This window comes from Mustelus asterias, chromosome 21 (assembly GCF_964213995.1).
Source record: "Mustelus asterias chromosome 21, sMusAst1.hap1.1, whole genome shotgun sequence".
In the NCBI taxonomy this organism is placed as follows: domain Eukaryota; kingdom Metazoa; phylum Chordata; class Chondrichthyes; order Carcharhiniformes; family Triakidae; genus Mustelus; species Mustelus asterias.
This window is the reverse complement of record NC_135821.1, coordinates 29,635,541-29,701,003: the sequence shown is the minus strand read 5'-3', so window position 1 is coordinate 29,701,003 and position 65,463 is coordinate 29,635,541. Positions and strand designations below refer to the sequence as shown.

General features: G+C 46.8%; 1 protein-coding gene across 10 annotated transcripts; it reads left to right on the top strand.

Moving 5' to 3' along the window:
* The first annotated feature begins 5,883 nt into the window (after nt 1-5,883).
* timm8b (translocase of inner mitochondrial membrane 8 homolog B (yeast)) lies at nt 5,884-37,102 on the top strand. 10 transcript variants are annotated; one of them, XR_013500420.1, is made up of 3 exons: nt 5,884-6,257; nt 27,331-27,427; nt 36,819-37,102. XR_013500420.1 is itself a non-coding variant. In XM_078237674.1 (2 exons), exon 1 carries the CDS (start codon nt 5,958-5,960, stop codon nt 6,237-6,239), a length of 282 nt encoding a protein of 93 aa, XP_078093800.1. In that variant the 5' UTR covers nt 5,884-5,957; the 3' UTR covers nt 6,240-6,257; nt 36,797-37,102. The 10 variants fall into 10 exon arrangements, 2 of the variants coding, with proteins under 2 accessions (XP_078093800.1, XP_078093799.1); XR_013500421.1 differs by having other exon boundaries at nt 36,797-37,102; XR_013500418.1 differs by having other exon boundaries at nt 5,888-6,430.
* Nucleotides 37,103-65,463: the final 28,361 nt, after the last annotated feature.

Genomic DNA, 65,463 nt, shown 5'->3' with positions numbered 1-65,463 from the left:
CTACCAAATAAACCTGTTGGACTTTAACCTGGTGTTGTTAAAACTCTTACTGTGTTTACCCCAGTCCAACGCCGGCATCTCCACATCATGGCAAAGCATTAGCCAGGGCTTCTGGATAACTAGTCCAGTAACATCAGCATTATGTCACCATCACCCCAAAGGAGGGAAGAAATCAGAATATGAGAGAAAACCTGCTGGAAATATAAAAAGAATGAAAATCTGTGCCCAGATTCCTGATAAGGAGATTTAATAAGAGCTTGTAATAGGAGATAGAGACTAAATAATGGGGGATTTAATCATAGAATCATAGAATCCATAGGGTGCAGAAGGAGGCCATTTGGCCCATTGAGTCTGCACCGACTCTCTGACAGAGCGTTCCACTCAGGCCCTATCCCTGTAACCAGATGCATTTACCCAACTAATCCCCCTAAACTGCACATCTGGAGACAACCCAAGGCTAGAATCTAACCCAGGTCCTTGGCGCTGTGAGGCAGCAGTGCTAACCACTGTGCCACCGTGCCGCCCCATATTGTAGCCATAGCATTTATTTGGTGAGTCCAGTTCAGCTTCTGGTCAATGGTAACTCCCAGGATATTATAGTGGGGGATTCAGTTACGGTGATGCCATTAAATGTCAAAGGGTGATTGTTAGATCCCCTCTTGTTGGAGATGGCAGTTGTGTGGATATTGACCAGGTCTTGCTGCATTAGGACATGGACTGCAATGTCTGAGGAGTCATGAATGATGCGGAACATTGTGCAGTCCTCAGCAAACATCCCTCTTCTGACCTTATGATGGAAAGAAGGTCATTGATGAAGCAGCTGAAGATGGTTGGGTCTCGGGCACTAACCCTGAGGAACTCCTGCAGTGAAATCCTGGAGCTGTGATGATTGGACTCCAACCACCACAGCCGTCTTCCTTTGTGCCAGGTATGACTCCAGCCAGCGGAGAGTTTTCCACCTGATTCCCATTGACTCCAAACTGATATTATGCAAGATGTAAATCAAATCAGTTTTGTCCAGTACTGTTTGTTATTCATTACATTTACAATTCTAGTTAATATTTACCATAATCGTTTCATGTTGAATGTACACTCCAAGGAATTTTTCATCGTTCCCAGCCCCTCAGTGGGAAAGAATGAACAGTGAATTTTCCCCATTGCCATTTTAACTGATAACATCCCTGATAGGGGGTATGTTAACAACAAAGGGAAGTAACTGTTGCCTCACAGCGCCAGGGTTCAATTCTGGCCTCGGGTGACTGTCTGTGTGGAGTCTGCACATTCTCCCCGTGTCTGCGTGGGTTTCCTCCGGGTGCTCCAGTTTCCTCCCACAGTCCAAAGATGTGCGGGTTAGGTGGATTGGCCGTGCTAAATTGCCCCTTTTTGTCGGGGGGGGGATTAGGCGGGTAAATATGTGGGGCTCTCGGGATAGGACTGGGTGGGATTGTTGTCGGTGTAAGCTCAATGGGCCAAATGGCTTCCTTCTGCACTATAGCTTTTATGATCAACAACATTTTGAGCAAACCCATGCTCAAACTACCCATGCTAATTGTCTAAAACTGCTTGACTTTGTCTGAAATCAGCAGGTATTTTGAAATGGGTAAGTTCCAATTTTCTCCCCGCACCTAATGGTGCACTAAGGCAGACTTTTGTCTGTTTTCGGAGGTAGTTATTCCCGGAACAGGTCATTAGTCTGTTGCCACAGGCTTAAAGAGCTTCAGGGGCGCCACTCCACATTAGGCATTGGCTGACCAGAAATCTCTCCCGCTCTTATAGCTGAATTGGGATGTGTTTGGAAGATGTGTAGGTTGATACCCAACCTGTTTGCTACATTTTGAACACACCTTCCTTGATTATCAAGTCCTGGAGTGGGACCTGAACCCGGAGTTTCTGACTCAGAGGCAGGGACACTAACCCACTGCGCCACAAGGTCTCTTAAAATGGGTAAATAGAGGGTAAGTGACACACGAACGTAGTGGGTTGGATCTCAAACAATGACGAGACAGAGTACAGGAATGAAATAGAGAATCTGGTGAACTGGTGCAGCAACAATAATCTCTCCCTCAATGTCAACAAAATGAAGGAGATTGTCATCGACTTCAGGAAGCATAGAGGAGAACATGTCCCTGTCTACATCAATGGGGATGAAGTAGAAAGGGTCAAGAGCTTCAAGTTTTTAGGTCATCAGATCATCAACAACCTGTCCTGGTCCCCCCATTGCCAACACTGTAGTTAAGAAAGCTCACCAACGCCTCTACTTTCTCAGAAGACTAAGGAAATTTGACATGTCAGCTACGACTCTCACCAATCTTTACAGATGCACCATAGAAAGCATTCTTTCTGGATATATCACAGCTTGGTAAGGGCTCCTGCTCTGCCCAAGACTGCAAGGAACTACAAAAGGTCGTGAATGTAGCCCAATCCATCACGCAAACCAGCCTCCCATCGATTGACACTGTCTACACTTCCCTCTGCCTTAGCAAAGCCGCCAGCATAATTAAGGACTCCATCACCCCGGACATTCTCTCTTCTACCTTCTTCCTTCGGGAAAAAGATACAAAAGTCTGAGTCACGTACCAACTGACTCAAGAACAGCTTCTTCCCTGCTGCCGTCAGACTTTTGAATGGACTTACCTTGCATTAAGTTGATCTTTCTCTACACCCTAGCTATGACTGTAACACTACACTTTGCACTCTCTCGTTTCCTTCTCTATGAACTATCTTTTGTTTGTATAGTGCGCAAGAAACAATACTTTTCACTGTATACTAATACATGTGACAATAATAAATCAAATCAAAATATTGAACAGAATGAAATATTCAGTATGTTTAATAAGCCTTTGTAATTAACTCCTAATTAAATCATTGGCATTACTTGATTAATTTAAATAGTTGTGTGTGCCTTGTGTGAATGGTGTAAGGAGCGAGAATTATACTAATTTTTCATTTTTCGATTGTTTAAGAATTCAAATTGTCAAATTGTCAAACTGCCATGGTGAGATTTGAACCTGAATTACTTGCCACCAGTAGCAAAACCACAATACCTACATGTATGTAAACCCTAAATCTATCTTTTATCTTTATAAAATTGTAAATACATTTGAAAGTTTGACTTTCTCCAGAGAAATAATTAATTTTCAGGTTGCTGCTAAAAATTTACCATTGCATTGTGGAAGACACTGCTCTTAAGAACATAGAAACCCTACAGTGCAGAAGGAGGCCATTTGGCCCATCGAGTCTGCACCGACTACAATCCCACCCAGGCCCTACCCCCACATATTTTACCCGCTAATCCCTCGAACCTACGCATCCCAGGACTCTAAGGGACAATTTTTAACCTGGCCAATCAACCTAACCCGCACATCTTTGGACTGTGGGAGGAAACTGGAGCACCCAGAGGAAACCCACGCAGACACGAGGAGAATGTGCAAACTCCACACAGACAGTGACCCAAGCCGGGAATCGAACCCGGGACCCTGGAGCTGTGAAGCAGCAGTGCTAACCACTGTGCTACCGTGCCGCCCAAAAGCTCTGAATGAATTGAAAAATTAAAATTAAAATGGGGATGACTGATCTGATTTGATTTATTATTGTCACATGTATTAGAATACAGTGAAAACTATTGTTTCTTGCGTGCTATACAGACAAAGCATACCGTTCATAGAGAAAGAAAGGAGAGGGTGCAGAATGTAGTGTTACAGTCATAGCTAGGGTGTAGAGAAAGATCAACTTAATGCAAGGTCGGTCCATTCAAAGGTCTGACAGCAGCAGGGAAGAAGCTGTTTTTGAGTCAGTTGGTACGTGACCTCAGACTTTTGTATTGTTTTCCCGATGGAAGAAGGTGGAAGAGAGAATGTCCGGGGTGCGTGGAGTCCTTAATCATGCTGGCTGCTTTGCAGAGGCAGTGGGAAGTGTAGACAGTGTCAATGGGTGAGATGCTGGTTTGAGTGGTGGACTGAGCAATGTTCACGACCCTTTGTAGTTTCTTACGGTTTTGGGCAGAGCAGGTGCCAGACCAAACTGTGATACAACCAGAAAGAATGCTTTCTATGGCGCATCTGTAAATGTTGGAGAGAGTCGTAGCAGACATGCCAAATTTCCTTAGTCTTCTGAGAAAGTTGAGGCATTGGTGGGCTTTCTTAACTATAGTGTCAGCATGGAGGGACCAGGACAGGTTGTTGGTGATCTGGATACCTAAAAACCTGAAGCCCTCGACCATTTCTACTTTGTCCATTGATGTAGACAGGGGCATGTTCTCCACTACGCTTCCTGAAGTCGATGACAATCTCCTTCATTTTGTTGACATTGAGGGAGAGATTAATATTGCTGCACCAGTTCACCAGATTCTCTATCTCATTCCTGTACTCTGTCTCATCATTGTTTGACACCCGATCCACTACGGTGGTGTCACCAGCAAACTTGAAAATCGAGTTGGAGGGGAATTTGGCCACACAGTCATAGGTGTATAAGGAGTATAGTAGGGGGCTGAGAACTCAGCCTTGTGGGACACCGGTGTTGAGGATGATCGGGGAGGAGGTGTTGCCTGTCCTTACTGATTGTGGTCTGTGAGTTAGGAAGTTCCAGTCACAGAGAGAGAAGCTGAGGCCCAGGCCATGGAGTTTGGAGATGAGTTTTGCGGGAATAATGGTGTTGAAGGCTGAGCTGTAGTCAATAAATAGGAGTCTGACATAGGCGTCTTTGTTAACTAGGTGTTCCAGGGTTGAGTGCAAGGCCAGGGATATGGCGTCTGTTGTGGACCTGTTGCGGTGAACCGTAGTGGATCCAGGCAATCTGGGTGGCTAGAATTAATTTGTGCCATGACTAATCTTTCGAAGCATTCCATTATGATGGGTGTCAAAGACACCGAACGTTGGTCATTAAGGCTGCTGCTTGGCTTTTCTTTGGTACTGGGATGATGGTCATCTTCTTGAAGCAGATAGGGACCTCAGATTGTTGTAAAGAGAGGTTGAAGATGTCTGCGAATACCCCCGCCAGCTGATCCACGCAGGATCTGAGTGCTCGTCTGGGTACCCCATCCGGGCACCCCATCCGGGCCAGTCGCTTTCCGTGGGTTCATCTTCAAGAAGGCTGCTTAAGCTTAACTATTCTAACCCCATTTTCCAGCACTTGGACTGTATACCTTGGCATCACAAGAACACACCTAAGTACTTCTTCAATGTTGTGATGGTCTCTACCTCCACCACCCTTTCAGACAGTGAGTCCCAGACTCCTACTGCCCTTCGGACGATAATGCTTTTCCTCACATCTCCTCCAAAACTGAAACGAACTGCACATTGAAGTTTAAACTTTATTTATTAGTGTCACAGGGAGGCTTACATTAACACTGCAATGAAGTTACTGTGAAAATCCCCTAGTTGCCACACTCCGGCGCCTGTTCGGGTAACACTGAGGGAGAATTTAGCACGGCCAGTGCGCCCAACCAGCACGTCTTTTAGTGGGAGGAAACCGGAGCACCCGGAGGAAACCCACGCAGACACGGGGAGAATGTGCAGACTCCACACAGCCGGGAATCGAACCCGGGTCCCCGGCGCTGTGAGGCAGCAGCGCTAACAATCATACCGGAACATTTTGAGGATTTACCCCAAAGTGGGATCAGTTTATCTGGAAATCAATTGTTATTTCGTTAACCAATCAATATCCTCCAAAGAGGAACGAGCCCTTTGAGAAAGGTGAAGAATACAAAGCTCCAGTTGATTGGCTAATCGATAGAGATATGCAAATCAGCCCACATATAGGCAGACTCAGAAAGAGCTGCTTCCTGCATTTAATTTGCAGCCGAGTACTAAATCCTGACACACTTAGTGTAATCATTAGGAATTTAAAATATATAAATCAATTAATATTTGAACAGTCTTAGCCTGACGTAAAAGTGGGAAGGTCAGTCAGACCTGTCTGTGAGCCCCTCCCCTGAGTGACAGCTGCGGGGTTCGGGCCTGATGGATGGTTTCAGCCCCACGGTGGATTTGGCCTCGGCTGCCGGAGGCGCGGAGCAGACGGAGCTGTCGCGGATGATCGCCCTGGAGCAGCAGAAGGCTCAGTTCCAGCTGAAGGTGCACACTTTCACTGAGGTTTGCTGGGATAAGTGTGTGGAGAAGCCGGCCTCACGCCTGGATTCGCGGACTGAGACTTGCCTGGTCAGCTGTGTGGAGCGCTTCGTGGACACCACGCTGGCCGTCACCAACCGCTTTGCCCAGATGGTGCAGAAGGGCGGGCACTGAGGCAGCCTCTTGGCCAAGGTGATTCCCCAGGCCTGAGGGGTGTGTGTGCTGTAAGAAGCTGCAGTGCAAGGGGGCAAAGCAAATTACTGCGGATGCTGCAACCTTTAACCAAAAGAGAAAATGCTGGAAAATCTCAGCAGGCCTGGCAGCATCTGTAAGGAGAGAGAAAAGAGCGGACGTTTCAAACCCAGGTGACCCTTTGTCAAAGCTGTGAGTTTTGCGCATGTTTTCAGCATTGCTGTCCTGTCCGAGGTCATTCAGCAACTTCCTCTTTCACTCCCTGATGTAACTCACACATGACAAACTCATTAAAAGCCTTTCTTCAACATGACTAATCTTGGTGTAGTCTCCTGAAATGGTTAATAATCTGAAGAGAAAGAACTGTGGGTGTTGGGAATGAGTGCTCTGGCAGAGGGCTAGCACAGCAATGATGGGCTGATTTCCTTACAGTGCAGAAAGAGGCTGTTGGGCTGATTGAGTCTACACCGACTCCCTGAAAAAGCATCTCCGCCTCCCCTTAATCCTGTGCAACTACCATGACCAGACCTGGGTTTGATTCCTGACTTGGGTCACCTGTCTGTGTGCAGTTTGCACATTCTCTCCGTGTCTGAGTTTCCTGCCACAGTCTGAAAGATGTACTGGTTAGGGTGCATTAGCCGTGCTAAATTCCCCCTCAGTGTACCCGAACAGGTGCAGGAGTGTGGCGACTCGGGGACTTTCACAACTTCATTGCAGTGTTAATGTAAACCTTCTTGCAGAATCCGACAGTGCAGAAAAGGCCCATTGAGTCCACACCATTGCATGAAAGACCCTGACTTGTCCACCTAATCCCACTTGGCCCATAGCCTTGAATGTGATAATGTGCCAGGTACTTTTTAAAGGTTGAGGCTTCCAGCCTCCACCACCCTCCCAGACAGTGCATTCCAGACTGCCACTACCCTTTAACTAAGGGAAACAGCTGCTCCGTATACACCTGTCCATGCCCCTCATAATTTTGAACAGTGGGCAGTACAGTGGTTAGCATTGCTGTCTCATAGTGCCAGGGACCTGGGTTCAATTCCTGGCTTGGGTCAGTGTCTGTGTGGAGTTTGCACGTTCTCCCTGTGTCTGTGTGGGTTTCCTCCGGGTGCTCCAGTTTCTTCCCACACTCCATAGATGTGTGGGTTAGGAGGAATGGCCATGCTAAATTGCTCCTGAGTGTCGGGGGACTGGCTAGGTAAATGCATGGGGTTGTGGGATGGGGGCTTGGGTGGGATTGTGGTCGATGCAGACTCGATGGGCTGAATGGCCTCCTTCTGCACTGTAGGATTCTATGATCTACGTCAATCCGGTCACCCCCTCAGTCTTCTCTGCTCCAATGAAAACAATCCAAGCCTATCCAACCTCTTCTTCACTTATATGTTCCATCCCAGGCAGCATCCTGGTGAATCTCCTCTGCACCCCCTCCAGTGCAATCACGTCCTTCCTATAATGTGGCGACCAGAACTGCACACAGTGCTCCAGCTGTGGCCTCACCAAAGTTCTATACAACTCCATCATGACCTCTCTGCTTTGTGATCTATACCCCGATTGATAAAGGCGAGTGTGCCATATGCCTTTTTCACCACCCTATTAACCTGCCTTTCCGCCTTCAGAGATCTATGGACAAACACGCCAAGGTCCCTTTGTTCTTCGGAACTTCCCAGTGTCAGACCTTTCACAGTATACTTCCTCGTCAAATTACTCCTTCCAAAGTGCATCACCTCACACTTTTCAGGGTTAAATTCCATCTGCCACTCATTTGACCATCTCGTCTATATCTTACTATAACCCAAGACATTTAACCACCTGGCAATCTTAATTCAAAGAACAAAGAAAATTACAGCACAGGAACAGGCCCTCCAAGCCTGCACCGACCATGCTGCCCGACTGAACTAAAACCTCCTACCCTTCTGGGGACCATAAGCCTCTATTCCTATCCTATTCATATATTTGTCAAGACGCCCCTTAAAAGTCACTACTGTATCTGCTTCCATGACCTTCCCCAGCAGCGAGTTCCATGCACCCACCACCCTCTTTTTTTTTTTTAAAAAAAGAACTTGCCTCGTATATCTCCTTTAAACCTTGCCCCTCGCACCTTAAACCTATGCCCCCTAGTAATTGACTCTTCCTCCTGGGAAAAAGCTTCTGACTATCCACTCTGTCCATGCCCTTCAATCTTGCAGATTTCTATCAGGTCGCCCCTCAACCTCCTGAGAGCAAACCAAGTTTCTCTAACCTCTCCTCACAGCTAATGCCCTCCATACCAGGCAACATCCTGGTAAATCTTTTATGTACCCTCTCCAAAGCCACCTCATCCTTCTGGTAGTGTGGCGACCAGAATTGAACACTATATTCCAAGTGTGGCCTAACTAAGGTTCTATAAAGCTGCAACATGACTTGCGAATTTTTAAACTCAATGCCCCGGCCGATGAAGGCAAGCATACCGTATGCCTTCTTGACTACCTTCTCCACCTGCATTGCCACTTTCAGTGACCTGTGTACTTGTACACCCAGATCCCTCTGCCTATCAATATGCTTAAGGGTTCTGCCATTTACTGCAGATTTCGTATCTGTATTAGACCTTCCAAAATGCATTACCTCACATTTGTCCGGATTAAACTCCATCTGCCATCTCTCCGCCCAAGTCTCCAACCGACCTATCTGTCCTGCTGTATCCTCTGATGGTCCTCATCGCTATCCGCAAATCCAGCAACATTTGTGTTATCGACAAACTTATTAATCAAACCAGTTACATTTTCCTCAATCATTTTTATATATATATTACAAACAGCAAAGGTCCCAGTGCCACTTGTCACAGCCCTCCATTCAGAAATGCACTCTTCCACTGCTACCCTCTGTCTTCTATGACCGATGTGGAGATGCCAGCGTTGGACTGGGGTAAACACAATAAGAAGTCTAACAACACCAGGTTACCTGGTGTTGTAAGACTTCTTTCTATGACCGAGCCAGTTCTGTACCTATCTTGCCAGTTCACCTCTGATCCCATGCGATTTCACCTTCTGCACCAGTCTGCCATGAGGGACCTTGTCAAAGTCTTTACCGAAGTCCATGTAGACAACACCCACTGCCCTACCCTCATCAATCACCTTCGTCACTTCCTTGAAAAACTCGATAAAGTTAGTAAGATACAACCTCCCCTTAACAAACCATGTTGCCTCTCGCTAACGCGTCCACTTATTTCCAACTGGGAGTAAATCCTACATAGAACATAGAACAGTACAGCACAGAACAGGCCCTTCGGCCCACGATGTTGTGCCGACCTTCATCTGAAACCAAGATCAAGCTATCCCACTCCCTACCATCCTGGTGTGCTCCATGTGCCTATCCAATAACCGCTTAAATGTTCCTAAAGTGTCTGACTCCACTATCACTGCAGGCAGTCCATTCCACACCCCAACCACTCTCTGCGTGAAGAACCTACCTCTGATATCCTTCCTATATCTCCCACCATGAACCCTATAGTTATGCCCCCTCGTAATAGCTCCATCCACCCGAGGAAATAGTCTTTGAACGTTCACTCGATCTATCCCCTTCATCATTTTATAAACCTCTATTAAGTCTCCCCTCAATCTCCTCCGCTCCAGAGAGAACAGCCCCAGCTCCCTCAACCTTTCCTCATAAGACTGACACTCCAAACCAGGCAGCATCCTGGTAAATCTCCTCTGCACTCTTTCCAGCGCTTCCACATCCTTCTTATAGTGAGGTGACCAGAACTGCACGCAATATTCCAAATGCGGTCTCACCAAGGTCCTGTACAGTTGCAGCATAACCCCACGGCTCTTAAACTCCAACCCCCTGTTAATAAAAGCTAACACACTATATGCCTTCTTCACAGCTCTATCCACTTGAGTGGCAACCTTTAGAGATCTGTGGATATGGACCCCAAGATCTCTCTGTTCCTCCACAGTCTTCAGAACCCTACCTTTGACCCTGTAATCCACATTTAAATTAGTCCTACCAAAATGAATCACCTCACATTTATCAGGGTTAAACTCCATTTGCCATTTTTCAGCCCAGCTTTGCATCCTATCTATGTCTCTTTGCAGCCTACAACACCCCTCCACCTCATCCACTACTCCACCAATCTTGGTGTCATCAGCAAATTTACTGATCCACCCTTCAGCCCCCTCCTCTAAGTCATTAATAAAAATCACAAAGAGCAGAGGACCAAGCACCGATCCCTGCGGCACTCCGCTAGCAACCTGCCTCCAGTCCGAAAATTTTCCATCCACCACCACCCTCTGTCTTCGATCAGACAGCCAGTTACCTATCCAATCGGCCAACTTTCCCTCTATCCCACACCTCCTTACTTTCATCATAAGCCGACCATGGGGGACCTTATCAAACGCCTTACTAAAATCCATGTATATGACATCAACCGCCCTACCTTCATCAACACACCTAGTTACCTCCTCAAAAAATTCTATCAAATTTGTGAGGCACGATTTGCCCTTCACAAATCCGTGCTGACTATCCCGGATTAATCCGCATCTTTCTAAATGGTCGTAAATCCCATCCCTAAGGACCTTTTCCATCAATTTACCAACCACCGAAGTCAGACTAACCGGTCTATAATTACCAGGGTCATTTCTATTCCCTTTCTTAAACGGAGGAACAACATTTGCCACTCTCCAGTCCTCTGGCACCATCCCCGTGGACAGCGAGGACCCAAAGATCAAAGCCAAAGGCTCTGCAATCTCATCCCTCGCCTCCCAAAGAATCCTAGGATACATTTCATCAGGCCCAGGGGACTTATCGACCTTCAGTTTATTCAAAACTGCCAATACATCCTCCCTCCGAACATCTATTTCCTCCAGCCTATTAGCCTGTAACACCTTCTCTTCCTGAAAAACATGGCCCCTCTCCTTGGTGAACACTGAAGAAAAGTATTCATTCATCACCTCGCCTATCTCTACTGATTCCATACACAAGTTCCCACCACTGTCCTTGACCGGCCCTAACCTCACCCTGGTCATTCTTTTATTCCTCACATAAGAGTAAAAAGCCTTGGGGTTTTCCTTGATCCGACCCGCCAAGGACTTCTCATGTCCCCTCCTAGCTCTCCTCAGCCCCTTTTTCAGCTCGTTCCTTGCTAACTTGTAACCCTCAGTCGAGCCATCTGAACCTTGTTTCCTCATCCCTACATAAGCTTCCCTCTTCCTTTTCACAAGACATTCCACCTCTTTTGTGAACCACGGTTCCCTCACTCGGCCATTTCCTCCCTGCCTGACAGGGACATACCTATCAAGGACACCCAGTATTTGTTCCTTGAAAAAGTTCCACTTTTCATCAGTGCCTTTCCCTGACAGTTTCTGTTCCCATCTTATGCCCCCTAATTCTTGCCTAATCGCATCATAATTACCTCTCCCCCAATTGTAAGCCTTGCCCTGCCGTCCGGCCCTATCCCTCTCCATTGCAATAACAAAAGACACCGAATTGTGGTCACTATCTCCAAAGTTCTCTCCCACAACCAAATCTAACACTTGGCCGGTTCATTTCCCAGTACCAAATCCAATGTGGCCTCACCCCTTGTCGGCCTATCCACATATTGTGTCAGGAAACCCTCCTGCACACACTGCACAAAAAGTGCCCCATCCAAACTATTTGACCTACAAAGGTTCCAATCAATATTTGGAAAGTTAAAGTCCCCCATGACAACTACCCTGTGACCCCCACACGTATCCATAATCTGCTTAGCAATTTCTTCCTCCACATCTCTATTACTATTTGGGGGCCTATAGTAAACTCCTAGCAACGTGACCGCTCCTTTCCTGTTTCTAACTGCAGCCCATATTACCTCAGTGTGCATATCCCCCTCAAAGTGCTTTTCCGCAGCCGTTAAACTATCCTTGATTAACAATGCTACTCCTCCACCTCTTTTACCAGCTTCCCTACACTTACTGAAACATCTATACCCCGGAACTTCCAACAACCATTCCTGTCCTTGTTCTACCCACGTCTCCGTAATGGCCACAACATCGTAGTCCCAAGTAGCAATCCACGCCCCAAGTTCATCCACCTTGTTCCGGATGCTCCTTGCATTGAAGTAGACACACTTCAACCCATCTTCCTGTCTACCGGTACCCACCCTTGACCTTGATACCTTCCCCAATACCTCACCACCCTCAACACTGACTTCTGGACTACAACTCCTTTTCCCACTCCCCTGACAAATTAGTTTAAATCCCCCTGAAGAGCCGTAGCAAATTTCCCTCCCAGGATATTGGTGCCCCTCTGGTTCAGGTGCACCCCGTCCTGTTTGTAGAGGTCCCACCTTCCCCAGAACGTGTTCCAATTATCCACGTATCTGAAACCCTCCCTCCTGCACCATCCCTGCAACCACATGTTTAAGTGCACTCTCTCCCTGTTCCTCAACTCGCTATCACGTGGCACCGGTAGCGTACCAGAGATGACCACATGTTTTGTCTTTGCTCTCAGCTTCCAGCCGAGCTCCCGAAATTCCTGTTTTAAATCCCCGTCCCTTCTCTTACCTATGTCGTTGGTACCAATGTGTACCACGACTTGTGACTGTTTCCCCTCCCCCTTAAGAATCCGGAAAACACGGTCCGAGACGTCACGGACCCTGGCATCCGGTAGGCAACAAACCATCCTCGAGTCTCTTTTGCTGCCACAGAACCTCCTATCTATCCCTCTAACTAACGAGTCCCCAATAACTATTGCCCTCCCGCTCTCCTCCTTACCCTCCTGAGCCACAGGGACGGACTCAGTGCCGGAGATCCTCTCACTGCGGCTCACCACTGGTATGTCGTCCCCCTCAACCGTATCCAAAGCGAAATACTTATTGCTAAGGGGAACGACCACAGGGGATCCCTGCACCGACTGCTTCTTCCCAGCCCCTCTCACCGTCACCCATCTATTTTCATTCCGCGGAGTAACTGTATCCCTGAAGCTTCTGTCTATGGCCATCTCTGCATCCCTAATGATCCTAAGTTCCTCCAACTCCAGCTCCAGTTCCCTTACACGGTTTTGGAGGAGCTGCAGATGGATGCACTTCTCACAGGTATAATCAGCAGGGACACTGACGTCGTCCCTCACCTCGAACATAGTGCAAGAGGAACATTGCACTGCCTTCACACCCATCCCCTCTAGATACCTTGCCAGTACCAGGTAGAAACAGCAAAAAATGAATTAACTCACCCCTGCTCGCCCAAGCCCTGTGAGCCAAAGCCCTACAGCTTTCACTCTGCCTCCTGCTCACTCTGCTGCCCGCCCAAAAGTGCGGCCTACTTTTAAACCCTCCAAAAACCTTCCCAGACTCCTGCTGGGCCCACTTCCTGTTTTAAAAAAAACCTCCGATTTTTTACACAAATTTAACTTAAAATAAATAAATAAATGTAGTGAACAAACCAACTGCCTTCTCCTCAGCCTGGTCCTGTGGAACAATGAGGCTGAAAACTGCAAGTTAAGCACTTTTAAACCCTCCAAAAACCTTCCCAGACTCCTGCTGGGTCCACTTCCTGTTTTAAAAAAAACCTCCAATTTTTTACACAAATTTAACTTAAAATAAATAAATAAATGTAGTGAACAAACCAACTGCCTTCTCCTCAGCCTGGTCCTGTGGAACAATCCTCTCCAATAAATCCTGCCTCAAAGAATCCTCTCCAATAATTTCCCTACCATTGACGTAAGGCTCACCGGCCTGTAATTACCTGGATTATTCTTGCTACCCTTAAACAAAGGAACAACATTGGCTATTCTCTAATCCTCTGGGACCTCCCCTGTAGTGGAGATGCAGGCATTGGACTGGGGTAAGCACAGTAAGAAGTCTTTCAACAACAGGTTAAAGTCCAACAGGTTTATTTGGTAGCACAAGCTTTCAGAGCGCTGCTCCTTCCCATCAGATGAGTGAGGAGTTGTGTTCACAAACGGGCATATACAGACACAAACGCAATTTACAAGATAATGGTTGGAATGTGAGTCTTTACAGGTAATCCAGTCTTAAAGGTACAAAGACTTGATTACCTGTAAAGACTCGCATTCCAACCATTATCTTGTAAATTGAGTTTGTGTCTATATGTGCCCTGTTTGTGAACCAAGTCTCCATAAGTCTACTCTCGATCGTTAGCAAAGTGATGGGAGGGGTCAGCAACAATACTATCAAGCAGCTCTTAGCAATAACCTGCTCACTGACACTCGTTGCTGGGCTCTGCCAGGATCACTCGGCTCCTAACCTCATTACAGCCTTGGTTTCAACATGGACGAAAGAGCTGGAGTCCAGAAGTGAGGTGAGAATGACAGCTCTTGACATCAAGACAGCATTTGACCAAGTGTGGCATCAAGGATCCCGAGCAAAACTGAAGTCAATGGGAGTTGGGTGGAAAACTCTCCACTGATACCTGGCACAAAGGGAAGTGGTTGGAAGTCAGTCAGCTCAGTTCCAGGACATCACTGCAGAAGTTCCTCAGGGCAGTGTCCTCGGCCCAACCATCTTCATGCTGCTTCATCAATGACATTCCTCCTATCATAAAGTCAGAAGAGGGATGTTTGCTGAGGACTGCACAATGTTACAGTCCATGTCCAAATGCAGAAAGACCTGGACAATATCCAGGCTGGGGCTGATAAGTGGAAAGTAACATTCGCATCACAGAAGTGCCAGGCGATGACCATCACCGACAAGGGGGGATTTAACAATCGCTCTTTGACATTTAATGGCATCACCATAACTGGATCCCCCACTATCAATATCCTGGGAGTTATCATTGACCAGAAAACTGAACTGGACTCACCAAATAAATACTATGGCGACAGTATGGGCACAGTGGTTAGCACTGCTGTCTCTCAGTGCCAAGGACCTGGGTTAGATTCTGGCCTTGGGTTGTCTCCAGATGTACAATTTGGGGGGATTAGTGGGGTAAACGCGTCTGGTTATAGGGTCTGACTGGAATGCTCTGTTGGACAGTTGGTGCGGACTCGATGGGCCATATGGCCTCCTGCACTGAATGGATTCTATGATTAAACCTCCCATTATTAAGTCTCTATAATCTCTTATTAAATCTCCTCCGGGTGGTCTGGTTTCCTCCCACATTCGGAGAGACGTGGGTTGGGTGCATTGGCCGTGCTAAATTCTCCCTCAGTGTTACCCGAACAGGCGCCGGAGTGTGGCAACTAGGGGATTTTCACAGTAACTTCAGTGCAGTGTTAATGTAAGCCTTGCCTGTGACACGAATAAACTTTTTAAACATCTTTGGACTGTGGGAGGAAACGGACACAGGGAGAACGTACAAACTCACACAGACTGTCACACAAGTCTGGAATCAAACCTGGGTCCCTGGTGCTGAGGCTGCAGTGCTAATCACTGTGCCATCATGCCGTCCCAGATTGTTCAGCTCCTGTTTGAAGACAGTCTGTGATTTTTTTTTTTCAGGATTGAATATTCAATTATCTTTTGACCAAATACTCTCGGGCAGTGTATTACGGATCCTAAACATGCTTTCTTTTCTACTCTGCCTTTGCCTTTATAGCACTAAGATCCTGCAGTTTAATCTCTCGGTCTGTCTTTCCACTTTCAATGACTTGTGTGGATCTAAGCCCAGCACGCTTTGGTCCTGAATGTTCTTTCAATGTCGCTCCTTCTCATTATTTCCACCAAAATGTGCCACATCATCCCGATGCATTAAGTTTCACCTTTCCCCTCCATTCCACCAAGCTCCTGGAGCCTCTTGCAAGTCTAACCCTATCTTCGCAGTTAACAATATTTCCAAGTTTCGTGCCATTTGCAAATTTCAAACTTTAGATAAAGAAAGCCAATGGCTGGAAAACCTCCCTCTGCGGGACCCCACTGTCATCCTGATCCAGTCTGAAAAGCATCCATCCACCATTACTCTGACAAAGGGTCGTCCTGATTCGAAATGTTGGTTTTATTCTCTCACCTGCTGAGATTTTCCAGTATTTTCTGTTTTTGCATCCACTATGGGGGTTAGCAGGATAAATATGTGGGGTTACGGGAATATGGCCCGGATTGGATATTGTGGTCGATGCAGACTTGATGGGCCAAATGGCCTCCTTCTGCATTGTGGGGATTCTGATTCTATTCCTGTTTTCTGCTAATATGGTATCCATGCTACCGCTTGTGTCATAGGTTTCCCAGCAAAGGTAAAGCCCATCATGTGACACTTTATCAAATATTCTTGTCGATACAATGGGCTGAAGTGCCTTTTTCTGTGCTGTGTACATACCTCTATTACCTCATCAAAAACTCCATCAAATTAGTTAAACACAATTTGTCTTGAACAAACCTATGTTGGCCTTCCCTGATTAATCCACACTTGGCCATTTAAGTATATTTGAAGTATGGTTACTGTCGGTGCAGCATCTTGGGGCTTCGCTTAACATCTCCTCAGAGTGGCACCTCTGCCAGTGCAGCACTCCTTTGGCACTTCACTGAGGGGGAAAAAAGAGAGATTTGCATTGATGTAGCTGCTTGAACAACAACATGCTGTTCCAATGTGTTACAGCCAGTCAAGTTGTACTACAAAATGTCGCACAAGGATCCATACTGGGATTCTTATTGTTTAGAATCATAGAATTCCTTTAGTGCAGAAGGAGACCATTCGGCCCATCACGTCTGCACCGACCACAATCCCACCAGGTCCTATCCCCATAACCCAATGCATTAGCTAGTCCCCCTGACACTAAGGGGCAATTTACCATGGCCAATCCAGCTAACCCGCATATCTTTGGACTGTGGGAGGCAGTCGGAGCACCCGGAGGAAACCCATGCAGACATGGGGAGAATGTGCAAACTCCACACAGACAGTGACCCAAGCCGGGAATCGAACCCGGGTCCCTGGCGCTGTGAGGCAGCAGTGCTAACCATTGTTATATACATAAATGATGTCAATGAAAATGTTGGGGTAGGTCGGGGGGGGACGTTAAGCAACTTTGCAGACGACACTAAGATTGGTAGGGTGGTTAATAGTGAAGAAGAAAGTCATACGTTACAGGGAGATGTAGGTGAGTTGGTCAGGTGGGCAGAGCAGTGGCAGATGGGATTTAACCCTGATAAGTGTGAGGTGATGCACTTTGGAAGAAGAAACAAGACGAGGGAGTCTTTAATGAATGGCAGGACACTGGGAAGCTCAGAAGGATCTTGGGATACTTATTCATAGATCCTTGAAGCCAGCAGAGCAGGTGAATAGGATAGTTACAATGGGATATGGGACGGCACTTGCTTTCATCAGACCCATCGGAGTATAAGAACGAGGAGGTGATGTTGGAGCTGTACAGAGTGTTGGTTTAGGCCACAGCTGGAGCACTGTGTGCAGTTCTGGTCACCTCACTATAGGAAAGATGTGATAGCACTAGAGGGGGTACAGAGAAGATTCACCAGGATGTTGCCTGGGATGGAGCGTTTGAGCGATAAGGAGAGACTGGATAGGCTTGGATTGATTTCTTTAGAGCTGAGAAGGCTGAGGAGGGACATGATTGAGAGGTACGGATAGGGTTCCCTTGGTTGAGGGGCATAATTTTGGGGTAAAGGGCAGGAGATTCAGAGGGAATTTGAGAGAACTTTTTCACTCAGAGGATGGTGATGAGCTGAAGGGCCTTTGGATTCTCCCTAATCCTGTTCACAAGTCCTTTCTCATGCTCCATTTTTAGAGTCAGAGGTTTACAGCATGGAAACAGGCCCTTCGGCTCAGTTTGTCCATGCCGTCCAGTTTTTAACCACAAAGCTAGTCCCGGTTGCCCGCATTTGGCCCACATCTCTTATGCCCATCTTACCCATGTAACTGTCTAAATGTTTTTTAAAAGACAAAATTGTACCCGCCTCTACTACTACCTCTGGCAGCTCATTCCAGACACTCACCATCTGTGTGAAACAGTTGCCCCTCTGGACGCTTTTGTATCTCTCCCCTCTCACCTTAAACCTATGCCCTCTAGTTTTAGACTCCTCTACCTTTGGGGCAAAGATGTTGACTATCTAGCTGACCTATGCCCCACATTATTTTATCGACCTCTATAAGATCACCCCTCAGCCTTCCATGCTCCAGAGAAAAACGTCCCAGTCTATCCAGCCACTCGTTATTACTCAAACCATCAAGTCCCGGTAGCATCCTAGTAAATTTTTTCTGCACTCTTTCTAGTTTAATAATATCCTTTCTATAACAGGGTGACCAGAACTGTACACAGTATTCCAAGTGGGGCCTCACCAATGTCTTGTATAACTTCAACAAGATGTCCCAACTCCTGTATTCAGTGTTCTGGCCAGTGAAACCAAGCATGCCGAATGCCTTCTTCACCACTCTGTCCACCTGTGACTCCACTTTCAAGGAGCTATGAACATGTACTCCGAGATCTCTTTGTTCTGTAACTCTCCCCAACACCCTACCATTAACTGAGTAAGTTCTGCCCTGGTTCAATCTATCAAAATGCATCACCTCGCATTTATCTAAATTAAACTCCATCTCCCATTCATCAGCCCATTGGTCCAATTGATCAAGATCCCATCGCAATCCGAGATAACCTTCTTCTCTGCCCACTGAGGTGGTGGAGGCTACCTCGCTGAATATGTTTAAAGCGCGGATGGATGGATTCCTGATCGGTAAGGGAATTAAGGGTTATGGGGATCAGGCGGGTAAGTGGTACTGATCCACGTCAGATCAGCCATGATCTTATTGAATGGCGGGGCAGGCTCGAGGGGCTAGATGGCCTACTCCTGCTCCTATTTCTTATGTTCTTATGTTCTTATGTCCACTATGCCACCAATCTTGGTGTCGTCTGCAAACTTACTAACCATGATTCCTAAATTCTCATCCAAATCATTAATATAAATGACAAATAACAGTGGACCCAGCACCAATCCCTGAGGCACACCGCTGGTCACAGGCCTCCTGTTTGTAAATCAGCCCTCTACAGCTACCCTCTGTCTTCTGTCATCAAGCTAATTTTATCCAGTTGCCTACCTCACCCTGGATCCCATGAGATTTAACCTTATGCAACAACCTACCATGCGGTACCTTGTCAAAGGCCTTGCTAAAGTCCATGTAGACAACATCGACAGTACTGCCCTCATCTACCTTCTTGGTTACCCCTTCAAAAAACTCAATCAAATTTGTGAGACATGATTTTCCACTCACAAAGCCATGCTGACTGTCCCTAATCAGTCCTTGCGTCTCTAAATGCCTGTAGGTCCTATCTATCAGAATACCTTCTACCAATTTACCCACTACAGACGTTAGGCTCACTGCTCTGTAGTTCCCAGGCTTTTCCCTGCAACCTTTCTTAAACAAAGGCACAACATTTGTCACCCTCCAATCTTCAGGCACCTCACCCGTGACTATCGATGATTGAGATATCTCCACGAGGGGACCCACAATTTCCTCCCTAGCCTCCCACAATGTCCTGGAATACACTTCATCAGGTCCCGGAGATTTATCTACCTTGATGCACTTTACGACTTCCAGCATCTCCTTCTCTGTAATATGTACACTCCTCAAGACACCACTATTTATTTCTCCAAGTTTTTTTTCGAAGGGCATTTCGAAGGGGATCTGCCTAGAGGTAATATGGGCTGAGGTTAGAAATAGGAAAGGAGCGGTCACGTTGTTAGGAGTTTACTATAGGCCCCCAAATAGTAATAGAGATGTGGAGCAAGAAATTGCTAAGCAGATTATGGATAGGTGTGGAGGTCACAGGGTAGTTGTCATGGGTGACTTTAACTTTCCAAATATTGATTGGAGCCTTTATAGGTCGAATAGTTCGGATGGGGCAGTTTTTTGTGCAGTGTGTGTAGGAGGGGTTCCTGACACAATATGTGGATAAGCCGACAAGAGGTGGGGCCACATTGGATTTGGTACTGGGAAATGAACCGGGCCAAGTGTTAGATTTGGTTGTGGGAGAGCACTTTGGAGATAGTGACCACAATTCGGTGTCTTTTGTTATTGCAATGGAGAGGGCTATATGGCAGGGTATAGTTTACAATTGGGGGAGAGGCAATTATGATGCAATCAGGCGGGAATTAGGAAGCATAGGATGGGAACAAAAATTGTCAGGGAAAGGCACTAATGAAAAGTGGAACTTTTTCAAGGAACAAATACCGCGTGTCCTTGATAGTATGTCCCTGTCAGGCAGAGAGGAAATGGCCGAGTGAGGGAACCATGGTTCACAAAAGAGGTGGAATGTCTTGTCAAGAGGAAGAAGGAAGCATATGTAAGGTTGAGAAAACAAGGTTCAGTTGGCTCGATGGAGGGTTACAAGTTAGCAAGAAATGAGCTGAAAAAGGGGCTTGGGAGAGCCAGGAGGGGGCATGAGAAGTCCTAGGCGGGTCGGATCAAGGAAAACCCCAAGGCTTTTTACTCTTATGTGAGGAATAAAAGGATGACCAGGGTGAGGTTGGGGCCGGTCAAGGACGGCAGTGGGAATTTGTGCATGGAGTTAGAAGAGATAGGAGAGGTGATGAATGAATACTTTTCTTCAGTGTTCACCAAGGAGAGGGGCCATGTTTTTGAGGAAGAGAGGGTGTCACAGGCTGATAGGCTGGAGGAAGTAGATGTTCGGAGGGAAGATGTACTAGCAATTTTGAAGAAACTGAAAGTTGATAAGTCCCCTGGGCCTGATGAAATATATCCTAGGAGTCTTTTTTTGGAGGCAAGGGATGAGATTGCAGAGCCTTTGGCATTGATCTTTGCGTCCTCACTGTCCACGGGGGTGGTGCCAGAGGACTGGAGAGTGGCGAATGTTGTTCCTCTGTTTAAGAAAGGGAATAGAAATGACCCTGGTAATTATAGGCCGGTTAGTCTTACTTCGGTGGTCGGTAAGTTGGAAAAGGTCCTCAGGGATAGGATTTACGACCATTAAGAAAGATGCAGCTTAATCCGGGATAGTCAGCACGGATTTGTGAAGGGCAAGTCTTGCCTCACAAATTTGATTGAATTTTTTGAAGAGGTAACTAAGTGTGTAGATGAAGGTAGTGCAGTTGATGTCATATACATGGATTTTAGTAAGGCGTTTGATAAAGCCCCCATGGTCGACTTATGATGAAAGTAAGGATGTGTGGGATAGAGGGAAGTTTGGCCGATTGGATAGGTAACTGGCTATCTAACAGAAGACAGAGGGTGGTGGTGGATGGAAAATTTTCGGACTGGAAACCGGTTACCAGCGGAGTGCCACAGGGATCAGTGCTTGGTCCTCTGCTATTTGTCATTTTTATAAATGACTTGGAGGAGGGGGCTGAAGGGTGGATCAGTAAATTTGCTGATGACACCAAGATTGGTGGAGTAGTAGATGAGGTGGAGGACTGTTGTAGGCTGCAAAGAGATATAGATAGGATGCAGAGCTGGGCTGAAAAATGGCAAATGGAGTTTAACCCTGACAAATGCGAGGTGATTCATTTTGGTAGGACAAATTTAAATGTGGATTACAGGGTCAAAGGTAGGGTTCTGAAGAATGTGGAGGAACAGAGAGATCTTGGGGTTCATGTCCATAAATCTCTCAAGGTTGCCACTCAAGTGGATAGAGCCGTGAAGAAGGCCTATAGTGTGTTAGCGTTCATTAACAGGGGGTTTGAGTTTAAGAGCCATGGGGTTATGCTGCAACTGTACAGGACCTTGGTGAGACCACATTTGGAATATTGTGTGCAGTTCTGGTCACCTCACTACAAGAAGGATGTGGAGACACTGGAAAGAGTGCAGAGGAGATTTACCAGGATGCTGCCTGGTTTGGAGGGTAGGTCTTATGAGGAAAGGTTGAGGGAACTTGGGCTTTTCTCTTTGGAGCGTAGGAGGTTGAGAGGAGACTTGATAGAGGTTTATAAGATGATGAGGGGGATAGATAGAGTGAACGTTCAAAGACTATTTCCTTGGGTGAATGGAGTGGTAACTAGGGGGCATAACTATAGGGTTCATGGTGGGAGATATAGGAAGGATGTCCGAGGTAGGTTTTTTACTCCGAGAGTGGTTGGGGTGTGGAAAAGACTGCCTGCAGGGATAGTGGAGTCAGAAACTTTAGGAACATTTAAGAAGCTATTGGATAGGCACATGGAGTACTTCGGGATGATAGGGAGGAAATAGCTTGATCTGGGTTTCAGCCAAAGCAGGGCACAACATCGTGGGCCGAAGGGCCTGTTCTATGCTGGACTGTTCTATGTTCTAAGTTCCCTAACATCCATGCCTTTCTCAACAGTAAATACTTATGAGAAATATTCATTTAGGATCTCTCCCATCTCTTGTGGATCTGAACATAGATGACCTTGTTGATCCTTAAGAGGCCCTACCCTCTCCCTAGTTACTCGTTTGCTCTGTGTATTTGTAGAAGCTCTTTGGATTCTCCTTTGCCTTATCTGCCAAAACAATCTCATGTCCCCTGTTTGCCCTCCTGATTTCTCTCTTAACTCTACTTCAACAACCTCTATACTGTTCAAGGGATCCACTTGATCCCGGCTGCCTATGCATGTCATGTGCCTCCTTCTTGACCAGGGCCTCAATATCCCGAGTCATCCAGGGTTCTCTCCTTCTACCAGCCTTGCCCTTCACTCTAAAAGGAAAGTGCTTACCCTGAACCTGGTTAACACACTTTTGAAAGTCTCCCACTTACCAGACATCCCTTTGCCTGCCAACTGACTCCCCCAATTAAATTTTGAAAGTTCCTGCCTGATACCATCCAAATTTAGGATTTCAACTTTTGGGCCAGACCTATCATTCTCCATAGCAATCTTAAAGCTGATGGAATTATGGTCACTGGTCCCAAAGTGATCCCTCACTTCTGTCACCTGTCCTTCCTTATTTCTCAAGAGGAGGTCAAGTTTTTCCCTCCTCTCTAATCGGGCCATCCACATACTGAATGAGAAATTCCTCCTGAATACACTCAACAAATTTCTCTCCATCCAAGCCCCTAATGCTATGGCTATCCCAGTCAATGTTGGGAAAGTTACAATTCCCTACTATTGTCACCTTCTTCTTATTGCTTTTTAAAATTCCCTCTTGCACTTCCTATATCCCTCTGAAGTCCCTGTTGGACTTGTACCAGTTCCTTTTTGAATGCCCCCCACTGCTCTGCCTTACCCACAAGGAGCTATTCCCAGTCAACTTTGGCCAGCTCCTGCCTTATCTTAATAAACCTGCCTTCCCCCAATCCAAAGCCGTCTTTTGCAGGCCATCTTTCTCCACGTCCGTAACTAATTTGAACCATACCGTTTTGTGGTCGTTATTGCCAAAATGTGTTCCCCTCCACTACCGTGTTAAACACTTGTCCGGCTTTGTTCCCCAGAGACAGATCCAGCACTGCGCCATCCCTTATTGCGCCATCCCTTGTTGGGCTTTCTACAAATTGATACAAAAACCCCGCTGAATATATTTCCAGAAATCTGCCCCCTCTGAACCCTTAACACTATAACTATTGCAATTAATGTTGGAGAAATTGAAATCCCTCAATATTATTACTCCTGATTATTACTCTTGCACAGCTCAGTGAACTGTCTACATATTTGCTCCTCTATTTCCCATTGACTCTTTGGGGCCTATCGTACACTCCCAGTAACGTGGCTGCCCCACAGTAATGTGGCTGCCCCCTTTATATTTCTAAATTCTACCCACAAAGCCTCGTTTAAAGACCCTTCCAAGATATCATCTCTCCTTATTGCAATAATTGACTCCATAATCAATAGTGCTACCCCACCTCCCTTTTTATATCCACCTCTATCTCACCTAAAGATCCGATACCCCGGAATGTTGAGTTGCCAGTCCTGCCCATCCCTCAACCATGTTTTTGTGATGGCAGCGATATCACACTTCAAAGAACAGTACAGCACAGGAAACAGGCCCTTCGGCCCTCCAAGCCTGTGCCGCTCATTGGTCCAACTAGACCATTCGTTTGCATCCCTCCATTCCCAGAATGGTCATGTGACTATCCAGGTAAGTCTTAAACGATGTCAGCGTGTCTGCCTCCACAACCCTACTTGGCAGCGCATTCCAGGCCCCCACCACGCTCTGTGTAAAAAACGTCCCTCTGATATCTGAGTTATACTTCGCCCCTCTCACCTTGAGCCCGTGAACCCTCGTGATCGTCACCTCCGACCTGGGAAAAAGCTTCCCACTGTTCACCTTATCTATACCCTTCATAATTTTGTACACCTCTATTAGGTCTCCCCTCATTCTCCGTCTTTCCAGGGAGAACAAGCCCAGTTTACCCAATCTCTCCTCATAGCTAAGACCCTCCATACCAGGCAACATCCTGGTAAACCTTCTCTGCACTCTCTCTAAAGCCTCCACGTCCTTCTGGTAGTGCGGCAACCAGAACTGGACGCAGTACTCCAAATGTGGCCTAACCAGCGTTCTGTACAGCTGCAACATCAGACTCCAGCTTTTATACTCTATACCCCGTCCTATAAAGGCAAGCATACCATATGCCTTCTTCACCACCTTCTCCACCTGTGTTGCCACCTTCAAGGATTTGTGGACTTGCACAGCTAGGTCCCTCTGTGTTTCTATACTCTTGATGGCTCTGTCATTTATTGTATAACTCCCCCCTACATTAGTTCTTCCAAAATGCATCACTTCGCATTTATCTGGATTAAATTCCACCTGCCATTTCCCCGCCCAATTTTCCAGCCTATCTATATCCTGCTGTATTGTCCCACAATGTTCATCTGTCAATCCAGACCTTTAACTCATCAATCTTATCTGTTACACTGCTAGCATTAAAGTAAAGTCCATCCAACCTTGCCTTACTCTCTTGTCATCAACATAGCTGAACGCACTCGGACTTGGAGTCATAGAACACTTACAGTGCAGAAGGAGGCCATTCGGCCCATCGAGCCTGCACCAACAACTATCCCACCCAGGCCCTATCCTTGTAATCCCACATATTTACCCTGCTAATCCTCCTGACTTGCTTCCTTTACTGTAGCACTATGTGTCTCTATTTTACTAATATTCTGTGTCCTCTCCCCCTGCTAAACTCCTCCCAACAGCACCAGCAAACCTATCCGCAAGGATGTCGGCCCTAATGTGGTTCAAGTGCAGACCATCCTGTTTGTACAGGTCCCACCTTCTCCAGAAATGGTCCCAGCGATTCAGGAATCTAAAACCCTCCTCCCTGCACCAACTCTTGAGTCACTCATTCATCTGCCCTATTTTCCTATTTCTGTGCTCACTAGCACGTGGTACTGGGTGTAATCCAGAGAATACAACCACTGAGGTCCTGCTTTTTAATCTATTGCCTAGCTCCCTGAATTACTGATACAAGTGCTCATTCCTCGCTTTGCCCATATGGCTGGTGCCGACATGTATCGCAGCTTGTAACTCATCCCCCTCTCCTTTCAGGATGCACTGCAGCCATTCAGTGACACCCCTGACCTGGCACCATGGCGGCAACACATCATCCTGGAGTCACGTCTTTGGCCGTAGAAATGTCAGTCTGCTCCCCTGACTAGAAACATAGAAGATAGGAGCAGGAGGAGGCCATTTGGCCCTTCAAGCCTGCTCCACCATTCACTATGATCACGGCTGATTGTCCAACTCAATAGCCTAATCCTGGCTTTTCCCCAAACCTTTGACCCCATTCACCCCAAGTGCTATATCCAGCCGCCTCTTGAATACATTCAATGTTTTGGCATCAACTACTTCCTGTGGTAATGAATTCCACAGGCTCACCACTCTTTGGGTGAAGAAATGTCTCCTCATCTCTGTCCTAAATGGTCTACCCTGAATCCTCAGACTGTGACCCCTGGTTCTGGACTCCCCCCCCCCCCCCCCCCCCCGAGGGATCTTTAACATCCACCTGAGGGGGAAAACAAGGCCTCGTTTTAATGCCTGCTCCAACTTTGCTGTCAACACAGAAATGGATAGAAAAGGAAGTTGTGACTCGGCCAAGGTCTGCAAAGGATATCAATGGGTTAAGTGAGTGGGCAAAAAATTAGGATATGTGTAACATGGGAATATGAGGTTGTCCACTTTGGTGGGAAGATTAGAAAAGCAGACTATTCATGGAGAGACCGCAGAATGCGGCAGCATAGAGGAATCGTGAGCGTCCTCGTACATGAACTACAAAATATTAGCATATGGTACAGCACGTGATTAGGAAAGCAAATAGTGTATTGTACTTTATGGTCACAACTGAGGGTATTGATGCGATACAGCTAGAATTCTTTGTACAGTTTTGGTCTCCTTATTTATGCAGTGACGTACTGGCATTGGAAACAGTTCAGGGAATGTTCACTAGGCCAATTCCTGGGATTGTTTTGTTCATGGAGATGAGGAGGAATTTCTTTTGAAGGTCAGTAATCTTTGGAATTCTCTCAGAGCAGTGGAGGCTGGGTCATTGAATATATTCAAGGCTGAGTTAAACAAATTTTTGATTGACAAGTTGTGGGCGACAGGCAGGAAAGTTGAGTCGAGGCCACGGTTAGATTGTCTGTGGTCTTGTTGAATACAGTAAGAAGTCTCACAACACCAGGTTAAAGTCCAACAGGTTTATTTGGTAGCAAATACCATAAGCTTTCGGAGCGCTGCTACTTCGTCAGATGGAGTGGAAATGTGCTCTCAAACAATGCACAGAGACACAAAGTCAAGTTACAGAATACTGATTAGAATGCGAATCCCTACAGCCAGCCAGGTCTTAAAGGTACAGACAATGTGGGTGCAGGGAGCATTAAACACAGGTTAAGGAGATGTGTATTGTCTCCGGACAGGTCTCTTTAACCTGTGTTTAATGCTCCCTCCACCCACATTGTCTGTACCTTTGAGACCTGGCTGGTTGTAGGGATTCGCATTCTAATCGGTATTCTGTAACTTGATTTTGTGTCTCTGTGCACTGTTTGAGAGCACATTTCCACTCCATCTGACAAAGGAGCAGCGCTCCGAAAGCTTATGGTATTTGCTACCAAATAAACCTGTTGGACTTTAACCTGGTGTTGTGAGACTTCTTACTGTGTTCACCCCAGTCCAACGCCAGCATCTCCACGTCTTGTTGAATGGCAGAGCAGGCTCGAGACACCAGATGCTCTTCTCCTTTTCCCATTTCATATTGTCTGTGTGTTTATATATTCTCCAGCATCTCCTCTTCAATCCTGTTCTTCATTTCTTTTTCCCTCCAGCACACTGCTACTCACCATGTGCAGATCCCACTTTAACCACCCTCTCAGTGGTATGCAGTGGCCTCCTCTGAGCTGGGGACTGACTACGCTCTCCGGGGTTCGTGTCTCTTTATATTCACTGTCTTCTTGCTCTTCCTCCATTGCCTGGGCCAGTTCCAGTTCTTTGGTATCAAAATGACCAGGGGTTGGGTTACAGTGGAGGGAGGTATGAAACTACAAAGCGCACATTCACATCATCGGTAGCCTCCGAGTCAGAAGCGATTGTGGGATGAAGATGAAGTGAGATGTGGAGGAGGATTGGGGATGAGAACAGTCATCGTTTCAGCCCTGCCAGCTTTGGCCATACCATCCCAATTCATCTGAATTGGCGGCACAGTGGTTAGCACTGCTGCCTCACAGCGCCAGGGACCCATGTTCGATTCCAGGCTCAGGTCACTGTCTGTGTGGAGCCTGCACATTCTCCCCTGATTACCAAACGGTAAAATGGGAGTGCATGTTTCTTCCGGGTGCTCTGGTTTCCTCCCACAGTCCAAAGATGCGCAGGGTAGCTGGATTGGCCACGCTAAATTGACCCTATTTTCAGGGTATTAGCAGGGTAAATATGTGGGGTTATGGGAATAAGGCCTGGGTGGGATTGTGGTTGATGTAGACTCGATGGGCCGAGTGGCCTCCTTCTGCACTGTGGATCTGATTCCACTGTAGGATCTCCTACAGAGCAGCGCGTGAAGCCACGTGGGTAGAAAGGGCGTTTGCAGAGAAGCTACGCTTAAAAATAGCGGGGCCGGACGCTCGGGCCTCCCATGCAGCAGAGCGAAAAGCCGCATACCTAGAGAAACATCAAGGGGCTAGACCGTGCCTACAGATAGCGGCTGGCTCGGAAACTCACAGGGAGGGGTTCCAGAGGAGTAGGGGACGAAGACTGCGTGAGATAATCGGCAGGGAGAGGTCCCAGGGGTACCTGTGGGAGTCTCATGAGAAAGAGAGAAAAACCAGAGTGAAATTGGTTGGTCTGGAGCGCCAAAAACCAGAGAGAGGAGTTAAGGGTGAAAAGAAACAAGCAAGGGACGAAGGCCGTGTGAGAGAACCAGCAGGGAGAGGTCCTAGGGTAGGAGTCTCCTGTGGAGACTCGTGAGAAAGAGAGAGTGAGACCAAAGTGAGTTAAGAGTTAAAGAGACAAGCATGAAGCCGGCTTTCTGTGAGACGGAGAGAGAGTGTAATTGTATGATTTAGAGCACCATCGTGTGGTGGATTAGAGTATGGCAAAAGAAAATAAAGAGTTTGATTTGCATTTGTATGAGTTTAATAAACTACTTCTAGTTGAGATTTTCTGATGGTGAGATTGAGGGGTTTTAAAGTCAAATAAATTCTTAAAGCTTCCTTAATTTTGAGAATGGTCGATGGCCAAGGTCACTCTCAAAAAGAGGGTAGAACTTTCGACAGAGATCTGGGCTTTGCCAATTTAGAAAGAAAACTAAAATGCATCAGTCCCAAAATGGTGTTTCACTAAGTCTGAAAAGTTGTAAAGGCAAGTTAACCGTTTCAACACACAGTTGATTTGATTTTGTATCTGCCTGTGTCAATTACGGTAAGTAGTCTCAGAACACCAGGTTAAAGACCATTAGGTTTATTTGGTAACACGAGCTTTCGGAGCGTTGCTCTGACATCAGGTGAGTGAAGGGGCTCCGAAAGCTCGTGCTACTAAATAAACCTGTTGGTCTTTAACCTGGTGTTGAGAGACTACTTACTGTGCCCACCCCCAGTCCAACACCGGCAACTCCACATTGTGTCAATTACAGAAACAGAGTTGTAGAAATAATTAAACATGCAAATTTTAAACTTAAACTGGAGAGATTGTAAGTAAGCGTAAAAGTCTTAATTTAGTAGGGATATTTAAAAGTGATAAAAATAAATCTTGTTTTGAATTTATCTGGATTAGGGCTTTTTGGTTAAGTTTGAAAATATATTCCTGATAAAAATTGACAATGAAAAGATAAATGGAAAGAATTATTCTGGAGTGTTTGAAGTGATCTGAGAATATTTACTCCATCCACCCCACCCCCCCGGCTGAAACAAGCAGAGAATTAACCCATTCTGTCCCAGACAGGATGAGTCTTTGTGCTATAAAACTTGCAGTAGTTTTAAGACATTCGAGAATTTATTTGTAGATTTTCTATATTGTAAAAATTGTTGGCTTAAATCAGAAATCTAACAGAAGGGGAGCGAACATTTAGTGGGGAGTCTGTGTTTAATGATGGGAATTATTATACTGCCATAATGCATTCCAGTTCAAATGTGTGCCATGGATATGCAAAGTTAGTGAATCAACCACAAAACTGGGCAAAGTACTTCTGAACACACCCTGTTGTAAATTCTGAATATGGGAAGGTTGAAAGCTGTATTAGATGCCAGACGGGATAAAAGGGACAGCCCGCCTATAACACCAAATTAACAGATTAATATTATTCAAGATGAGGGAAATAATTCAGTGGAATAAATGAGAAAGGAAAATGAACAGGGTAATAAAAGCTACGTTATAGAGGAGCTGATAGTAAACAGAGGAGGGATTCATTGGATAAAAGAGACATTTGAAGGGATTCTAGGAAGTAAAACGCAGTTTAGGTGATAGCTACAGATGAAGGAACAGGTTTTTAAAAAAAGGGATAAGATCGACACTAATGGACAGTTGAAAGCCCACAACATTTTTCTGAGTTTGGGATAATTCTGACACAAAATGTGCTGTAAGCAAGTTACCTTAATAAAATGATGTTATTTAAGATTGTGGTCGGTGCAGACTCGATGGGCCGAATGGCCTCCTTCTGCACTGTAGGGTTTCTATGTTTCTAAGATAAAGAATGGGCAAAATATGTAATACATATAAATGATTTGGAGGAAAATGTAACTGGTTTGATTAGTAAGTTTGTGGACAACACAAAGGTTGGTAGAATTGCGGATAGCGATGAGGACCATCAGAGCATACAGCAGGATATAGATCGGTTGGAGACTTGGGCGGAGAGATGGCAGATGGAGTTTAATCCAGACAAATGTGAGGTAATGCATTTTGGAAGGTCTAATACAGATGGGACATATACAGTAAATGGCAGAACCTTTAAGAGTATTGATAGGCAGAGGGATCTGGGTGTACAGGCACACAGGTCACTGAAAGTGGTAACACAGATGGAGAAGGTAGTCAAGAAGGCATACGGCATGCTTGCCTTCATCGGCCGGGGCATTGAGTTTAAAAATTAGTCAGTCATGTTGCAGCTTTATAGAACCTTAGTTAGGCCACGCTTGGAATATAGTGTTCAATTCTGGTCGCCACACTACCAGAAGGATCTGGTGGCTTGGGAGAGGGTACAGAAAAGATTTACCAGGATGTTGCCTGGCATGGAGGGCATTAGCTATGAGGAGAGGTTGGAGAAACTTGGTTTGTTCTCACTGGAACGACGGAGGTTGAGGGGTGACCTGATAGAAGTCTATAAGATTATGAGGGGCATGGACAGAGTGGATAGTCAGAAGCTTTTCCCAGGGTGGAAGAGTCAATTACTAGGGGGCATAGGTTTAAGGTGTGAGGGGCAAGGTTTAAAGGAGATGTATGAGACAGGTTTTTTTACACAGAGGGTGGTGGGTGCCTGGACCTCGCTGCCGGGGGAGGTAGTGGAAGCAGATACGATAGTGAGTTTTAAGGGCCGTCTTGACAAGTACATGAATAGGATGGGAATGGAGGGATGTGGTCCCCGGAAGGGTAGGGGGTTTTAGTTCAGTCGGGCAGCATGGCCGGTGCAGGCTTGGAGGGCCGAAGGGTCTGTTCCTGTGCTGTAATGTTCTTTGTTCAATAAAAATAAGTTACAGCCTGGGATCAAATTGAAAGGTTTGATTTTTGTTTCAAAGATGTTGTTATGTTATAGAATTCAGTAAGAAAAAAGAAATTCCAGAGGACCGGAGGAATCCTACAGTGCAGAAGGAGGCCATTCAGCCCATCAAGTCTGCACCAACCACAATCCCAACCAGGCCCTATCCCTTAAACCCCATACATTTACCCTAGATAGTCACCCAGACATTAAGGGACAACTCAGCAGAGCCAATCCACCTAACCTGCACATCTTTGGAGGAAACCGGAACACCCGGAGGAAACTCACGCAGACACGGGGAGAACATGCAAACTCCACACAGACAGTGACCCAAGCCGGGAATCGAACCCGGGTCCCTGGTGCTGTGAGGCAGTAGTGCTAACCACTGTGCCACGGCTTCTCATCAGAAAAGGAGTAATACAAGTATTGAAGGCTTTTTAATTACTGTAGGAGTTTAGTGGGGAGTTGTGTAAAAATTGCCAATCTCTTACCAGGAGATTAGCATGTAGTAATCAGCAGAGATGTAAAGGAAAGTCCCGCATGGGGGATTGACTGTACAGGGAATGGAACATGTATGTGTTGCAGGATTAAATGAAGAAGCAAGTGGAAGATTAGTAGAAGGGCCACTGGCAGGTGAAGGGGTAATTAATCTATATGTAGAAGGTGCAAGAATGTACATGAGTGGGGAACCCCATACAGCATGGGCAGTGGTGAATGAAGAGGGAGAAGTTTTAGCAGGGGAGCAGATCCCGGGAAGTGAGTAAGCACAAGTAGCACAGTTATTAGCTTTAACCAATACTTAATTGGTTACTATTACTAAATCACTATTACTAAAGAGGTAGTGCTGGGTAGGCTAATGGGACTAAAGGTAGACAAGTCCCCTGGTCCGGATGGAATGCATCCCAGGGTATTAAAAGAAACGGCAGAAGTAATAGCAAATGCATTAGTTGTAATTTATCAAAATTCACTGGACTCTGGGGAGGTGCCAGCTGATTGGAAAACAGCTAATGTAACGCCACTGTTTAAAAAAGGAGGTAGACAAAAGGCAGGTAACTACAGGCCGGTTAGCTTAACATCCGTAGTTGGGAAAATGCTAGAATCTATCATTAAGGAAGAAATAGCAGGGCACCTGGAAAAGAATGGTTCAATCAAGCAGACGCAGCATGGATTCATGAAGGGAAAGTCATGTTTGACTAATTTACTGGAATCTTTTGAGGATATAACGAGTGCGATTGACAGAGGGAACCGGTGGATGTGTTGTGTTTAGATTTCCAGAAGGCATTCGATAAGGTGCCTCTCAAAAGGTTGCTGCATAAGATAAAGGTACACGGAGTTGGGGGTAAAGTGTTAGCGTGGATTGAGGATTGGCTATCTAACAGAAAGCAGAGAGTTGAAATAAATGGGTGCTTTTCCGGTTGGCAATCAGTGACTAGTGGCGTGCTGCAGGGATTGGTGCTGGGGCCTCAACTATTTACCATATACATAGACGATCTGGAGGAGGGGACCGAGCGTAGGGTAACAAAGCTTGCGGATGACACAAAGATGAGTGGGAAAGCGAATTGCATGGAGGATGCGGAAACTCTGCAGAGAGATTTGGATAGGCTAAGTGAGTGGGCAAGGATCTGGGAGATGGAGTATAACGTTGGTAAGTGTGAGGTTATCCACTTTGGAAGGAATAATAGTAAAATGAACTATTATTTAAACGGTGAAGAATTACAACATGCTACTGTGCAGAGGGACCTGGGGGTCCTTGTGCATGAATCACAAAAACTCAGTTTGCAGGTGCAGCAGGTAATCAAGAAGGCAAGTGGAATGTTGGCCTTTATCGCGAGAGGGATGGAGTATAAAAGCAGGGAGGTCTTGCTGCAACTGTACAGGGTACTGGTGAGGCCGCAACTGGAGTACTGTGTACAATTTTGGTCCCCTTATTTAAGAAAGGATATATTAGCTTTGGGGGGGGGCGGGGGGCACAGAGAAGGTTCACCAGGTTGATTCCGGAGATGAGGGAGTTAGCTTATGAGGAGAGATTGAGTAGACTGGGCCTGTACTCATTGGAGTTTAGAAGGTGAGGGGAGATCTTATAGAGACAAGGTAATGAAGGGGCTAGACAGGGTAGAAGCAACGAGGTTATTTCCACTTACAATGGAAACAAGAACTAGGGGGCATAGCCTCAAAATACGGGGGAGTCAATTTAGAACAGAGTTGAAGAGGAACTTCTTCTCCCAGAGGGTAGTGAATCTTTGGAATTCTCTGTCCACTGAAGCAGTAGAGGCTACCTCGTTAAATGTGTTTAAGTCACAGATGGATAGATTTTTAACCATTAAGGGAATTAAGGGTTATGGGGAGCGGGTGGGTAAGTGGAACTGAACCCACTATCAGATCAGCCATGATCTTATTGAATGCGGAGCAGGCTTGAGGGGCTCGATGGCCTACTCCTGCTCCTATTTCTTATGTTCTTAAAACCAGGCTCAGGGGAAATGATAAGGTGGATGAGGCTGTGAGAGAGTTATTGGAACAGAGCCCAGAAGGAATCCAAACAGCAAGTGTGGCTGCAGCACAAGCTAGGGAAGTCCCAGACATGGATGTGAAACAGATACAGGAACAGGCGTCAGAGGAAGAGAAACAGGAATGGGAAAAACGTCGAGGGTAGTGAGGTCAAGACGGCGTATGGAGAAGGGAAGATAGAATAATAGCCCCAGAAGTAATGCAGCAGACCTTACTGGAGGCATATTTGGGAAGAGATGGGGCAAGATATTGTCAAAGATGCCTGCAGTGCACCCTAGTGGAACCAGGACGCCCCAGCAAGATTAAAATGGGAAGTTAACCCAAAGGACCATGGGAAAACTTACAAATGGATTTTAAAGAGCCCTTGCCCAGAGTGCAAGGAAAGACTTCTTGCCTGGTAATTATTGATCAGTTTACCCAGTGGGTAGAAGCATTCCCATGTAAAGATGCTACAGCCAAAACAGTAATCATAGAAATCATAGAAACCCTACAGTGCAGAAGGAGGCCATTCGGCCCATCGAGTCTGCACCGACCACAATCTCACCCAGGCCCTACCCCTACATATTTTACCCGCTAATCCCTCTAACCTACGCATCCCAGGACACTAAGGGGCAATTTAACATGGCCAATCAACCTAACCCACACATCTTTGGACTGTGGGAGGAAACCGGAGCACCCGGAGGAAACCCACGCAGACACGAGGAGAATGTGCAAACTCCACACAGACAGTGACCCGAGCCGGGAATCGAACCCGGGACCCTGGAGCTGTGAAGCAGCAGTGCTAACCACTGTGCTACCGTGGCACTGATATTAGCAAATGAGGTAATATCGAGGTGAGGACTGCCTCTTCGGAGGATGTAGTCCCATTATTTAAGAAGGGTAGCAAGGATAACCCGGTAATTATAGGCCAGTGAGCTTGACGTCCGTGGTAGGGAAATTGTTGGAGAAGATTCTTAGAGATAGGATCTATACACATTTAGAACTGAATAATCTCATTAGCGATAGACAACATGGTTTTGTACGAGGGAGGTCATGCCTCACAAATTTGGTTGAGTTTTTTGAGGAGGTGACAGAAATGATTGACGAGGGAAGGGCCATGGATGTTGTCTACATGGATTTTAGTAAAGCATTTGACAAGGTCCCTCATGGCAGGCTGGTGCAAAAGGTTAAATCTCACGGGATCAAAGGTGAACTAGCTGGATGGGTACAGAACTGGCTTGGCCATGGAAGACAGAGGGTAGCAGTGGAGGGGTCTTTTTCTGATTGGAGGTCTGTGACTAGTGGTGTTCCGCAGGGCTCTGTACTGGGACCTCTGCTGTTTGTGATATATATAAATGATTTGGAAGAAGATGTAGCTGGTCTGATTAGTAAGTTTGCGGGCGACACAAAGTTTGCTGGAGTTGCGGATAGTGATGAACATTGTCAGAGAATACAGCAAGATATAGATAGGCTGGAAAATTGGGCGGAGAAATGGCAGATGGCATTTGATCCAGATAAATGCGAAGTGATGCATTTTGGTAGATCTAACGCAGGGGGGAGCTATACAATAAATGGCAGAACCATCAGGAGTATAGACACACAGAGGGATCTGGGTGTGCAAGTCCACAGGTCCTTAAAGATGGCAGCACAGGTGGAAAAAGTGGTGAAGAAGGCATATGGCATGCTTGCCTTTATTGGACGGGGCATAGAGTATAAAAGTTGGCATCTGATGTTGCAGTTATATGGAACATTAGTTAGGCCACATTTGGAATATTGCGTCCAGTTCTGGTCACCACACTACCAGAAGGACGTGGAGGCTTTGGAGAGAGTGCAGAAAAGGTTTACCAGGATGTTGCCTGGTATGGAGGGTATTAGCTATGAGGTGAGATTGAGTAAACTAGGGTTGTTCTCCCTGGAAAGACGGAGGTTGAGGGGCGACCTAATAGAAGTTTATAAAATTATGAAAGGCATAGATAGGGTGAACAGTTGGAAGCTTTTTCCCAGGTCGGAAATGACAAACACACAAGGGGTCACAAGTTCAAGGTAAGGGGGGGGCAAGGTTCAATACAGATATGCGGGGGACGTATTTTACACAGAGGGTGGTGGGGGCCTGGAATGCACTACCAAGCAAGGTGGTTGAGGCAGACACGCTAGGATCATTTAAGACTTATCTAGATAGCCACATGAACAGACTGGGAATAGAGGGATACAAATGGATGGTCTGGTTAGGAACACATGGTTGGTGCAGGCTTGGAAGGCCGAAGGGCCTGATCCTGTGCTGTATTGTTCTTTATTCAGTTAGATGCAGATCAGGCAACCCACTTCACAGGGAAAGTTTTAAGAGGTCTGTAAAACATTGGGAGTAAAGCAAAGATTTCACTTGCCATTACCTCCCCCAGAGTTCAGGAATGGTAGAACGGATGAACAGGACATTGACGAACAGTCTAGCTCAGGCTATTTTAGGAGGAGGAAACAATTGGGTGCAGGCTTTGCCTGCAATGTCGTTACAACAGAGAGCTGCTACTACTCCTAACAGGCGGAGGAGAACTTGAAATCAGCTGAGGAGCAGTGTTCCAGTGCATGAGAGATTTAATTAAACATTTACATTCTCTTAAAAAGCAGGTAATCAAAAAACAGCAGCACTGAGATTGGACTAAGCTGGTAGGTGTGAATACTCCAAAATTGCCTACTCCGGGAGATAAGGTAATGGGGAAACTCATGACCAACAAAAAGGGGCGAGGAACTCGCTGGGAAGGGCCTATTGATGTGGTAGTTACAGGGCAGACATGTGCCCTGATTAATGAGAAGTGCAGCCTCAGATGGAGACACTGGACTCAGTTAAAACCTTATCCCAGTGAGAAACCCCAAGATAGCAAAACTGACCCAGTGACTGACTGATTTCTTGTAATAGCAGAAGTAGCTGCCAAGTAGGGTGGTGGAGGCAGACACGCTGGCATCGTTTAAGACTTAACCTGGATAGTCACATGAGCGGTCTGGGAATGGAGGGATACAAACGAATGGTCTAGTTGGACCAATGAGCGGCACAGGCTTGGAGGGCCGAAGGGCCTGTTTCCTGTGCTGTACTGTTCTTTGTTCTTTGTAAGTGTGTTCTGATTACTAATTTAAGGCTGTAGGGCACTCTGGATTGTGTTACAGATTATGTGCACAGAAGATCTCTGACCTGCCACAGCTATGATCAAGTCACAGCTCCAATGAAGATCAACCGGACATCCCCCAACACAGAAGCAAGTCAAGTTGAGAGCGGATGCAAAGTGTGGCGCGGTGATTGTGCAAGCTTTGTAAATAAGTTTTGTTATTACTCGACATTGACCAACAATTGTGTCCAATTGTAAGACACAAGTTGCAGAGACTGTTATAATGAATGCATGTGTTAATATCGTTTTGGTATTGAATAAACAGATCTTGGCTGAAGTGAAACCAAAACTCAGATGGTTCATCATCCTTCTGGAGAGGTACATGTGAACACTTCTCTATATATGGTACACACTTATACAAAGATGACTAACCAGTCAATGTGTTGGGTTTGTTCACATATTCCCATCCATGTGGGAAGAGGAATACCTTTACACCCAACACCCCTGACATGGTCAGAGTTGATAATGGCAGATCAGGTATCTCAGGAGACTAGCTGTCCTGGACACTACATACCAGGATCTGACAACACAGAGTTGTGGAGAAAGTTCCATAGCAGTAGGGACTGTGTGCAGGGAAGACTGATTATATGAGAGGGTTATATTACCTGTCTATAATCTAAAGAAGTCAGCTCCTGATCTGATTTGGAAACAGCCAAACTCAAAATCAAAGGGGATTTACTGTGAGGAAAACCTGAAAGGCCCTGAGAAGAATTTAGGGATAAGTGAATGCAACCACCAAGTGGGTCAGAACAGTCAGATCTACCTGAGTCCACCCAAAGAGGACCAGTCGTGTAACATATCTCATTAATTTAAAGGAGGCAACACTTATCCAACAGTCAATGGTACTTATTGGATCTGTGGAGACAAAGCATATCCTTGGCTCCCTATTAGATGGAAGGGGTTGTGTTACCTTGGATACATGCTGCCATACCTACAACACACTCTCAAACTCCCTCCCTCGCCAAGACATCGTTGAGCAATTTCAGAAACGGAACGATTCTTAGGCATACTGTTTCCTAGCTATGGAGTGGCTAAGACAATGTGAGAGGTTATAATATTGTGCTCCATTTTGGAACAAGTAGCCAATGACACAGCTACTACCCTAACTGTAATAAATGATGATATGGTGGCCATGCACACTCTGGTGTTTCAGCATCGATTGGCATTGGATTATGTCTTGGCGGAAAGGGGTGGGACGTATGCAGTGATTGGTTCAGAGTGTTGCACCTACATTCCCGATAGTTCAGAAAACAGAACTAACCTGGCTGCTCTCATCAGAAAAGAGGTGAAGAAACTTAAACAACCGCCACTGTTTACCTTGGGTGAATGGCTAACAGGATGGTGGGATGCTGTGGGAACACTAATTCTACAAGGGATTGCAATATTCTTCATGGTGATCTTGACATTGATGGTACTTGTCAATGTGGTTATGTGTGCCTGTGCAAGGCTGTCCAAGTCCACAGAAGGGATGGGACCAATGATGGCAGTTAAGTTGAGCAAGAAAGGATACAAAGGGACCAGCCATCCTTCAGGGCGCAGGGACAAGTATTGGAACACTTCTACTTGGGCCTTATCTTGGGCTACAGCCAAGGGATCTATATTCTCAACTTGCGCTCAGGACGCAGACCAGTTATGAAACTCTGCCAAGCAGATGAGACAATGGAACTACGCCATCTACATGCACACCAAGAACAGGAAACTTGAGAAACTCAGTATCATCACCAGCAGCAACCAAGCCTCCCCCGGTACCACAGTAGTAAACAGTACCACTGCAGGGAAGTCCATTGTCAACTTGTCGGACTACACACTTCAACCAGATGAAATCGAAGTTCTCAGCCGAGGGCTCAATTTCTGCTCCACCACCAAAATAGACCCCATCAGTCTCGCAGCAGACACAGAGGAATTCATCAGGCAAAAGGGCATCTCTATACTCTAGCCAAGAGCCAACAATGGGGACTGATGGTGAGTAGTATAGAGCTCCTAGTATAAAGGCCCTCGGTTTAAATTCACTATAATAAGTAGATTGGTTTGGCAGGGGGAACCAAAGCAAAGATGAATTAACTGAAGGGGAACTAGAGATTAGGGCCAGTAAGATTCAGAGGAAGAGCAGGCAGGGTGTGGTTGCAAATCAAAGACAGTCTGGTGGACTGAAGTGCATTTGTTTCAATGTGAGAAATGTAACAGGTAAGGCAGATGAACTTAAAGCTTGGAACTACGATGTGGCTGCCATTACAGAGACCTGGTTAAGGGAAGGGCAGGGTTGGCAGCTTAACGTTCCAGGATACAGATGTTTCAGGCGGGATAGAAGGGGATGTAAAAGGGGTGGGGGAGTTGCACTACTGGTTAACAAAGAACAAAGAACAATACAGCACAGGAACAGGCCCTTCGGCCCTCCAAGCCCGCGCCGCTCCCCGGTCCAGGATTGAATCCTGAATCCAGGATCCCCGCCCAATTTTCCAGCCTATCTACATACCAATATCCTATCCACCGAGCTGTCCCTCACAGCTACGATGCTTTGTTCATCACAACCTATTAACTCACCCCCACCCACCCATTCCAGACCATGTGATCTCCAGGGAGAGGCGAAAACCCAGAGTGAAAACCCCAGGGCCAATATGGGGAAAAGAAAATCTGGGAAATTCCTCTCCGACCCCCTGAGGCGATCGAAACGAGTCCAGGAGATCACACTGGCCCTGATCGGAAAATGCTTCCCAACCCTAGTCATTTCCACTTCCACGAACACCATATGAATTCCCTGCCCCCGAGACAGGTTCCCAACTATCCGGAGTCTCGCTCTGTACTGGCACCAGCAAGATGATCATAGAATGAAGCCTTGAAACGAGAAACAAGGAACAATTAGCCCGCGCCGCTCCCTGGTCCAAACTAGACCACTCTTTTGTATCCCTCCATTCCCACTCCGTTCATATAGCTGTCTAGATAAGTCTTAAACGTTCCCAGTGTGTCCGCCTCCACGACCTTGCCCGGCAACACATTCCAGGCCCCCACGACCCTCTGTGTAAAATATGTCCTTCTGATATCTGTGTTAAACCTCCCCCCCTTCACCTTGAACCTATGACCCCTCGTGAACGTCACCACCGACCCGGGGAAAAGCTTCCCACCGTTCACCCTATCTATGCCTTTCATAATTTTATACACCTCTATTAAGTCTCCCCTCATCCTCCGTCTTTCCAAGGAGAACAACCCCAGTTTCCCCAATCTCTCCTCATAACCAAGCCCCTCCATACCAGGCAACATCCTGGTAAACCTCCTCTGTACTCTCTCCAAAGCCTCCACGTCCTTCTGGTAGTGTGGCGACCAGAACTGGACGCAGTATTCCAAATGCGGCCGAACCAACGTTCTATACATCTGCAACATCAGACCCCAACTCTTATACTCTATGCCCCGTCCTATAAAGGCAAGCATGCCATATGCCTTCTTCACCACCTTCTCCACCTGTGACGTCACCTTCAAAGATCTGTGGACTTGCACACCCAGGTCCCTCTGCGTCTCTACACCCTTTATGGTTCTTCCATTTATCATGTAGCTCCTCCCTACATTATTCCCACCAAAATGCATCACTTCGCATTTATCAGGATTGAACTCCATCTGCCATTTCCTTGCCCAAATTTCCAGCCTATCTATATCCTTCTGTAGCCTCTGACAATGTTCCTCACTATCTGCAAGTCCTGCCAGTTTTGTGTCGTCCGCAAACTTACTGATCACCCCAGTTACTCCTTCTTCCAGATCATTTATATAAATCACAAACAGCAGAGGTCCCAATACAGAGCCCTGCGGTACACCACTAGTCACAGGCCTCCAGCCGGAAAAAGACCCTTCCACTACCACCCTCTGTCTTCTATGACCAAGCCAGTTCTCCACCCATCTAGCCACCTCCCCCTTTATCCCATGGGATCCAACCTTTTTCACTAGCCTACCATGAGGGACTTTACTAAAGTCCATATAGACAACATCCACGGCCCTTCCTTCGTCAACCATTTTGGTCACTTCTTCAAAAAACACCACCAGGTTAGTGAGGCATGACCTCCCTCTCACAAAACCATGCTGACTATCATTAATGAGTTTATTCCTTTCTAAATGCGCATACATCCTATCTCTAAGAATCTTCTCCAACAACTTCCCCACCACGGACGTCAAGCTCACCGGCCTATAATTACCCGGGTTATCCTTCCTACCCTTCTTAAATAACGGGACCACATTGGCTATCCTCCAATCCTCTGGGACCTCACCTGTGTCCAGTGACGAGACAAAGATTTGCGTCAGAGGCCCAACGATTTCACCTCTCGTCTCCCTGAGCAGCCTTGGATAGATTCCATCAGGCCCTGGGGATTTGTCAGTCTTTATATTCTCTAACAAACCTAACACTTCCTCCTTTGTAATGGAGATTTTCTCCAACGGTTCAACACTCCCCTCAGAGACACTCCCAGTCAACACATCCCTCTCCTTTGTGAATACCGACGCAAAGTATTCATTTAGGATCTCCCCTACTTAAGAACATAAGAACATAAGAAATAGGAGCAGGAGTAGGCCATCCAGCCCCTCGAGCCTGCCCCGCCATTCAATAAGATCATGGCTGATCTGACGTGGATCAGTACCACTTACCCGCCTGATCCCCATAACCCTTAATTCCCTTACCGATCAGGAATCCATCCATCCGCGCTTTAAACATATTCAGCGAGGTAGCCTCCACCACCTCAGTGGGCAGAGAATTCCAGAGATTCACCACCCTCTGGGAGAAGAAGTTCCTCCTCAACTCTGTCTTAAACCGACCCCCCTTTATTTTGAGGCTGTGTCCTCTAGTTTTAACTTCCTTACTAAGTGGAAAGAATCTCTCCGCCTCCACCCTATCCAGCCCCCGCATTATCTTATAAGTCTCCATAAGATCCCCCCTCATCCTTCTAAACTCCAACGAGTACAAACCCAATCTCCTCAGCCTCTCCTCATAATCCAAACCCCTCATCTCCGGTATCAACCTGGTGAACCTTCTCTGCACTCCCTCCAATGCCAATATATCCTTCCTCATATAAGGGGACCAATACTGCACACAGTATTCCAGCTGCGGCCTCACCAATGCCCTGTACAGGTGCATCAAGACATCCCTGCTTTTATATTCTATGCCCTTCGCAATATAGGCCAACATCCCATTTGCCTTCTTGATCACCTGTTGTACCTGCAGACTGGGCTTTTGCGTCTCATGCACAAGGACCCCCAGGTCCCTTTGCACGGTAGCATGTTTTAATTTGTTTCCATTGAGATAGTAATCCCATTTGTTATTATTTCCTCCAAAGTGTATAACCTCGCATTTCTCAACGTTATACTCCATTTGCCATATCCTCGCCCACTCACTCAGCCTGTCCAAATCTCTCTGCAGATCTTCTCCGTCCTCCACACGATTCACTTTTCCACTTATCTTTGTGTCGTCTGCAAACTTTGTTACCCTACACTCCGTCCCCTCCTCCAGATCATCTATATAAATGGTAAATAGTTGCGGCCCGAGTACCGATCCCTGCGGCACGCCACTAGTTACCTTCCTCCAACCGGAAAAACACCCATTTATTCCGACTCTTTGCTTCCTGTCGGATAGCCAGTCCCCAATCCACTTTAACACACTACCCCCAACTCCGTGTGCCCTAATCTTCTTCAGTAGCCTTTTATGGGGCACCTTATCAAACGCCTTTTGGAAATCCAAAAACACCGCATCCACCAGTTCTCCTCCATCAACCGCCCTAGTCACATCTTCATAAAAATCCAACATGTTCGTCAAGCACGACTTTCCCCTCATGAATCCATACTTCTTTGGGCTCCAAGCATAAGTCCCCACTTTTGTCCCTGAGAGGTCCGATTTTTTCCCTAACAACCCTTTTGTTCCTAACGTATGAATAAAATGCCTTGGGATTCTCCTTAATCCTGTCTGCCAAGAACATTTCGTGACCCCTTTTTGCTCTTCTAATTCCCCGTTTGAGTACTTTCCTACTTTCATTGTACTCCTCCAGAGCTCCCTCCGTTTTTAGCTGCTTGGACCTAACATACGCCTCTCTTTTCTTTTTGACCAGTCCCTCAATTTCCCTGGTTATCCACGGTTCTCTAATCCTACCCTTCCTATCCTTCTTTTTTACAGGCACATGCTTGTCCTGTACCCCTAACAACCGTTCCTTAAAAGACTGCCACATACCAGATGTGGATTTACCCTCAAACAGCCTCTCCCAATCAAGAGCTGCCAATTTCTGCCTGATCCCAATAAAGTTAGCCTTCCCCCAATCCAACACCTTACCCTTGGGACACCACTCATCCTTTTCCATCACTATCCTAAAGCTAACAGAATTGTGGTCACTATTTGCCACATGTTCCCCAACCAAAACTTTGAAGACCTGACCGGGCTCATTCCCCAGTACCAGGTCCAGTATAGCCCCCTCTCTAGTCGGGCTGTCCACATATTGTTCCAACGAACCCTCCTGTACACATTTTACAAATTCCTCCCCATCCAGAGTCCCTGCCCTCAGCGATTTCCAGTCTATACCAGGGAAATTGAAGTCTCCCACCACAACAACCCTATATTTCCTGCACCTATCCAGTATCTCCTGACATATCCATTCTTCCACTTCCCTTGGGCTGTTGGGGGGCCTGTAGTACACCCCCAACATAGTGACTGCGCCCTTCCTGTTTCTAAGCTCCACCCAGAGTGACTCGTTACACGACTCCTCTGAATTGTCCTCCCTCTGCACTGCTGTAATATGCTCTCCAACTAATACTCCAACTAAGTTAAGGAGAATCTCTCAGCTGTGCTGTGGGAGGACACCTCGGAGGACTCATACAGCGAGGCAATGTGGGTAGAGCTCAGGAATAGGAAGGGTGTAGTCACAATGTTGGGAGTTTACTATAGTCCTCCCAACAACCAGGAGAGATAGAGGAACAGATGTGTAGGCAAGTGTAAAAGTAACAGGGTTGTTGTGGTGGGAGATTTTAACTTGCCCTATATTGACTGGGACTCACTCAGTGCTAGGGGCGTGGATGGGGTGAGTTTGTAAGGACCATCCAGGAGGGCTTCTTGAAACAGTATGTAGATAGTCCAACTAGGGAAGGGGCCGTACTGGACCTGGTATTGGGGAATGAGCCCGGCCAGGTGGTCAACGTTTCAGTAGGGGAGCAGTTCAGGAACAGTGACCACAATTCAGTAAGCTTTAAGGTACTGATGGATAAAAATAAGTGTAGTCCTCAAGTGAAGGTGCTGAATTGGGGGAAGGCTAATTACAATATTAGGCAGGAACTGAAGAATATAGATTGGGGGTAGATGTTTGAGGGCAAATCAACATAAGACATAGGAGCAGAATTAGGCCATTCGGCCCATCGAGTCTGCTCCACCATTTAAACATGGCTGATATTTTTCTCATCCCCATTCTCCTGCCTTTTCCCCATAACCCCCGATCCCCTTATTGATCAAGAACCTATCTATCTCTGTCTTTAAGATATTCAATGACCTGGCCTCCGCAGCCTTCTGCGGCAAGGAGTTCCACAGATTCACCACTCTGGTTGAAGAAATTCCTCCTCATCTCTGTTTTAAAGGATTGTCCCTTTAGTCTGAGGTTGTGCCCTCTGGTTCTAGTTTTTCCTACTCGTGGAAACATCCTCTCCGTGTCCACTCTATCCAGGCCTCGCAGTATCCTGTGTGAGGCTTTCAAGTGTAAGTTGAAATGAATTCAGGACCGGCACATTCCTGCAAGGATAAAGGATAAGTATGGCAAGTTTCTGGAACCTTGGATAACGAGAGATATTGTGAGCCTAGTCAAAGAGAAAAAGGAAGCATTTGTCAAGGCTAGGAGGCGAGGAACACACGAAGCAAGTGTAGAATATGAGCAAAGTAGAAAGAAACTTAAGCAAGTAGTAAGGAGGGCTAAAAGGGGTCACGGAAAGTCATTGGCCAGCAGGATTAAGGAAAATCCCAAGGCTTTTTATACATAAATAAAGAGCAAGAGGGTAGTCAGGGAGAGGGTTGGCCCACCCAAGGACAGAGGAGGGAATCTGCATGGAGCCAAAGGAAATGGGTGAGGTATTAAATGAGTAGTTTAGAAACATAGAAACCTTACAGTGCAGAAGGAGGCCATTCGGCCCATCGAGTCTGCACCGACCACAATCCCACCCAGGCCCTACCCCCACATATTTTACCCGCTAATCCCTCTAACCTACACATCCCAGGACTCTAAGGGGCAATTTTTAACCTGGCCAATCAACCTATCCCGCACATCTTTGGACTGTGGGAGGAAACCGGAGCACCCGGAGGAAACCCACGCAGACACGAGGAGAATGTGCAAACTCCACACAGACAGTGACCCGAGCCGGGAATCAAACTCAGGACCCTGGAGCTGTGAAGCAGCAGTGCTAACCACTGTGCTACCCTTTGCGTCAGTGTTCACCAAAGAGAAGGACCTGGTGGATGATGAGTCTGGGGAAGGCTGTGTACATAGTTTGGGTCATGTTGAGATCAAAAAGGAGGGGGTATTGGGGTTATTGAGAAACATTAAGAAAAGTTCCCAGGGCTTGATGGGATATACTCAAAATACTGAGAGAGGCAAGAAAGGAAATTGCTGGGGCTTTGAGAGAAAGCTTTGTATCCTCACTGGCTACTGGGGAGGTCCCAGAGGATTGGAGAATAGCCAATGTTCTTCCTTTATTTAAGAAGGGTAGCAAGGATAATCCAGGTAATTACTGGCCGGGGAGTCTTATGTCAGTGGTGGGGAAATTGTTGGAGAGGATTCTTCAAGACAGGATTTACTCCCACTTGGAAATAAGTGGACGTATTAGCGAGAGGCAACATGGTTTTGTGAAGGGGAGGTCGTGTCTCACTAACTTGACCGGGTTTTTCGAGGGAGTGATGAAGATGATTGACGAGGGTAGGGCAATGGATGTTGTCTACATGGACTTTAGCAAGACCTTTGACAAGGTCCCTCATGGCAGACTGGTACAGAAGCTAAAGTTGCACAGGATCAGAGGTGAGCTGGCAAAATGGATACAGAACTGGCTCAGTCATAGAAGTCATGATGTGGAGATGCCGGCGTTGGACTGGGGTAAACACAGTAAGAGTTTAAAGTCCAACAGGTTTCGGAGTGCTGCTCCTTCGTCAGATGGAGTGGAAATCTGCTCTCAAACAGGGCACAGAGACACAAAATCAAGTTACAGAATACTGATTAGAATGCGAATCTCTACAGCCAACCAGGTCTTAAAGATACAGACAATGTGAGTGGAGGGAGCATTAAGCACAGGTTAAAGAGATGTGTATTGTTTCCAGACAGGACAGCCAGTGAGATTCTGCAAGTCCAGGAGGCAAGCTGTGGGGGTTACTGATAGTGTGACATAAACCCAACATCCCGGTTTAGGCCACCCTCATGTGTGCGGAACTTGGCTATCAGTTTCTGCTCAGCGACTTAGCGCTGTTGTGTGTCGTGAAGGCCGCCTTGGAGAACGCTTACCCGAAGATCAGAGGCTGAATGCCCGTGACTGCTGAAGTGCTCCCCCACAGGAAGAGAGCAGTCTTGCCTGGTGATTGTCGAGCGGTGTTCATTCATCTGTTGTCGTAGCGTCTGCATGGTTTCCCCAATGTACCATGCCTCGGGACATCCTTTCCTGCAGCGTATCAGGTAGACAACGTTGGCCAAGTTGCAAGAGTAGGTACCGTGTACCTGGTAGATGGTGTTCTCACGTGAGATGATGGCATCCGTGTCGATGATCCGGCACGTCTTGCAGAGGTTGCTGTGGCAGGGTTGTGTGGTGTCGTGGTCACTGTTCTCCTGAAGGCTGGGTAGTTTGCTACTGGGTAGTTCCGACACGCCACAGCGAAAAACCGCACCGACCTCCTCAGAAGACAAACGTGGGACACGGTGGACAGAGTACCTTTCGTCGTCCAGTACTTCCCCGGAGCGGAGAAGCTACAGCATCTCCTCCGGAGCCTTCAACATGTCATTGATGAAGACGAACATCTCGCCAAGGCTATCCCCACACCCCCACTTCTTGCCTTCAAACAACCGCACAACCTCAAACAGACCATTGTCCGCAGCAAACTACCCAGCCTTCAGGAGAACAGTGACCACGACATTGCTAATGGCATTTGCTACCAAATAAACCTGTTGGACCTTAACCTGGTGTTGTTAAAACTCTTACTCAGTCATAGAAGACAGAGAGTAGCAGTGGAAGGGTGCGTTTCTAAATGGAGGGCTCTGACAAGTGGCGTTCCTCAAGGGTCAGTGCTGGGACCTTTGCTGTTTGTAATATATATAAATGTAATATATATAAATGATTTGGAGGAAAATGTAACTGGTTTGATTAATAAGTTTGCCAATCACACAAAGGCTGGTGGAATTGGGGGTAGTGATGAGGACCGTCAGAGGATACAGCAGGATTTAGGTTGGTTGGAGACTTGGGCGGAGACATGGCAGATGGAGTTTAATCCAGACAAATGTGAGGTAATGCATTTTGGAAAGTCTAATACAGATGAGAAATACAGTGTAAATAGCAGGACACTTAAGAGTATTGATAGGCAGAGGGATCTGGGTGTACAGGTACACAGGTCACTCAAAGTGGCAACATAAGTGGAGAAGGTAGTCAAGAAGGCATACGACCTGCTTGCCTTCATCGGCTGGGGCATTGAGTTTAAAAATTGGCAAATCATGTTGCAGATTTATAGAACCTTAGGTCGCACTTGGAATATAGTGTTCTATTCTGGTTGCCGCACTACCAGAAGAATGTGGAGGCTTTGAAGAAGGTACAGAAAAGATGTTCTCTGGTATGGAGGGCATTAGCTATGAGGAAAGGTTGGAGAAACTTGGTTTGTTCTCACTGGAACGGTGGAGGATGAGTGGCGACCTGATACAGGTCTACAAGATTATGAGGGGCATGGACAGGGTGGATAGTCAGAAGCTTTTTCCCAGGGTGGAAGAGCCAATTATGGGGGGATATAGATTTAAGGTGCGAGGGGCAAGGTTTAAAGAAGATGTACGAGGCAAATTTTTTACACAGAGGGTGGTGGGTGCCTGGAACTCGCTGCCGGGGGAGGTAGTGGAAGCAGATACGATAGTGACTTTTAAAGGGCGTCTTGACAAATACATGAATAGGATGGGAATAGAGGATATGGTCCCTGGATGGGTCAGGGGTTTTAGTTCAGATGGGCAGCATTGTCAGTGCAGGCTTGGAGGGCCAAAGGGCCTGGTTCTGAGCTGTAATTTTCTATGTTCTTTGTTCTAGACTTTGTTTTATTTGCTCAGCATGATGGGGAGTAGACAGCAGCAGACATGCCACATTCTTTGAGACAGTGAAGTATCATGTTGATAAGAGGGGGCTGGATTCAGGCAGGAGAACTGACTTCCTTACCAATTAAACATTGTAGGTGTTAGCAGTAGCCTTGAACATACCAGATTTACGTAGTTAGGTTTCTTAGCAATGAGGGAAGGATTTCCAGGTACAATGGACAAATGAGCTCCTATTCCTGCTGACTGGTGGAAAGTTATTGGCTAAGGTAATACTGTGTAATATTGTAATTGGACCCTCCAGTTTGGATGACAGGCTGGATGGGGAGTTGAAGTGTTCAGAAGAGTATATCAATCTCATGTTTGTATTGTTATGACAGAGAGGATAGTCAGAACTTGCTGACTGTCTTCTCTCCTGATGCATGTATTAGCAATAAACTTTATTTCATTCTTTGAATACATGCTGTCTTTTGTAGTCTTTGTATTGGTTGAATGAGATCAGCTGAGTACAAGACACTCCAGTGGAACATCTTGGAAAATTCCTCTTTCGACATCCCATCCACAAACATCCACTCCCTTCATCACCAATGCATAGTGACCGCTGCGTATACGACCAACAAGATGCATTGCAAAATTTCGGCAAGATTCCTTGAACAATATCTTCCAAACCCTTGACCACTGTCATCTGGAAGGACAAGGGAGCAGAGACCTGAACACCGCCACCTGGAGGTTCCCCTCCAAGTCACTCACCATCCTGATTTGGAAATATGTCACCGTTCCTTCACTGTCACTGGGTCAAAATCCTGGAACTCCCTCTAACAGCACTGTGGGTGTACCTACAGCACATAAACTGCATTGGTTCAAGAAGGCAGCTCACCACCACCTTCACAAAGGGCAATTAGAGATGGGCAATACATGCTGGACTAGCCAGCGACACCCAAATCCCAGGAATGAGTATAAACAGAAATTATTCAGTTTGAAATGTTTTGTGCCTGAAATAGAATGTCTATTCTCTACATGAAGAGAATTGCAATTCTAAAGAGGTATTTCTGAGTGGAATATACTGTGCGGAGAATTTTATTGCACTTTGCGATTTTTCAAGTTGAAACGATCTTCATGAATGAAGTATATAATTGGGAAATCGATCATTTACACCTGGCTCATTCTCTCCCTTGTCCTGTTCCTGTGCTGAATTCATTAGGCAGGATTTGATTTGATTTGGGTATAAGAGGAGTGATGATCCCAGCATTGGAGGTGAGCTGTGCCATGAGTAGGGCCATGGTTTTTGGGAGCTGGATTGACTGATTGCTTGTCCTCTTTACCATCAGGTCAGGCTGCTGGGAGGTGCTGGGGATCTGGTTCAGAGGGACCGGGGCATACATTAGAAATTAGAAGGAGTAGCTATAATGAACCAAAACCTAGGCTTGTGGGAGCAACGCACCATCTCCATTGTGGGTAAGAACCTGTTCATCGGGTGTTAAATGGTCTCAGTGTTGCTCAGGTCTGGCCCATTCCTCACTCCTGCACTGTGGCAATCACCCGAGCCACCTTGTGCAAAAACTCTGCTCAACATCCTGATGGCCACATTTTGTATGTCTGCATCAAGCTGTGCGTAGAGCGTGAGTACTCAAACTACAAGTGTCACCACATACTGGGGTTCTACCAATCCCTGGAATTTCAAAACATGGGTCTGGCCACGCTGCTGTGGAATGCTAACAATAATTGGACCATACCATGCCGCCTGACATGCAGAGAATCACCTTTGACCACAGATCCATCAGGTAGTGTTCTGCACGTAATGTCCCAGAGGTCCCAAGGGAAAATGAGGTGGTGGATCCTATTGGATGATTCCCTGGAATAAAGCCCTCGGAACAGCACATACACAGAGTCCTGTGTTACAGAGCTGCTTGGGATGAACCTCAACGATACCACCTCAACTCTCTCCAGACCTTCCTTGCAAAGGCACATTCCACAAGGTGTGCGACCACCTCTTTCCCACCTGCTAGCGATGCTTCCAGGGCGACGTGCAGATGGCACGGTGGCACAGTGATTAGCACTGCTGCTTCTCAGCACCAGGGACCCGGGTTCAATTCCCGGCTTGGGTCACTGTCTGTGTGGAGTTTGTACGTTCTCCCTGTGTCTGCGTGAGTTTCCTCCGGGTGCTCCGGTTTCCTCCCACAGTCTGAAAGACATGCTGGTTAGATGCATTGACCCAAACAGGCGCCGGACTGTGGCAACTCGGGGAATTTCACAGTAACTTCATTAATGTAATGTTAATGTAAGCTTACTTGTGACTAATAAACTTTAACTTTAGATGGTTGAGACTCTGGGCATGTAGAAAGGATCTGACAGGGAGGGCCTTTCTCACCACCAGCCAGGCTCGATCTTGGCGCTTGTCGATAAGTTCTGGTGATGAGGCGTTCTGTCAAATGACTGACAGTCTGTTCAGGATCTGACAGGATCCACCTCTAGGACATTATACACAGACCAATGTCTGATGGGCTTGTGATCAAAGATGTTTCTCTGCATAAACAAGGGACAGGTGATACGGCACGGTTTAACTACTTGGAGCGTCCCAGAGCAAGGTGGCCAAAGCCATCCTTTGCAACACTGCAGACAGATAGAATCTCAGTATTTAGTGACACTCGGTATTTGAGCACTGAGGATCTATGCACTGCTTGATGCAGCCACAAAGATGGCTATCAAGATTAGGGTAGTATTGGGCATGTTTTTTCCCCCTTTATCTGACAGTGCGTCCCTTTGAACAGTCAATTTTTGAATCCCAGATGAAGTGGAAAATGGCTCGGGTGATTCCCACAGCGCAAGAGTGAGGAATGGGCCAGAACTGGTCTCTGTCCCTCATAATTTTATAGACCTCTATAAGATCACTCCTAAGCCTCCTATGGTCCAAAGAAAAAAGCCTCCGTCTATCCAGCCTCTCCTCATACCTCAAACCATCAAGTCCCGGTAGCATCCTAGTAAATCTTTTCTGTACTCTTTCTAGTTTAATAATATCCCTTCTCTAATAGGGTGACCAGAACTGTACATAGTATTCCAAGTGTGGCTTTACCAATGTCTTGTACAACTTCAACAAGACATCCCAACTCCTGTATTCAATATTCTGAATAATGAAACCAAGCATGCCGAATGCCTTCTTCACCATCTGTGACTCCACTTTCAAGGAGCTATGAACCTGTACCCTTAGATCTATTTGTTCTATAACTCTCCCCAACACCCTAACATTAACTGAGTAAGTCCTGCGCTGGTTCGATCTACCAAAATGCATCATCTCGCATTTATCTAAATTAAATTCCATCTCCCATCCATCAGCCCACTGGCCCAATTGATCAAGATCCCATTGCAATCCGAGATAACCTTCTTCACTGTCCACTATGCCACCAATCTTGGTGCCATCTGCAAACTTACTAACCATGCCTCCTATATTGTCATCCAAATCATTATTATAAATGACAAATAACAGTGGACCCAGCACCGATCCCTGAGGCATACCATTGGTCACAGGCCTTCAGATTGAAAAACAACCACCTGCAACCATCCTCTGTCTCCTGTCATCAAGCCAATTTACCTCACCCTGGATCATGTGAGATTTGACCTTATGCAACAACCTACCATGCGGTACCTTGTCAAAGGCCTTGCTAAAGCCCATGTAGACAACATCAACTGCACTGCCCTCATCTACCTTCTTGGTTACCCCTCGGTGAAGCAATAAGCTTGGTGCTGGGAATCCCAATAATCCCGACCATAAAGTGGGTTCAAAACTTATGACACTGAGAACGTGGTTGTTATACAGAATGGAATGTGGATAGGGTATGCTCGGTATGGCTCCTGCTCTGCCCAAGATCACAAGAAAGTACAAAAGGTCGTGAGTGTAGCCCAATCCATCACGCAAAGCAGCCTCCCATCCATTGATTCTGTCTACACTTCCCACTGCCTTGACAAAGCAGCCAGCATAATTAAGGACCTCAGGCACCCTGGACATTCTCTCTTCCACTTTCTTCCGTTGGGAAAAAGATACAAAAGTCTGAGGTCACGTACCAACCGACTCAAGAACAGCTTCATCCCTGCTGCTGTTAGACTTTTGAATGGACCTACCTCGCATTAAGTTGATCTTTCTCTATACCCTAGCTATGACTGTAACGCTACATTCCGTACTCTTTCCTTTCCTTCTCTATGAATGATATGCTTTGTCTGTATAGTACCTGCGGACGACACGAAGATTGCTGGAGTTGCGGATAGTGATGAACATTGTCAGAGAATACAGCAGGATCTAGATAGGCTGGAACATTGGGCGGAGAAATGACAGATGGAATTTAATCCAGATAAATGCGAAGTGATGCATTTCGGTAGATCTAATGTAAGGGGGAGCTATACAATAAATGGCAGAACCATCAGGAGTATAGAAACACAGAGGGACCTGGGTGTACAAGTCCACAGATCCTTAAAGGTGGCAGCATAGGTGGAGAGGGTGGTGAAGAAGGCATATGGCATGCTTGCCTTTATTGGACAGGGCATAGAATATAAAAGTTGGCATATGATGTTGCAGCTGTATAGAACGATGGTTAGGCCACATTTGGAATACTGCGTCCAGTTCTGGTCGCCACACTACCAGAAGGACGTGGAGGCTTTGGAGAGAGTACAGAGAAGGTTTACCAGGATGTTGCCTGGTATATGAGAGAGATTGGGTAAACTGGGATTGTTCTCCCTGGAAAGATGGAGGATAAGGGGCGACCTAATAGAGGTGTATAAAATTATGAAGGGCATAGATAGGGTGAACAGTGGGAAGCTTTTTCCCAGGTCGGAGGTGACGAACACAAGGGGTCATGGGTTCAAGGTGAGGGGGGGCAAGGTTCAACACAGATGTCAGTGGGACGTATTTTACACAGAGGGTGGTGGGGGCCTGGAATGCACTGCCAAGCAGGGTGATTGAGGTGGACACGCTGGGATCGTTTAGATATCTAGATAGCCACATGAACAGACTGGGAATAGAGGGATAAAAAAGGATGGTCTAGTGGGCACATGAGCGGCGCAGGCTTGGAGGGCCGAAGGGCCTGTTCCTGTGCTGTATTGTTCTTTGTTGTTCTTTGTACTCAAGAAACAATACTTTTCACTGTATACTAATACATGTGACAATAATAAATCAAATCAAATCAAAGGCATGACATTCTGCCATATGAGGTTGAGAAGTAAGAGACACTGGTAGGTACCACCCTTAGCAAATGTGAACCAACAGATCAGACCATTGTTTGTCCGTATCCGGTCTATTCGAATGAACATGCAGTCTGTGGATTCTGGGCGAGCACTGATTTAAACTGTGCTCTCGAGGCTCGGAGCCTGACAACCGACATCACTAGAGTTCTCTACAGGAGGGTGGGTGAATACTGTGTCACAACGTCACTCAAGGAGTACAAATATGGGACAACGAAAGGTAATGTTCCCAACACCACTTTCTAATCGGACCTCACATTTTGCATGAACACAAGAACAGTATAGCACAGGAACAGGCCCTTCGGCCCTCCAAGCCTGCGCCGATCATGATGCCTGCCTAAACTAAAACCGTATGCACTTATGGAGTCCGTATCCTTTTACTCCCATCCGATTCGTGTATGCGTCTAGTTGCCCCTTAAATGCCGCTATTGTACCTGCTCCCACCACCTCCCCGGGCAGCGCGGCTATGGGTCTAATTGAATTGGCAGACATTCACAGAAGGGATTTGACTCTGTTGCTACAAGTGACAAAATACAGAACACACTTGGGAATTACTTTAAAAAAATCAAACTCCTGCTGGAGAAATTGGATCAGGTCTGATTACAATTGACTAGCGTCCAAAAAAGCTTTGCTCAAATTGTACAACGCTCCAAAAAATTGAAGGGTGGGGTGGCTGAAATTAAAGTTACCACCTAGTGGGAGGATTTCTGGGACTGGAGCGCGAATATCTGGGTGCACCCATGGATCCGTCTGTCTCCTTTCACACTTGGCAATCGTCATCATTATACCTCACTATGCCAGCTGCCCGGTGGAAAAGGGAGCTCTCCAGACTCATGAGGATCAGCATTGATGCAAAATAAATAAGCCACATGGATAGATATGGCAAAGGAACACTACGTTATTGTAACTGGTGGCTTGTATTACAGGTATAATGTGAACCATGTATTTTGCTGCAGTCTTTTCTAGTCTTTGGCTGCTGACATGATGGGCTGAATGGTCTCTTTCTGTGCTGGGAAACTCAGACACGATGGGGTGAATTTTCCCGTTCCGTCCGCCACGGGAATCGTAGTGGGCGAGGGGCGGACCATGGAAAGGTCTGTTGACCCCGGGTGGGATTTTCTGGTTTCGGGGCGAATGGGGCTAGAAGATTCCGTCCTATGAATGGCCTCTTCTTGTACCTCATCTTTTCTTGTGGCTCGAGGAGCGAGAGTCTGAGGACAACGTCCCGACTTGAGAAATGATGGAAAAACCTGGGACATTGGGAGGGGGCACAGAAAGCTCCAAACAACTGGGGTACACAAGCCTCCAGAGGCCTCAAACTGGGCACTGGATTTCTCAGCCCTCGGAAACCCCGGGGGAGGGGAATCTGAGTGGGAGCAAATCCCCCTGGATCTGGAGTGACAACCTGAGAGCAGACCCGCCCCCAGAACACAGCCACCAATCCCGGGGCTACAATCTGTGTGAGTGGCAGCGATATTAACCAATAGGAAGGAGGGGAGGGCGGGACTGCCGTGTGATTAACATAACTTGAACCAATCAGCACTTCATGTTAGGCCTTTGCCTCACTGGCGAATGGGTGTGGATATGCAAATGATGCAACAAATAAAGCCGATACCTTACAGAGAAACATTTTCCCATTTTATTTCCCAGTGCTGGCATGCAGCTAGATTTCAGAAACATATACAGGTAAAAGCCTGTTTGGAGCGGCAGTGTCAGTATACACTCAGCTTCATGTTAAAGTGATAGACTCTGGCAGACACAACAGTGACACACAATATTTCACAAGCATCCTTCCTGCGATTAAATGGAAGAATTTTTGGGTTGGGGAGTTGGATGGGGCTCCCTGCCCGGGGATGCCATTCTATGGATTCCTCTTCCTGCTCCCTTGTTATTGGCAAATGTTAGCTTTCCAATTCTTCATCGTGTTTGTGAGAAGTTGGGGAAAGCTTAGTGCTGGATGCGTTTTGATTCCAGCCTCGCTTGTTGGTTATGGAGTTTACACGTTCTCCCATTATCGGTGTCCAGGTTTCCTCCCACAATCCAGGAATGTGCGGGTCAAGTGGATAGGCTATGCTAAATTGCCTCTAAGTTTCCCGATGGTGTGTAGTTAGATGGATTGGACAGGGGAAATGTGTTGGGGTTACAGGGATAGACACAGTAAGAGTTTTGAAACCAGTTAAAGTACTGGTCAGATGGTTGATCCACTCCATCTGACGAAGGAGCAGGGCTCCGAAAGCTAATGGCATTTGCTACCAAATAAACCTGTTGGACTTTAACCTGGTGTTGTTAAAACTCTTACTGTATTTACCCCAGTCCAATGCCGGCATCTCCACATCATGATTACAGGGATAGGGCAGGGGAGAGAGCCTGGGTAAGATATTGTGTCAGAGAATCGGTGCAAACTGGATGGGCCAAATGGCCTCTTTTGTATTATACCCCTGTCTACGTCAATGGGGACAAAGGGTCAAAAGCTGTAAGTTTTTAGGTGTCCAAATCACCAACAACCAGTCCTGGTCCCCCCATGCCAACGCTATAGTTAAGAAAGCCCACCAACGCCTCTACTTTCTCAGAAAACTAAGGCAATTGGGCATGTCAGCTACGACTCGATGGTAGCCATGACGTGGAATAGCTGGTGTTGGACTGGGATAGCACAGTAAATAGTCTCACAGCACCAGGTTAAAATCCAACAGATTTATTTGGTAGCACGAGCTTTCGGAGCACTGCCCCGTGATCAGGTGAGTGCCCTCACCTGATGAAGGGGCAGCACTCCAAAAGCTCGTGCTACCAAATAAACCTGTTGGACTTTAACCTGGTGTTGTGAGACTATTTACTGTAGCTACAACTCTCACCAACTTTTACAGATGCACCATAGAAAGCATTCTTTCTGGTTGGATCACAGCTTGGTATGGCTCCTGTTCTGCCCAAGACTGCAAGAAACTACAAAAGATCGTGAATGTAGCCCAATCCATCACGCAAACCAGCCTCCCATCCATTGACTCTCTACACTTCCCGCTGCCTCGGCAAAGCAGCCAGCATAATTAAGGACCCCATGCACCCCGGACATTCTCTCTTCCACCATCTTCCATTGGGAAAAAGATACAAAAGTCTGAGGTCACGTACCAACTTAGACAAGAACAGCTTCTTCCCTGCTGCTGTCAGACTTTGGAATGGACCTACTCTGCATTAAGTTGATCTTTCTCTACACCCTAGCTATGACTGTAATATTACATTGTGCACTCTCTCGTTTCCTTCTCTATGAACAGTATGCTTTGACTGTATAGCACGCAAGAAACAATACTTTTCACTGTATGCTAATACATGTGACAATAATAAATCAAATCAAATCAAATCAAAAATCAGCAGCAATTCTATGAGCCTGCACCAACAATAACTACCACTAGGGTTGGGACATGGCCCCTTTAAGGGAATGGCTCACGTGACCTGGGGTGTGGGATCTTTAGTGAATTGCTGCAGTGGCCTGGCATTTGTGTGGCACGAATGTTACTGCCACTTGTCAGTCCAAGCCTGGATATTGTACAGCATTTGCTGCATTTGAACATGGACTGCTTCAGTATCTGAGGAGTTGTGAATGGTGCTGAACATTGTGCAATCATCGGCGAACATCCCCACTTCTGACCTTATGATGGACAGAAGGTCATTGATGAAGCAGCTGAAGATTGTTGGGCCGAGGACACTCCCCTGAGGGACTCCTGCAGAGATGTCCTGGAGCTGAGATGACTGACCCTTCACAGCCACAACCATCTTCCTATGTACCAGGTATGACTCCAACCAGCGGAGTGTTTGTCCCCTGATACCCATTGACTCCAGTTTTGCTCGGGCTCCTTGATGCCAGACTTGATCGAATGCAGCCTTAATGCCAAGGGCTGTCACTCTCACCTCACCTCTGAAATTCAGCTCTTTTGTCCATGTTTGAACCAAGGCTGTAATGAGGTCAGGAGCTGAGTGACCCTGGTGAACACAAACTGGGCGTCACTGAGCAGGTTATTGCTGAGCAGGTACTGCTTGATAGCGCTGTCGATGACACCTTCCATCACTTTACCGATGATTGAGAGTCGACTGATTGGGCGGTAATTGGCCGGGTTGGATTTGTCCTGCTTTTTATGTATAGGACATGCCTGGGCAATTTTCCACATTTTTGGGTAGATGCCAGTGTTGCAACTGTACTGGAAGAGCTTGGCTAGGGGAGCGGCAAGTTCTGGAGCACAAGTCCTTAGTGCTATTGCTGGAATGTTATCAGAGCCCATTGCCTTTGCAATATCCAGTGCCTCCAACCATTTCTTGATATCACGTGGAGTGAATTGAATTGGCTGGAGACTGGCATCTGAGATGCTGGGGACCACTGGAGGAGGCTGAGATGGATTATCCACTCGGCACTTCTGGCTGAAGATTGTTGCGAATACCTCAGCCTTATCCTGTGCAATCAGTGTTCGATGGCTCGTAAAGTAAGGGACAGAAACCGTCTGGAGATCCACAATGCACAGTAAAGAATGAAACCCTCGGAGGACGAGTAGGACCACAGGGGTAAGAGGGCACTGTGGGAAACAATGAGTGAATGGAGTCTGGAGCTGTCAATGGTTGAAATTCGGCCTTCAACGACCCTCACTAGCATTGGGCTGTGGACGATTGAAGAGTGACTCAGTCATCGAGTGGTCGCAGCACCGAGCGCTCGGGAGCAATGACTGCAGGAGTCAGTGTGGAATAAACAGGCTCAGAGGTGGGAAAATCCCTGCCATGGATAAAAAGAAATGGCGGGTGATTTCAGGTTGATTGGGACATGTGATAAAGAGACTGAGTGGTGGGCGGCCGACATCAAACGGTTCAGTATTTTTGTCACCACGAACAGGGTGACAGACGATCTGGTGGTGCCGGTCTTTTTGAGCACAATGGGCAGTAAAGTGTTCGGCGTCTTGAGAAGCCGCCAACAGCCAAAAAAAGCAATGGAGAAAACTCTTCAAGAGTTGTGTACGGCACTAGAGGGACACTTTGCGTTATAACCGCTGCCAATTGTGGAGTGATTCAGGTGTTACAAGCAGGACCAGATAGTGGGTGAGACCATTCCCTAGTTTGTGGCTTCCTTGAAGAGCCTGGTGGAGCACTATGGCTTCAGGGCTTTCCTGCAGGATGTGTTACGGGACCGGCTAGTATGTGGCCTCCAGCAGGGAGCAATCCAGTGGAGACTATTAGCGAAAATGCAGTTGGAATTTAAGAAGGCGCTGGAGATCGCGGTCTCCATGGAATGGGCTGATAGGGAAGCAACACATTTGGCCGTTACTGCCAGGGTGCACAAGGTGGCAGAGACGCCAAAAAGCCAATCCTGGAATGAGGAATGCCGGCTTTGTGGCCGAGACTGTCACACTGAGTCCAGTTGTTGGACAAAGGGAACTCAGTGCTGGAACCGCCGGAAGATGTGCCGCATTGTCCGAAACTGCAGAGTGCGGGAGTCCCGGGAGGGTGGGAAGCTGAAACAGTCAGGGTTCAAACCCAGGAGGAAGTGGCAAGTGGCCAGTTTAGATGAGGACAAAGAGTCCATGAGGTCCGCGGATGGACAGAGCAGACTGAGAACACACAGGTGTAGTTAAACATCCTGTCGGGACGAGGTGAAGTGGCAGCTTCTGGCCGATGCCCAAAGTTAAGGACAAGTTAGTGAAGATGGAGGTGGACACGGGGATGGCAGTTTCGTTGATCCCAGAGTTCATAGAAATCATAGAAACCCTACAGTGCAGAAGGAGGCCATTCGGCCCATCGAGTCTGCACCGACCACAATCCCACCCAGGCCCTACCCCCACATATTTTACTTGCTAATCCCTCTAACCTACGCATCTCTGGACTCTAAGGGGCAATTTTTAACCTGGCCAATCAACCTAACTCGCACATCTTTGGACTGTGGGAGGAAACCGGAGCACCCGGAGGAAACCCACGCAGACACGAGGAGAATGTGCAAACTCCACACAGACAGTGACCCGAGCCGGGAATCGAACCTAGGACCCTGGAGCTGTGAAGCAGCAGTGCTAACCACTGTGCTACCGTGCCGATATCCAAAGCAAAATTAAATCTTCTTCCCTTGAAGCCTATGAGCATGTAGCATGGTGGCACAGTGGTTAGCACTGCTGCCTCACAGCACCGGGGACCTGGGTCCGATTCTGGCCTCGGGTGACCGTCTGTGTGGAGTTTCCACGTTCTCCTTGTGTCTGCGTGGGTTTCCTCCGGGTATTCCAGTTTCCTCCCAGAGTACAAAGATGTGCAGGTTAGGGGGATTGGCCATGCTAAATTCTCCCTAGGTTCAGGGAGGTTAGCAGGGTACGTACGTGGGGTTATGGGGATAGGACCTGGGTGGGATTGTTGTTGGTGCAGGCTCAATGGGCTGAATGGCCTCCTTCTGCACTGTCAGGATTCTATGGTTATTTTGAGGACATATATGGAACAGTTAGTTCCTCTGAAGGGCTACATCTTGGCCAAGGCACAGTGAGGGACCAGTGTGTGTGAGCTGCCTTTGTCCGTGGCGATGGATGAAGGTCTTGCAATGTTGGGATGATCTTGGCTGAAACAATTGAAATTAAACTGGGAAGTGGCGAGTCAACAAACTGAGTCTCATTCGAGTCTGAACGACATTTTGGAAAAATATCAGAAGGTGTTTAATGGAACCTTGGGAGAGATGAAAGGAGTTAAAGTGAGTTTATGATTGAAACCAGAGACACGCCCGAACAAAATGAAGACACGTCCTGTGCTGTATGCGATTCGAACCAAAGTGGAGGCCAAACTCAAGAGATTCGTTGGTTTGGGAGTATTGGAACCAGTGGAATGAGTGAGTGGGCCACGCTCATCGCTCCTGTCAAGAAGACCAATGGCTCAGTGAGACTATGTGGGGATTTTAAAGTCACGGTAAACCCTGACTGATGTGCAGATCAATACGTGTTGCCTATTGAAGACCTGTTTAGTGGCCTTGCTGGTAATCAGAAGTTTATCAAGATGGGTCTCTCGCAAATGTATTTGCAGGTTGGGGGGGGGGGGGTGGCCAAAGACTCTAAGCCCCCATTAACCATTATCACCCAAAAGAGTTAGTCCATTACAAATGGCCATCTTTCTGGATCATGCCAGCCCCGGCTGTTCTTCAAAGAGCAATGGATCAGATTTTGAGTGGTCTTCCATCCTGGTGATGAGTTCCACAGATGTGGAGGTTAGAGGAGACGTTAAAGTGACTTCAGGAACAGGGGCTGCAGATTAGGTAAAAGAAGTGTGAGTTTTTTAAGGACTTGGTCGAGTTCTTTGGTCGGGTTAATGAAGGCGCCAAGACCAGAAGATATGTCCCAGCTGAGGTCTTTCCTGGGACTGATTTGCCAACAGTTTTGAAACTCTTGCATTGGTTATTGGTGAAGGGACAGGCGTGGCAGGGGGGCGCCGGAGTGTGAGAAGGCCCACCATACATCAAGGAAGGCAGTGAAGGTGTCCGGAGTCTTAGTCCTTTCACATCGAGATCCCTCTCACAAGTGGCAGAAAACTGCACACAAATAGAACAGGAGGCACCGGGCATCATTTTCGGTGTTTCTAAGTTTCACCACTATCTGTATGGCAGGAAGATTGTCTGACTGATGGACTATATACCGCTGACCGAGATTTCCAGACCTCTCTCGGGAATTCCACCCATAGCCACAGCTCAGTTACAGAGCTGGGCGTTGATATTGTCGGGCCATTCGTATGAAATCTGTTACTGACAGTAGGAACAGCATGGAAATGCAGATGCGTTATACAGATTACTGTTGCCATGTCAAAGAGAGGCCCCGGACAAGGTTATTCTGATCATGTACTTCTCACAGGAGGATAAGGTACCCATTACAGCTGCTAAGGTGGATCAAGCTACATGGAAGGGTCCCATACTTAGTCAAGTAGTCAATCTGTTCCGCAAGGGGTGAACATGTCGAAAGATCAGGAACTGAGACCATATTGATGTGGACAGTAGGAACTGTCAGTGCAGGATGGTTGTTTGTTGTGGGGCATGCAGAATGTCATCCCCAGTCTTTGAGACATAAAGTATTAGAGTCATAGAGGTTTACAGCATGGAAACAGGCCCTTTGGCCCAACCTGTCCATGCCGTCCTTTTTTTATAACCACTAAGCTAGTCCCAATTGCCCGCATTTGGCCCATATCCCTCTATACCGATCTTACCAATGTAACTGTCTGAATGCTTTTTAAAAGACAAAATTGTACCCGCCTCTACTACTACCTCTGGCAGCTTGTTCCAGACACTCACCCACCCTCTGTCTGAAGCAATTGCCCCTTTGGACCCTGTATCTTTCCCTTCTCATCTTAAACCTATGTCCTCTAGTTTTAGACTCCCCTACCTTTGGGAAAAGATATTGACTATCTAGCTGATCTATGCCCCTCATTATATTATAGACCTCTATAAGATCACCCCTCAGCCTCCTACACGCCAAAGAAAAAAGTCCCAGTCTCTCCAGCCTCTCCTTATAACTCAAACCATCAAGTTTCGGTAGCATCCTAGTAAATCTGTTCTGCACTCTTTCTAGTTTAATAATATCCTTTCTATAATAGGGTGACCAGAACTGTACACAGTATTCCGAGTGTGGCCTTACCAAAGTCTTGTACAACTTCAACAAGATCTTCCAACTCCCGTATTCAATGTTCTGACCAATGACCCAAGCATGCCAAATGCCTTTTTCACCACTCTGTCCACCTGTGACTCCACTTTCAAGGTGCTATGAACATGTAGCCCTAGATCCCTTTGTTCTATAACTTTTCCCAACACCCTACTATTAGCTGAGTAAGTCCTGCCCTGTTTCAATCTATCAAAATACATCACCTCACATTTATCTAAATTAAACTCCATCTCCCATTCATCAGCCCACTGGCCCAATTGATCAAGATCCCATTGCAATCCTAGATAACCTTCTTCACTGTCCACTATGCCACCAATCTTGGTGTCAACTGCAAACTTACTGACCTGCCTCCTAAATTCTCATCCAAATCATTAATATAAATGACATAAGAGTGGACCCAGCACCATTCACTGAGGCACACCGCTGGCCACAGGCCTCCAGTTTGAAAAAACAACCCTCAACAACCACTCTCTGTCTTCTGTCATCAAGCCAATTTTGTATCCATTTAGATACCTCACCCTGGAACGCGTGAGATTTAACTTATGCAACAACCTACCATGTGGTATCTTGTTAAAGGCCTTGCTAAAGTCCATGAAGACAACATCAACTGCACTGCCCTCATCTACCTTCTTGCTTACCCCTTCAAAAAACTCAATCAAATTTGTGAGACATGATTTTCCACTTATAAAGCCATGCTGACTGTACCCAATCAGTCCTCTAAATGGCTGTAAATCCTGTCTCTCAGAATACCTTCAACTAAACTATCCACCACAGATGTGAGGCTCACCGGCCTGTAGTTCCCAGGCTTTTCCCTGCAGCCCTTTTTTAAAAAAAGGCACATTTGCCACCCTCCAATCTTCAGGTACCTCACCTGTGACTATCGATGATTCAAATATCTCTGCCAGGGGATCCACAATTTCCTCCCTAGCCTCCCACAGTGTTCTGGGATACACTTCATCAGGTCACGTCATCAAATATTGGTGAAAGTGCACCAAGGGCACCCAGGGGTGGTGCGAATGAAAGAGGTGATGTGCAGTTCTGTGCGGTGGCCAGAAGTCGATGCCTGCATTGAGGAGAAAGCAGGCGCGTGTGATTTGTGTGCCAAGATTTGGAAGGCACCTCCTGCATCACCTTTGCACCATGGGAATGGACAAAGGGGCCTTGGGTGCATGTCCACATAGATGTTGTGTGACGAGTAGAAGGCCAGATGCTGCTGGTGGCTGTCTATGCACACTCGAAGTGGCCAGAAGTGATGTGCTTGAAATTGATGACCACAGAATCGATCTTGGACAAGCTCAATGAGATGTTTGCTCGGTTTGGGTATCCAAACGAGCTTATAACTGACAATGGGCCACAATTCGTGCTGGGGACTTTGAGAAGTACATGGAGCTGCATGGCGTTTGCCAAGTGAAGTCTGCGCCCCACCACCCAGAGACGAATAGACTAGCGGAGCGTTTTGTACATTGTGTTAAACACTCCTTAGAGGCTTCACAAGGGGAGGGGTCAATGATGCGAAGATTGAACCAGTTGTTGAGCGTTTACTGGAACACCCCCCACACAACAGTGAAATACTCCGCAGTGGCATTGTTGTTTGGGAGACAGTTGTGTACCTACTGTTTGACCTACTGAGGCCTGATGAGATGAGACAAGACGTGGAGAGGAACCAGGAGGCACTGACTCTCTGAAAGAGCATCCCACTCAGGCCCTCCCCTCCACCCCACCCTCGTGTATTTATTGTGGCCAATCAACCTTACCTACACAGACTTGGAGTGTGGGAGGAAACTAGAGCACCCGGAGGAAACTCTCGCAGACATGGGGAGAATGTGCAGACTCCACACAGACAGTCACTCAAGCCGAGAATTGAACCCGGGTCCCTGGCGCAGAGAGGTATCAGTGTTAACTACTGTGCCACTGTGCATCATTACACACAGGAAGTGCAATAATATTTGATTTTTCTACACAGATCATGTTTTCAAATGTTAGACATTACAAAATCTGGTGCAGATGTATTTAAATTGTCTATCTAGATCAAGTTGCAAGCTGAGGTGCTTCAATACAATTATGATACACGTAATATTCACTGTATACAGTCACTGTGAGTCACACAGCCCGAGGGCGTTCCAGACAATTCCCCTCCCCTCGGTTCACTGTGACTGAAAGGCCTCACACAGTGACCTTCCCCATTGCGTCTCTGTGGCGGCTGCTCCAAACTTGAGAGCGTCCCTCAGCACGTAGTCCTGGGCTTTGGAATGTGCCAGTCTGCAACACACGGTCGGGGACAATTCTTTGCATTGGAAGACCAACAAGTTTCAGGCAGACCAAAGAGCATCTTTCACCAAGTTGATCAGCACTGAGACAAGGTTTGCAGCAGGTCTTGTAGAGATGGCCAACCCCACCAGACAGGAAACAAGATAGAAACTACATAGGACTGAAGTTACAAATATTCCTGCCAAATATTTCAGCTGTTTTGTTTTCTTAGACACACCATATTATGCTATAAAGAGAGGCTGGATAGGCTTGGATTGTTTTCTTTAAAGCAGAGAGGCTGAGGGGGACGTGACTGCAGTGTATAGGATTATGACGGGTATGGACAGGGTGACTAAGTGCCAACTGTTCCCCTTAGTTCCGGGGTCAACCACAAGGGGGCGCAGTTTTGGGGTGAGGGGCAGGAGACTCAGAGGGGATTTGTGAAAACAGTTTTTCACTCAGAGGGTGGTGGGAATCTGGAATGCGCTGCCTTGTGCAGGCCAGGAATCTTACAACCTTTCAAAAATATTTGGATAAACATTTGAAATATCAGAACATTCAAGGATATGGGACAAGTGCTGGAAAATGGGAATAATGTGACCTTAGTGGTAGTTATTGCCGGTGCAGACTCATAGAATCCCTACAGTACAGAGGAGGCCATTTGGCCCATTGAGTCTGCACCGACTCTCGGACAGAATATCTTACCCGGCTCTCCCCCCCATCCTAACCCTGCACCCCACACATTTCCCATGGCTAATCCATCTAACCTACATATCTTTGGAGACTAAGGGGGCATTTAGCATTGTCAATCCACCTAACCTGCACATCTCTGATGAAGGTTCATCCAGACTCGAAACGCTGGCTCTATTCTTTCTCCACCGATGCTGTCAGACTTGCTGAGATTTTCCAGCATTTTCTGTTTTTGCTGCACCTTTGGACTGTGGGAGCAGACCTCAGCACCTGGAGAAAACCCACCCAGACACGGGGAGAAGGTGGCTGGAATCAAACTCAGGTCCCGTGAGGCAGCAGTACTTACCACTGTGCCAGCCCCACCTGATGGGCCAAAGAACTTTTCCTACACAGCTTGGTACAAGTACAAGGGAAGATTAGAAAGCTAATATTTGCTATTAAGTTGGGAGAAGGAAGAGGAAACCTTGAAATGGCATCAACGTGCAGGAAGCCCCAACCAACTCCCCAAACCAATTTTTCTTTTGAAAATTATACTTTATCCATAATCCTGCGAGAACATTATAGACATTCCAAAACGGCCATCGCACAAAAAGCAACAATA

Bases quoted from the DNA above. Each gene is read 5' to 3' on its own strand.
- timm8b (XM_078237674.1), top strand. From the start codon at position 5,958: ATGGATGGTTTCAGCCCCACGGTGGATTTGGCCTCGGCTGCCGGAGGC.